Below are 71,741 nucleotides of genomic sequence, written 5' to 3' on the forward strand. Positions count from 1 at the left end.
TCTTATCAATACTCAAATGCAATCTCAAAAAACACATTAGGCCCTATGTATATATAGATTGAGGGAGTATGCAGTTGCATGGTACTGTAGCTAGCTGATAAACGATGTTCGATGATCCACCGACTAGTCATTAGTGTGGTGTTTAATTAGCTAGCTGTCCATGGTCGGGTAGTAGGCGTAGGTTGCGATGCCGCAGTTGGCGCCGTTCCCGCGCGCGATGCGCATGTAGCCCCCCTCGCCCCACCCCGTTCCCCACTGGTTCTTCAACACCCAGTACTCCTGCCCGCCGCCGTCCGCCCCGTATCCGACCACCGTCACAGCGTGGTTCAGCCTCTGCCCGCACGACGAGCTGCCGGCGTAAACGCCGCTCCTGTAGTGCCGGAAGTCCGGGTCCGTGGCCTCCAAGGCCACGGCCACCGGCTGGCTGGCCGCGAGCTCCTGCAACGGGCCCTCGTCGCCGTATAGGCGCGCCCACCGCGGGGCGCCGACGGAGGCGGCCGAATTCGGCCTGACTCCGCCGCTGCGGCACGCGCCCTGCTGGCCGCTATACGCGTAGGCCGCCTCCGGCTGTAGGCCGCCGCTGGCGGCAACATAGCGGAGTGCGGCGTTGATGTCCCCGCCGCTGCAGGTGTTGGCGCCGCCCGTGCAGTCGAGGACTTGTTGCTCCGACATGGAGATGAGGTTGCCGGTGCCAATCTTTACCAGCCCCTCTGTCGCCGCCACGGCCGCGAACGCCCAGCAACTTCCTGCGCGCGCGCACGCATACGTGTAAACATTTAGTCCTAATTTGCGAGCTCTGGCGTATGCCATGCATGCACTGCAGCTGCAGGAATATAGTACCGCAGAAGCGTTGGTTCTTGACTTGGGTGACGGCGCCCTGGGCCCTCCAGTCCACGCTGTCCGGCATGTACTGGAACTGGCCACTCCTCGGAGCGGCAGCCTTGGACACGTTCACCGCTGCCAGCGTCGTGTTGCCCTCAGGACGAAGCTGGTGACGGTACCCGAGGTGCGTCTCCAGGAACTCGTCGTCAGTGAGGTCGGAGAACTGGTTGAGCCCGAGCGTGTACGTCAGGTTGCCCGCCCGGTTGACAGCATCAACGTGCCGCACGTTGGCCGCGAACACCTCCCGCCGGCGCAATTTCTCGTCGGCGTCCGTGTAGGCGCGCCCGAACTTGGCCATCCACCGCTCGTGCCTGGCGGCCAGGGACAGGGAGGGCACCGTGGCGTCGACAACGACAGCGGCAACCACGAACACGAGCAGAAGCAGTGCGCCACAGAGGCAGCGCAGGCTGGGAATCGGGGCCATTAGTTGGTTCGCTCTGTAGCGGTTCACGTGCTAGCTAGCTAGCGGATTGAGTATACGAACGTAGCAACCATGCGGCGCGCGCTCCTATTTATACGCGCGCGGACGTCGAGCAAGATGGAGCGGATACGAAATCTCGTAGGTGGTCGATCGATCGATCACCGTCGTCGCGCGCATGCAGCATCATTATTGCATGAGGGAGTGCGTTCGTGCGCCGTAGTCGAGCATCCGGCGGCTGCTCTTGTCCCTCGGTAGCAGTAGTATCTTCTTCCTCTGATGAGAAGATTTTTTCTGCTTCCCGGATGGTGCGGCAGAGTGCTCTGCCTGCCCAGCCCACTACGTACGACGGACGGATACCGTCGCATGCGCGCGGATGCACGGCGAAGTGGAGGAGCCGGAGGAGTTGCTTTCTGATCGAAACGGGATCGGCGTGCGCTTTGGCTTTGCTTGATTGCTTGTCCATTCTTATTTTTATTTCTATTTTTGAACGGGTCAAAAGGTGGCGTGTGAAATGGAAATCGCGCGGGCTGCGTAGTCGGCGCACTCGCAGAATTTCTCCACACGGACGGATTGGTTTATTTGGTTTCCAACAGAATTGCGTAGAGTGCTCTGCCCTATTGTAGACGGCTCTGTTCGTGATCTTACGCCCGCCCAGCCCTAGAACTGTCATCTGCCTACTGCATGGGTTGAGTATTTTATTTGGATTGAACGTGCCATTGTTTGACGCCGAGATGTCTCTCCAACGGGATCATCAACTTTGCATGTGAGGGTTGATGGACACGCAGCATTGTCACGGTGAATTCATGATGGAACTGGCTATCTATTGCGATATGCTTATACTTAATTTGTATGAGGTGCTCAGATTAACGTTTTCAAGGAATTGCACTTCTTCCATCTCAACTGATTTAACCCCTTATTTGGTTCATGTCCGGGGGCGGATGATATTGTATGGGTGTGAGCTTGAAACAAACAGGGGACTGGCTATGCATCAGGTACCTGGAAAAAAAACTTCCATCAGCCACTTCTATTTTAGACCATCCGATCCTCATCCAACGGTTGTAAACAGATCTGACACTATCCATCTTCAACATCTGGTTTCTTCTTCGTCCCGTGTAGCCGCTGGCCAGCCCAGGCCTAGCCCCCTGCCTTCGTCCCCCGCAGCCGGCTGGCGCCACCTCACCGCCCCGCCCTCCCCTCTACCGCTTCCCACCGCCGTGCTGGCCACCGCACTGAAAACAACTTCGGCGATCACCTGCCCCCCCCCCCCCAAGATAGATAATGGGACCATGGCTCCCCCCTAAGATAGATTCTCCGGCGAGGTCCGACGTGAAGGAAGGAAGGAAAAAGAAGGAAGAAGGTGACTAATGCGTGCAAGCAAAACCGAACAAACAGCCCTTTAGTATTGTTCACAAATATGCATGAGGATTGCTATGTTGAGCATGTGATCACAACCTCCTATTGTGCCATTCTTATCGGGCTTGCTCTGACGACGGCAATACAGGCTCACAGATCAGTGCAACAAGGATTTAAATACGAGACCATGTGGCTTCAGGGGCGGCTGATTATAAAGATCATCTTGAAGGCGCCTGGGCCGAGAGGGGAGGATGGGTGACTTGTCCCTTCAGGCTGCTTGGGATAATCTTCGTAGGGTTGCTGGATCCTTGAAGGTTTGGAATCAGGACTCGTCCTGTTCGGTTTGGAAGTAGATCAATAAATTGGAGCGTCGGTTGCGCTCTATACTGTCGACCCCGGTATCTGATGCTCTCTGACTGAAGAGAGGGGCATTGAGTCACGGTTGTGCGAGCTCTTCGAGCATGAGAAAACTATGGCGCGTCAGCGCTCCAGAGTGGATTGGCTCCTTGAAGGGGGGCGAAACACCGAGTTTTTTCATGCACATGCTAGGTCACACAAGGGGAATAATGAAGTTCATTCCTTGCTATGTGAGGATGGCTCTTTGTGTGACTCACAAGGTGAAATAAAGGGTATGATGCAAGAGTTTTATGAAAATAACTTTACCTCCGACTCTTGTGGTGTTGTTGATGCAACTCTTGATGCTATTCCACAAAGTTTCATATGAGATCAATGACAACTTGTGCAAGCCTTATACTGAAAAGGAGATCAAGGCTACTCTTGTGGTGGTGTTGATGCAACTCTTGATGCTATTCATCAAAGCTTCACATGAGATGAATGACAACTTGTGCAACCCTTATACTGATAAGGAGATCAAGGCTGCTCTTTTTGGGTCCAACAAAATCCCCAGGCCCGAATGGTTTCCACGCTCTCTTTTATCAGATTCACTATAACTTTATTGGGAGGAAATTTGTCATGTTGTTAGAAGCTTCTTGAAAAAGAGGGGCATTGAGTCGCGATTGTGCTTATCCTTGAAGGTTTACGTGACTCTTTTATTGTGTTAATTCTTAAAGTTGCACGACCAGAGCATTTGGAATTTTAGACCTATAAGTATATGCAACGTGCTTTACAAAACTGCCTCCAAAGTTTTGGCTAACTGTCTGAAATTGCTTTTGCATGTTGTCATCTCAGAGTTTCAAAGTGCTTTTGTGCCTGCTGTATTGAGCACTGATAATGCCCTGATTGCTAACGACTACATACTATAAGACGTCAACAAGCAAAACAACTTTTCTTTGCCATGAATATTTGTATGATGAAGGCATATGATTGTGTTGAGTGGAGTTATCTTCATGGCTGCCTCTCCAAGCTTGTCTTTGCTCTGATATGGATCAGCTCGGTGATGAGGTGTGTGACCAATGTCAGATATGCTGTCAAATTCAATGGTGAGCTTACTGCTCCGGTTGTTCCCTCGAGGGCGATTCTTTAAGGAGACCCAATTAGCCCCTACATGTTTCTTTTGTGCACTTAAGGCCTGTCAAGTCTATTAGCTCAGAAGGAGAATTGCCACTAGCTACATGGTATTAGGAATGGTCGCTCTAGTCCACCCATTTCACATCTCCTTTCTGCTGGCATCCTCTTTGCAAGAAGTGACATGTGTAGTGTGGATGCTTTGGAATCTACCATAAACCTTTATTGTAATGGGTCTGGTCAGTTGATCAACAAAGACAAAACCTCATTGTTCTTTGGTCGTGGTTGTCCGGAAGGTGTCAATTAGAGGGTTAAAACCAGATTGGGAATATCAAATGAATCTTCCAATGACACATACCTTGGTTACTTCAGATTTTTGTTGTTTCTGTGCAAGGCTAGAATATGTAGAGCCCGTATGCGAGAAAAGTTTGGGAGATGGTAAAAGTGTCTTCAGCATCAGCTTGTGGCGTTATAATTTTTTGTCTCCTAAGCTTTGGCTATGCGATTTTCTGTCCAGATTCTCAGGTCAGAAGGCCACTGTTCTTATGGTGACACTGGCATATCTGGGAGGCGTGCACTTATGCCAAAAAAAAATCGGATGCTCCTCATCCTCGATTTTTTTTTAGAAAAGGAGGATGACCCCCGGCCTCTGCATCTGGGAGATGCATACGGCCACTTTATTGATTATTCTCGAGGACCTTACAAAGTATTACAACAATGTGCCTGAATTCACCATCTTGGCAACACATGCCGCTACTTCTATCCAAAATGATGAAGGGGTGCTAGTTGGGCCACTACCCAAACCATTCACCTAAGCCTAACATCAAAAGCCGGAAGCCGAAACATATTCGGAAGCCCCAGCCGAGCCATCTGGGGCAAAATCCGGTCAGACGCACTCGTGTGTCGTCGCCGCCATCTTTCACATGTCCGTCTTCAGATCATATTGAGGCTTCTACCTTGTCTGGCCACTCTGTCATCGACGTCACCATGACGCCAGACAGCAACCTACTCCTACGCGAGTCCCTCTCCGTGCATCGGACGCCGAGCCTCCACAGCGCCATGCCGCCGATATCCGCCGCCATCGATGTGTGAGATGAAGCACCGCTCCACCATCCCCCCAGCCAGCACTTACTCCAAAACGATGCCCCGGGAGGGAAAGCTATAAAACGCCATCATCATCCGATCCGGAAGACCCAGATCTAGGGTTTGCCCCGGAGCATCCCGAGCCTGATGACGCAGACTGCAACGACGATGCCTCGACAAGGGAACGACATCTAAGACGCCGCCATCGTCCGCCATGACCGTAGTCGACGCAATTTTCATCGGCAGTTGCTCCACCAGACGTGCGCCGCTAACGTCGCTGGTCCCTTCAACCGGAGCAAACTCCAAAACAATGCCCTAAAGAGGGACTACGACGAAAAGCGCCGCCATCGCTCGATCCCAAGGAGATCTAGGGTTTCCCCATAGTTGCCCGTGCTGTCAAGGGCCAGACAAGGGTAGAATCCCGCGGATCTGTCCAGCTGCCGACGAGTCGCACCCACCACCGTGCCGACGGCCGACCAGCGATCAATCTGGCCGCGCCGCCGCGAACCGATCCGGTCACGCCGCCGCCGTCCCTGGCGGCCGCGACGCACCAGATCGCAAGGCCTCCTGCCGCAGGGAATCGACGTCGCCGAGGCGCCGCCACCACCCGCCGTGGCGACCGGCCCGCGGCCACGCTCCGGCCCGGCGGCGCCGGCCCGCGCCAGCCCCACCCGAGCGAGAGGGCCCGAGTCCCCGCCGCCGCCGGCGACGGCTAGGCTTCGCCTGGCCGCGCCCTTGGGCGGCGGCGAGGGAGGAGGAGGAGGAGTGGGGGAGGTTCGGCGGCGATGGGATCTGGGACCTCCCGGTCGCCCACGCGGGGGCGGCTCGGGTGCAATACGTTTTTGAAAAGGAGGCCGCGTAGGTCAATGTGGCCACTGCTCGACTCGATGTACAGTGAAGAAGATCGAAGCTTATGTTTATATGATTCTGCAGCATCTCTACCATCCTGCTGTAGTACTATGCGTAATTTGGTCGTTTTGGATCGTAGTCGCTCACGTGTTGAGGTCATTGACAGGGACCACGACGGCCACTGTGTGTCTGCCTGTACTGAACCTATTCAGGGTGTTTTGGAACCTGAAATGATGGGCGCATTGGCCATTTGAAGAGTTGTCTTTCTAGAGCGTGATGAACAATTTTTTTATGTTATCTTCACCATGGATTGCTTGTCATTAGTGCAACAATTGAAGTCACCAATTCAAGATGGGTCCTCATTGGTTCGGTTGTTGCGACTGGCGTCTTCACCTCAATGGTCTTCAAGCATATTCGTCGGCACTTCAATGTAGTGGCTCATGTGTAAGCCAAGTCATGTAAAATTCTATTAGTATGTGTGTTTTTCATTCTGTTTCAGATTGCATCCGAGAGATTCTTTATAATGTTGTCAACTGATCAATAAAGTGCCCACGTTAAAGAAAAGGATTGTGGGCCAGGCCGGGAGTTACGTCGAGCCAATATAATTGGGCACAATTGGCTGGGAACGGTTTATACACAAGACTATAGGAGAACGCCTCTACAACGCTCAAGGGGCAGCGCTCACACTTTGTCTGCATGGGCCCGCACAATAATAATCGATCGCTCGCTCCGCCACACTCGCTCGCCCGCTTGCTCAGGTAGTTTATTTGGCTCGTATTTTCCTACAAGATTGGTCTGCCGTCTAGGTAAAAAAAGGATCGCTTTTTTATTTTGAAAAAGTTTGCGAATTTGAACATTGTTCATGGAATTCAAAGGTTCATGAAAATGGAAAAGGTTCAGGAATTTTAAAAATGACACAAATTTGAAAAGCTCACAAATTCAAAAATTGTTCACAAAATTCACAAAAAGTTCATGAATTCAAAAAAACACAAATTCAAAAGAAGTTCGTGAATTTGAAATAATTAACAAAATGCAAAAATGTTCATGTATTCAGAAAAAGACTGCAAATCCAGAAAAAAGATCACAAATTTGAAAAAAGTTCACAAAAATGAAAAGGTTTGTGATTTTTAGAATTGTTACGATTTGAAAAAAGTCCATGGATTTGAAAAAAAATGAAATTTGAAAACAAAAAATATAATAATGAAAAACAGTACAAAAACCTGGCAAAAACAAAGATAAAACCGGCCAAAAGCTTCTAGAAGCTTTACAAAACCAGAGGGAACCACAGGTTACAGCAATACAGCACCAAATAAGGTATCGCAGATTATACACCTTAGTGGATGGGATGCAGAGTGTCGTGCACAAGAATGATTATTCAGATAACTGACTGTTTTATGGGATAATTCATCCTGGAGCCCGGGCTCATCTGCACCTGATAAGCAAAAAATTCAAAAAAAAAAAATAGAAAAATTCAAAAAAAATTCGGGTGGTAGATAAGTTGATGCGTGAGGTCCGCTCCAAAATTCAACCCATTTGGACATCTGAGTAGGCCTCGGCAAAAAAGACAAATCGGGTCAAAACAGTTTGTGAACAGTAAACTTTTTCACAAACCCCGATTTTGTCTTTTTTGCACAGACTTGCTCAAATGTCCAAACGAGTTGCATTTTGCAGCGAACCTCACGCACCTAACTATCTACCACCCGAATTTTTTTTGAATTTTTTTGAATTTTTCTAGTATTTTTTTTGATTTTTTCCGTGAGCCCGGGTGCAGATTCGCCGCACTCATGTTTTATGTCCTTACTTCCTTTTGTACAGTGGCAACGGCTATCAACCCAGAGTTCCATGTATATATGTTCATGCATTTATCCACTTTGCATGTGCTAGTCTCTTTCTTTTTTCATGCAAGCTTCTCCCAACATGGAATGCTTGTCACATGCCACAAAAAGGCCACGTGGTTAAAATGCCAAGTAGATCATAAACGACATGCTCAATTAAACAATTTTAGATACAACACAAAGATACAAGCCACTAGGACAGTTATATACCTAGCTATAACTTAATTAGATACAAATGCACTGAGACTGCCGTAAGTGTCACATATTTAGAGGTTTTAATCAGCTTGCCCTATTGGCTTTCCCACAGTAGTGCCACATAGGAAGTAGAACTGGCAACCGAAGCAGGCACCCGAATCGTCTGGAAGCATCGCTATTCACCAGAACTGAAATGAATGACGGTTCTTTCGAGAGGGAGACTAAAACCTACTCTTATGCATTTTAGGTTTTCCTTTCAACCGTGTCATTTTGGTGCAAACCTGCAGCACTATCTGAAGTAGGACCACTAACATGATAAGAATAGGACTGGCATACTATGTACCTGAAAGTGCATCCTTGAGAGATTCAGCATACAGACGTCACGTTTTCAGTTAGAGGGTCAGGTTCCGCGAGGCGTGCATCCATGTGCTCGGATATCAGACCGGTCAGAGCTTGGATTAAAGACACTGGATCAAATATGACACCCACCTTCGTGTCGTGTACAGATTTCACGGTTAACTGCAACATACGTACATCAAAACGACTGGTTTTAGTAAAAGCGTAGTGACTACAGAAGCTTGTGACCAATGCCATACAGGTCAAGGATCCAAGACAAAGCAGCAAGCAGAGAAGTAGGCATCAACATCAGTCATGATTACGGTAAGGTCTAAGGGGACTATGACAGTTTTTATGGCATAAAAGTTTGTAATGTTGTGATTCTAAAGTAAGCTTGTTTAACCAGGTTTATCTAAAAAAGCTGCAACAAGAAACAGTGTAAAATCTTCATCAATTACCATTATTTAAGCAACAATGAACTTATAATCTGATCTATATTCTGTTTTACATAATGGGGATGAAGATCTATAGGTGCAACTGGATTGTGCGATGAAAATCCCAAGCAGCATGGAAACAAATTAAAAACTAGTGTACCAACAGGTTCCAAAGTGGGTTCATCCATGCACTTATCCAGGTCAGCAGTCAAAGAAGACAAGCTTTAAGGAATATAAGAGCATCTACAGCCGGACTGGGCAAATCCAGCCCCCTATACGCCCGCGGGCGCGTCCGCGGACAACGCCCGCCAGCCCCTCATATGGGCTGCCGCACATCCACATAACTCAAATGCGGAGCCTCAAATCCATGCAATCCATGCACGTCAATCATACGATACAAATTGTTCGAATTCAACAGTTCGAAACAAAGCAAAGCAAATCATAGTTCAACAATCCAGGCATGCCAAAATGAAATCAATGTCTGAGCGTGACGGATGCCTCGCTTGTTGGCCAGATCACTCACCGGACGCCAACCATGCCGCCTGCTCCAAGGCCATCCTTGCGTCCTGCTCCGCCTGCATCCTTGCCGCATGCTCCGCTGCCGCCGCAGCCACCCTCACCGCCTCGTACTCCCTAGGCTCGTTGAACTCCTTCTCCGCAAGCCACTTCCTTGCATGCTCATCCAAGAGGGTTTTGTCCGCCAACATGATCTTCGCATCCTCCGCGTCCCATGTGAGTTGCAACCTCTCCTTCTCAAGCTCAATCTCTCCAAATGTCTTGGCCTTCTCGAGCTCCCATTTGATCGTCGCCTCTTGCTTCTCCAACTCGATCTTCTCCCTCTCAATTTCCAGCTTCTTCTCCGTCTTTTTCCGGTCCCCATCCATCTTCTCCTTTTGCGCATCCAACATGAGCTTGTACCTCTCCTCTTTCTTGTTCTCCCTCACCGAAAAAATGCCCGCCCATGTGGAGGACATTTTTGTAGCCGCGGCGTCACGGGAGGCCCTTGCCTTCTCCCACTTGTTTCCCATGACTTGTCGCCTATCCTTTGGCACGGTGGCTCTCCCATTCTCGATGACAATATCGTCCTCTTCATCGTCTAACCCAATAGATTGGTGGGAGCTTGAGCCATCATTCCTCTTCTTGCCGGCCTTGAGATCGGCCACAAGTTGTGTCCACTTTGGCACTCCATTCAATATGATCCAACAACGGCTAAAAGCAAATGGCTTCTCTGTTTCGTGATACAAAGTGGCCGCCACCGCCGTCTATCAAACATGTGTATGAGCACGAGAATGCAAACACAAGAAGCATATGCAAATGATGACGAAATGAAGCAACTGAGCTTACGTGAGTTGCCACTCCCGTCCCACTTTGAGAGCGTTTGGTCACTTGTGAGTAGTAGCCGACGTACTTGTTCACTTCCCCTTGAATGATCCCCCATCGATGTTGGAGAGATGCCACATTGCGGTTGGTCACGATAGGATGCGGCTCCACATATTCCTTTTATTCGTGATACTTCATCCAAATCTTCTCCCAATACTTGTTCCCCTTTTGCTCGGTGCCGCAAATTGGATCCATTGTTGTGGCCAACCAAGCTTTGACCACATTCCGGAGAGCTTTCTGCCCATGCAGATGCCGGCGGTGGACGTAATTACTAGCCGCAGCTATCGGATCCTCCTTTGTCCCAACATGGTCCGACGACGCAATCCGCGTTGGCGAACGGATGGATGGGGTGCGGGGTTCCAGGCGCGGCGGGGGTGACAACTTCTCGTCCATGTCCACATCTCCCTGCGCCGCCGCCGTCACTTCCCTCTCTCGCTGCAGGCGTCGCCGCATCTTCCAGGCGATGTTCTCCAGCTTGCACGACGAAGCCGGGGACGGGATGCCGACGGACAAGGTGAACACAGTCTCTGTCGCGGCGCTCTGGGACGGGCTAGACGACATCTCGGGCAACGGATCAGGACCGGCGGTGAGGATGGGGGGAGCAAGGGTGGCGGACGGCAAGGGCTTAGGCGCGGGAAAGGTAGGAGGGAGGCAGGAGGAGGAGGAGGAGGAAGGGTTTGGTGGATTTGGTGCAAATTATGGTGGGGTAGGGCTGTCGGGTCCGACGTGGCGGACGCGCCCGGGCGCCCCCATATCCGCCCCATATTTGGGCTGGATCTGAGGGATGCCGGTCAGCCCACGCGTTTGAGGCTCGTTTAAGGAGCCCATCCGGGTCACATTTTTGTGACCGGTCACTGGCCAGGCCGTCCGCCTAGGCGTTTGAGGCGGGTTTGGGGTGCCCAGCTGTAGATGCTCTAACTAGTTGGTGCCTTCATTCACAAGGTTGTTAATTTAGAACGCAAATAGGGGAGAAATCCTACTAAACACGGTAATTCTGTAAAAAAAATCAATAAGCACCATTGCAGCCAATAGAATAGAACTACATACCACATGAAAAATTCCTTTAGATGCCAAATTTTCAACATCTAAAGGAATTTGGCCTCCTTCAGGAACCAATATGGCATTAACATAGTCTTTGGGCTGCACATAACAATAAAAAATTTATGCAGGGAAATATTATCCATTATAGCATTAAGAATTAATATCCACATTCAGAACAGAATGCTTGCATGCTCAATAACTACGTATCAAATAGCATTATGCCCAATTACAATCATCATACGATGAATTATTTTTAAAAGCATTGTCACCAAACTTACATGATACTTTAGACTTTTGTCAGGATCACCATATGTCCGATTTAGAGAATCCGTAATTGCAGTCACAAAGCCAGAAGCAGACAGCCCAATAGTTTCTCTATCATGTGATCCATTTAAAAGAAGTACCTTCAATTTGAAAATATTTTGGTGAGAGCAATAATAAGAGCTAGCAACTCTATGGACTGCAAGAAATTAAAAAGACATAAAAAGAGCAAAAATCCACCAGTTCATCACTTCTCCCTGAGCCGCCACACACAACGATTCACCCCGAGCCGCCATATGCAGAGCCACGGGTATGTCTCTTCCTCGACTCAACATGGTATCAGATGCCGACGACAGCGGGGCCTGAGGAGACGCCAATGTTTTTAAGGCGGTAAGGCGAGGCAAGGCGCTGGGGGCGCCTCACCGCCTAAGCGCTAAGGCATAAGGCAAGGCGGACGCCTTAGAGAGTTCTAAGCAGCAGAATAGAGTAGAATTTGGTAGCAACTAGGCATACATACCTTGCAGTTGCTGCTGATTGTGAGGTAGTGAGCAAGCAGAGTACTAAGCAAAGGAGCATAGTTGGCTAGCTGCGTAACATAGCAGGCACAAGCAGAGGAGCATAGCTGGACAACTAGCATGCTACATAACATAACAGAGAAGAGGAGGAGATCTGCCGGAGAGGAGGGGAGAAGCTGCAGGAGAGGAGGGGGAGGATCTGCCTGAAAGGAGGGGGAAGCTGCCGGAGAGGACTGATGAAGAGGGGGAGAAGCTCACGCCAAAGGTGGGGGTGGGGGAAAACTGGAACTAGTTCGATCTCTCTCCCCCTGCTCGTAACTGTTGGCGCCCAGAACTCTGGTTCCCGCCCTTTTCTTCCCGCCTAAAGCCCCAGCCTTGCTTGAGGCGTCCTGATTAGCTGCTGCGCAAGAGGAAGGAGAAGTGCTGAAGTGATGTGCTGCTACTGATTTGCTTCTACTGCTACTGATTGAAAGGGAAGAGGAGGAAGCACTGAGGCTGCTGCTGGAACTACTGCGGACGCGTTGCTGCTGCTGTGTGTAGCTGGTCAGGAAAATGGGTGGACCAAAAGGCCTTGCTGAGTCTGTCGAGAAGTCCACTCTGTTCCTCGCGGGCTCGATGGGACCATCGTTCCTCGACAGGAAGCGGCTCGGAAGATCTGAGTTGTCGCCCATGGACATCAAGCCTGAGGTGGCTACCAATTATCTGAGCTGGGCTCGGAGGGCATTGCTGGTTGTGGAGCAGAAGGAGCTTGATGGGCACTTATTGGGTACTGTTGAAGAACCAGGAGACAAGACTAGCGCGAAGGGAAAGAGGCGGAAGGTCATCAACTCTATGCTTATTGGGTGGTCGTTGAACTCGATGGTGCCCTCCATTGGACGCTCTCATATGGAAGACTCTGTCCACCCAGTACTCTGGCAAGGGCAATGTCATGCTCATTGCTCAGATTGATGGGAAGATTAGTCGGTTGCGCCTAGGTGACATGTCAGTGATATCATATGTGGCATAGCTGCAGGCTTTGTAAGCAGACCAGGATAATTGTGATCCTCTGGAACTCTATGATGCGGCTTGCATCGAGTCAGGGCACAAGTGGATGGCACGCAGGCGTGTGGTGGAACTTTCGGAGGGGCTCAAAGGTTGCTTTGATGGCAGGAAGGCATCCCTGCTGCACCAAACTCTCTTGCCTACTATTGATGAGGCTATTGCAGCGATGACTCAAGAGGAGGCGTGGCTATCTCTTGAGCAAGCAAGCGTGGAGGTTGTGCCGGCTTCAGCATTTGGAGTCACTAAGCGCACCTGTGGGGAAGTAGGTCACCTGAAGTGGGGACTGTCCAACTCGTGGCGGAGGCAGGGAATATAACAGAGGGGGGAGTGGCAGAGGCGGAGGTGGATACTCGGGGAACTCAAGGAATCAGACTACTATGGGCAGAGGTGGATACTCGGGAAACTCAGGGGTCGGAGGGCACACATGGCAGTTGAAGAGGACAATGGGCCTATGGAGACTTTGCTCACTGGGCCTCCACTAATGAAGGTAATCCTGAAAAGGCATCTCTTGCTACTAGTGAGAATGATTCAAAATGGGTTCTAGACTCTGGAGCATCTAAGCATGTTGCGGATAAATTCTGTGTGTTTGAGTCTTACAATAAGCATCCACCTACTCACAAGGGCACTACACAAATTGCCGATGGTACAAAATAGCCTGGTCGTAGGGGTTGGCGCAGTAAAGTGCACTTCGGCCATCTCCTTATCCTTGGTTTTACGTGTGTCAGCTTTTCCTGTCTATTTGGTCTCTTTGAGGGCTCTGATTGATCAAAAATAGACTGTTGTGTGACTCTAGACAAGTTCGGTTGTTTGATTCAGGAGGGCCAGATGAGCCAGACGGCTGAGACTGGCACCAGGCGTATAGGGGGCTCTGGTATGTGGACCAGGGGTTGCAGTTTGGTGTGTGTTGCGACCATGGAGGACAAGGAGAAGCGGACGATGATCCATCACTGTAGGATGGGACATGTATCTTTGATAAGATGAGTAGAATATTTCCAGATGTTATGTGTGGAATAGGCAAGGCAAGTTGACATGTGACACTTGCGAATATGCTAAACACACAAGATTTATGCTTATTCATTCGGATGTCTGGTCTCGGTGAATGGAACGAAATATTTTGTTACCTTTATCGACTGTTATGACTTGGATTTATTTGATGCGTCACAAGGATGAGGTGCTTAGCTGTTTTTAGAACTTCCATGCCAGTGTGAAGAATCAGTTTCACATGCAGATGATCAAGATTGAATATGGCACGGAGTACGTAAACAACGCCTTTGGGGGCTTCTTGTCTGACCAAGGTATTCTTCATGAAACATGTTGTCCTGATACCCCCTCCCCAAAACGGTGTGGCAGAGCGAAAGAATCTTTCATGTTTTGTAAGTAGCTCGCTCGCTCATGTGCACGATGACTGTGCCCAAGTTCTTGTGGAGTGAAGGAGTCATGCCACCCACATACTTGATCAACCGGACACCTTCCAGGATACTAGGTATGAAATCCCCAAGTGAGTTGTTGTTTGGAAAAAATAAGTTTGTCGTCCCTCCTAAAGTTATTTGGCAGTACTTGTTTTGTTCGGGATGATAGACCATCTGTTGGGAAATTGGGCCCACAGGCAATGAAATGTGTTTTTATGGGTTATTCCTCTAGTCAGCAGGGGTATAAGTGTTGGAGTCCCTCTGCGAAACGCATGTTTGTAAGTATGGATGTCACCTTCAAGAACTCTGAGCCATTCTATGGTGAGCCGACTGATCAGTCTGTTGTTTGCAGAGCTTACCACTTAGACTCTGTGAAAGATGGTCAAAAGGGGGGGAAGGATGCGTCTACTACTCAAGGTGATTCTGTGGGCACTAACACTGAGATTGATGTGCGGGTTCAGGACCAGCCAATAGTGGGTGGGTACAATTCCGGTTGGTACAATCACTGATGATGATGTGCAGGCTAAGGTCCAGCCAGCTGTGGGTACAACTGAGATTGGTACTCTCGAGGTTCCTGTTGGGGGTCGATGGCAGAAGAATACCCTAGTGTACAACTCAATCTGAGTTATTGTCAAGAGTCGCATAGCTGTATGGCTCCACTCCGCTCCCTCCCTCCCGCTCCGCTCCCTCTCGCCTGACCCAGCCACCCACCAGCCCCACCGCCGTTGAATCCCCGACGGCAGCCCTCCTCCTCCCAGCCAACCAACCCCGGCCATGGCGTCCGCAAGCGCTGACCCTGTCGAGCCCCGAGCGACCATCTCCGGCGACCGCGTGTCCTCTGGCAGCCGCTGGTCGGACTCGGAGAGTGAGTCCTCGCTGCGCTCGTACAGCGACGTCGCGCGCGCTCCGCCGGCCCCCTCGGCGCCGCTGGCGCCCCCAGCCCCGCGGGCCGCGGGCCCTGCTCAGGCGCATGCCTCGACCCGCCTTGGTCCTTGCTCAGAGGTACACCGCGTATCCGGCAGAGTCCAGGTCGACGCCGATGGGTATCAGCAACCGCGCCGCAGGAACCGGCAGCGCCGCCCGCGCCAGCTCGAAGAGCCCAGCCCGCCCCTGCTGCGCCGGCGCAGCCCCTCCCCGGAGGAGGTCGCGGGGCTCTGCTTCCGCTGCCTCGACCACCACCATCGGGTGCGGGACTGCACCAACGACATCAGGTGCCAACGCTGCCTCGTCTCCGGCCATGACTCGCGCTCCTGCGACGCCTTCGCCGCGCCGCCACGCCCCACCACTGGCCGCGCCGGACCGGCCGTTCGGGAGTGCGCTCCAGTCCAGACCACCCCCCCCCCCCCCCCCGCCCTCGCCGCCTGCAGCCCAGCAGGTCACCACGCCGGCTGCGCGCGTGCAGGAGCCAGTCCGTGTGATCATACACGGCGCACTGTCGAGATGGAAGAGGCCGAGGCGGTCTTGAGCCGCGCCATGGTTGCATGCATCACTGGCAACAGGCCGCGCGTGCCCGCCACCGAGGTCTCCGACGTGCTGCTTGACACCTTCGACCTCGCCGACGGCGACTTCACCGTCCATGCAACCCGAAGACTTCCTAATCCTATTCAGCTCCCACGCAACCAAGCGCCGGCTGGACGGCGACCACTTCATCAACTCGCCACGCTTCTCCCTCTCCCTCAGGCCCTGGAGCAAGCTGGCTCACGCCGGTTCCAGCGAGTTCGAGTTTTGCGTTGAGCTGGAGCTTCGTGGCATCCCTGCCTAGGCTTGGCACCTCTCCACCGCCGAGCACATCCTGGGAGCGAGCTGCTGGATTGAGCGCCTCCACCCCAACACCCGCTCCAGGGCGGACCTGGCCACGTTCCGGCTGGCCGGGCGCACACATTGTCCGGACAGCATTCGCCGCAACGCCATTTTGGAGATTGTTGAGCAGATCCCCGCCCGCCTAAGCTCCGACGCACCGATCATCAAGACACTCACATACCCTTTCGCCATCACGCTGGCGCGCGTCGTGCCGACTGGCGCATCGTCCCTCGGCGCCCAGCCTGGCACTGGACAAGGTGGAGCGGGCACGCGCGATGATGCCGGCCGTGACCGTGCCCCCGGCCCCGGCAAGGCGCGTCGTTGTGGACGTAAGCGCCGGCGTACGGATGCGCCACCTCCAGGCCGTGCGGATGGCATGGCCATGGATTCCGCCCTCTGGTGTGCCGGCAACCGCGCTGTCCGCGCGGATGGTGTGACCATGGCTCCGTCCTGGCCAACCCCCGCCGCGATGGATGCACCGCCGCCCGTACAGCAAGCTCGCCGCAGCATGGCCCCGTGGCCGGGTTAGCATGGGCCCACCAACCACCGTCATGCTGCCAGAAAAGGAAGGGGAAGAGGAAAGCAAAAGAGGGCTTTGCCGGTGGACCAGGAGCGCAACGACGCAGATAAAGCAGAGCCCCACAGGGCGATGACGAATATGGCAGCTGGTGGCCCATCCTTGACGTGGGAGCTTTGGTGCAGGCGCCGACTGGCGACCCGTCATTGGTGGCGGCCACCCTAGAAGCATCTCCAGATTCAAATCAGGCCGAGATCACCGCAACAGAGGCGGACCGCGAAAACCCCACGCCCGAGGCGAATCGCGAGAGCCCCGCGCATAGCCCCACGCCTGGCTCGCCTGATCCGATGCGCTGCAGCGACCAGTCTGCCCTGAGCGTGGTGCCAGACTCCCAACCAGAGGGACCAGCTATCCTGTCGGGGCAAAGTGTTGCCCCGCTGACGCCAACATCTGCTGCGGGGCCAGACAAACCCGACCAACCCCACGCACGCGACGAGGAGGACAGGGGAGGGCAACCCACCGCTGGCGGTAGCCCCACCACCAGACAGGCCGAACCCCATACCCCGGTAAGAATACTGCAAAGGCCTGCAGCCCAGCCTACGATCAATCCGCCCACGACGACAAGGCCCTCTGAGGATACGCCAGCCCCAACTCGCGTACAGCAAGACCAGCACAACTCTGCATCAGGGCGGTTCGCCTCCCCGCCGATCACGCTACGTTGATCCCGAGGCCGCGCAGCTCCGCCGCGCGCTTGGACTCTGGGCGAGTTCCTGGCCGCTGCCACGAAGCACATCACTGGAGCCCAGCCTACCCCTGGGAGAAGACCAAGGCGCCCGCTCAACTTCACTCTGCGGCGAGGCCGCTCAGCCTCGACAGTGGCCTCCCCACCGGCTGCTCCGCCCACTGCCGAAAGAAGATCGCAAGTTCAGATCTTGCGCACCCTGGGGATCGTTGGGACCAGCCAGAAGATCACACCGGCTGAGATGAAGGCGTACGATGATCTGTTTGCAGCACCCATCCCACTCTCGGTGCTCACAGCCATCGCCGCTCTGGTTGACCGCGACATCCCTACGCGCATGGCCACTCCAGCAGCCGTCCCGACAAGCAATGTTGTGGTACGCGCGCCATGAGCCGTACGCCCTGGGCTCCGAGTTTGACGACTACACGTACCTCCCGGCGCAAGGCACGCGGGGCGGCATCCTGCTGGCCTGGAAGAGCAGCACTGTGACCATCACGGCCCCTTTGCTCACCATGAACGCTCTCACAGCCAAGGTGACCACGGCCACGGGTGCGCCCTGGTGGCTGTCGGTCGTCTACGGCCCCCAGGAGGATGCGGACAAGATCGCATTCATGCAAGAACTCAGAGACGTGCGCGCGAGCTGCCCCGGGCCATGGATGGTGTGTGGAGACTTCAACCTAATCCTCCGTGACGAGGACAAGAGCAGGGGCAATCTGAACCGCCGCATGATGGGCCGGTTCCGCCGCCTCACCAACGACCTCATGCTGAAAGAGGTATACCTCAACGGACGGCGCTTCACGTGGTCGAATGAACAATCGCCGCCCACTTTGGTGCACTTGGACCGCGTACTCTGCACCTCGGATTGGGAAGACACGCACGCAGACTGCCACTTGCGTTGCCTCGCGTCCGTCGTGTCAGACCACAGTCCACTCCTGCTCGACTGCTCGCCAACGCACACGGCGCGACGACGCTTCCATTTTGAAGACTACTGGATGCGCTTACCTGGGTTCCACGAAACGGTGGCCACGGCATGGGGATCGGTCCATGACCCGGATCCTTTCCGTCGCTTGATGTTGCGCCTACAGGCAACAACGCGCATGCTCACGAGCTGGAGTGCCAAGACCACCGGCTGCATAAGGGACAAGATGGCAATCTCCCGCGAGCTCATCTCACGATTCGACAAGGCCCAAGAGGATCGCCTGCTATCACCCCCAGAGGACGGGCTACGTAAGCAACTCAAGATCGCATACCTCGGACTGGCCTCCCTTGAGCGCACCATAGTCAGGCAGCGTGCCCGCATCACCACGCTCAATGAGGGCGACGCCAACACGGCCTTCTTCCACAGGCAATGCTCATACCGTGAACAGAAGAATCACATCCACGCCCTTACCGTCAACGGCCAGGTTATCACCGGCCAAGGGGAGATGGCGCAAGCAGCATTCGCCCACTTTGACGAGCTCTTTGGCTGCCCTGCCGCACGCGACTGCTTGCTGGACCTCGAGCACCTCATCGAGCCTTGTGACCTGGCAGGCCTCGACGAGCCGTTCAGCCCCGAGGAAATATGGAACGCCATCAAGCTCCTGCCGGCTCGCAAAGCTCCCGGACCGGACAGGTTTACTGCTGAGTTCGTCAGGGCTTGTTGGGGCATCACACGGCAAGATTTCCTAAACGTCTTCCAGCAGCTATTTGAGTTGCGAGGCCGAGGTTTCTGCAAGCTTAACCAGGCACTACTGACCCTGATCCCCAAGTGTGCCGATGCCAACGAACTACGCGACTACCGCCCGATTTGTTTGATACATCTCGTGGCCAAAATATTCACGAGGGTGATATCCCTCCGACTTGCACCCCGACTTGGCGGCTTGGTCAGCCCAAACCAAAATGCATTCATCCCAGCAAGACGCCTCCACGACAACTTCGTTCTGGTCGAGCAATCTCTGAAACTGCTGCATCAACTCAAGGCCCCGCGGATCATGCTCAAATTAGACCTCACACGGGCCTTTGATTCCCTATCGTGGCCATTCCTCTTTGAGGTTCTTGGTCAGTATGGATTCGGGCCTCAATTCAGGGAGTGGATAGCAATCCTCCTCACAATGTCCAGCACCCGAGTCATGGTCAACGGCGAACCCGGCCCACCAATCTGGCTGCGATGCGGTCTGCGCCAGGGTGACCCCGTGTCCCCGCAGCTCTTTGTGCTCGCGGTCGACACCCTCAGCCGCCTCATGCGACGCGCCCACGACTACAGAATACTACAGCCGCTGCACCCCCGACGAGCTATTCCGGCGATCTCACTCTACGCCGATGATGTGATGATATTCTGCCATGCCACCCAGGACGACGTGGCAGCCATCAAGGGCATCTTAGCCCTGTTTGGCCAAGCAAGTGGACTCCGGGTGAATTATGCAAAGAGCTCAGCTACCATCCTCCATGGCGAACCCACGACGGCCGAGATGATCAACCAACTTGGATGCCCGGTGGTTGAGCTGCCCATCACCTACCTGGGTATACCGCTAACACTCCGCCGACCCTCTGCTGCACAGTTACAGCCCCTCGTCGACTCGGTGGCCGCTCGGCTCCCGACATGGAAAGCTTGGCTCATGAACAAAGCAGGAAGGCTCGCAATAGTCAAATCGGTGCTGAGTGCCATCCCAGTCCATCAGCTGCTCGCCTTTGCCCCGCCCAAGAAGACACTAAAGCAGCTAGAGAAAATCCAGCGGGGTTTTTTGTGGGCCGGCCGCGCCATCGCCAACGGAGGAAACTGTCATGTCAATTGGCGCCACGCCTGCCGACCCGGGGAATATGGTGGCCTTGGGATCCGCGACCTAGAGCGCGCAGGCCTTGCACTACGGCTGCGATGGATGTGGCTCGCCCACACAGACACTGACCGCGCATGGCAAGGCCTTGATCTCCAGTTCTCCAAGGAGGAGCGCGTGCTGTTCTTCGCATCCACTACTATGATGCTCGGCGATGGCCGGACAACACTCTTCTGGGATGACCGATGGATCAGCGGCCAATCAGTCCGCGAGATAGCCCCCCTGCTATACCAATGCATACCCAAGCAGCGACGCAAGACGCGAACAATGGCCGACGGACTCAACGGGAACACTTGGGCCCGAGACATTCAAGGAACCATCGGGATACACGAGATTGGCCTGTACCTGATGCTATGGCAGGCGATACAGCACTTCACCCTAACGGAAGAACCCGACCGGCTGCTTTGGAGATGGACAGCAAGTGCTACATACTCGGCCCAATCTTGCTACGCAGCCACCTTCCAGGGATCTACACGCTGCCACTCGTGGAAGCTGATTTGGAAGAGTTGGGCGCCACCCCGCGTCAAATTCTTCCACTGGCTTGCCTACCAAGACCGATGTTGGACGGCGTCGACACTTGCCAGCCGCGGCCTGCAGCACCACCCTAGGTGCCTCCTCTGCGATCAAGACCCGGAGACCATCCAACACCTGCTACTGGCATGCCCGTTTGCTAAGCAGATCTGGCACCTCATCCTGGACTGGACGCACATCCCTGCCCAAACGCCAGCCAATGATACCATCTTGATGGACTGGTGGCTGCGGGCGAAGGCGCAAACCCCTCCAACGCTGCACAAAGCTCTGCAATCGATCACACTGCTCGCTCCCTGGATGATCTGGAAACAGAGGAACGAGTGCGTCTTCGACAATGCAAGACCCTCGATGGATGTGCTAGTTGATAGGATTAAAGACGAGGCCAAATGTTGGGCACAAGCTGGGGAACAGGGGCTGCGAGTAGTCTTGCCCGCCCCCTGGGATGTCCACTGATCGGAGGAGATAGGACTCTATAAATATAACCTCCTAGGAGGCATGTACTCTCCCACCTTTTCAATGCAATGAAATGCAAAATCGCTTTGCGTTTTCTCGAAAAAGTGAACAACTCATGACGACAGCCACAAGCGCAGGGGGAGCAGCAAGGCAGTGATACAAGCTCGTTGGTACTCTGAAGATGGATCGATGGAAGACGGTGGCGACGGACTCTGCAGCATACACATGCGGTGCCCGCTCTGAGTGCGCCGGATCGGTGTGTGACCCAGACCTGTCAATTCAGCTTGGTTTGGGCCTCCGGTTTAGATGTTGGGCTTTGGTGTGAGGTCTGGGTATGCGGCCCCAACAACTGCACCCCTTCATCAAGTGGATAGGAGTAGCGACAGATGTCGCCACGATGGTGGCATTAGACTTATTGATGTATTACTTTGTAAGGTCTTGATGAATAATTAATAAAATGGCTGCATGCATCGCACTGATGCAGAGGCCAGGGGTCATCCTCCTTTTTGAAAAAAAAATCTAAGGATGGGAATGGGTGCCCGCTCTGGCCAAGACCTTGTACCCGTTGGCCCCTCTGCTTGGTTTGGGGACATGGACCCGGCCCAATGGTCTAGTGATAACTGGCCTCATGTCCCATTGGGTAACATGGTCCGACCCATTTTAATAATAAATTCTGCATAAAATAGGGAGTAGTAATACAATAAAATCTTTTCAAATAGCATCATTTAGCGGTAGAAATTTTTAGTATATTAGGATGTCTAGATTTTATTTGTTCAAAGGAAAACAAGGCATATTTCTATTTTTATCATCAAATAAAATCTAGAAATATGAAGCTAAATTTTTGTAACTCTAGAAATGTTCAAAGAAAAACAAATGAAATATTAGTAATACAATAAAATCCAGAAGTATTGATCACAAATGTCTAGATTTAGTATATTTGTGACTATAGAACAAATGGAATTTTGGTTAATACCTAAATTTTTCGGATAAACGCAAGGCTAACATCCCTAGCAAAGGCATATGCTATCGTAACGGCATAATACAACATATGGCAACCAAACTTGGGTCGACCCGCTTGTCCCGACGGGCCAGTGGTGACTGGCTTCTTTGGCCCAATTTGCATATGAAGCCGGCCCAAGACCCATTGGCCTTTAAATTTTGGGCTGGATCAATGTCCCAATGGGTATTGTCAGCTCATCCCATCTTGAAGCTCATCTGACATAGTGGAACTGCCCATAGCGTTGTGAAAGGGAACACATGAAGCGGCAAGGAAGGGTGAAGTGGCAAGGAAGGCTCTACCATGGGATGATGCTTGTGATCACCATGACATTGGCAATTTTGTGTCTTATGAGGCTTTGTTTCCTTCCTATAGAGTGTTGCCTCTCTACAAACTGTGTCAACCCCAAAGAGTTGGAAGGCTGCAAAGCAAAATCCAAAGTGGCGTGAATCGATGATAGAGGAGTTGGAAGCACTGAAGAAAAACAAGACGTGGGTGCCAACCACATTGCCAGCAGAAAAGAAAGCAGTGAGTTGTAACAGGATCTATACCGTGAAGCAGAATCCTAAGGGGAAGGTGGAATAGTATAAAGCCAGATTAGTCGCCAAAGGTTATAGTCAAACTTATGGAATTGACTATGACGAGATTTTTGCTCCAGTGGCAAAGATGAACACAGTAAGGATGTTGGTTTCCTGTGCTGCAAACTTTGGGTGGAAATTGTACCAATTAGATGTCAAGACTGCCTTCTTACATGGTGACTTCCAGGAAGAGGTATACATGGAGATACCACCATGTTTTGGTACAGAACAGACTACGGGGAAGGTATGTAGGCTGAAGAAATCCTTCTATAGACTGAAACAATAACCGAGGGAATGGTCTGATAGGTTCAGACAAGTTGTTTGTGATATGGGGTATGGTCAATGTAACGGTAACCACACGGTGTTCTATGGACACTCTGATCAGAAGATCGCCATTCTTACGGTTTATGTGGATGACATTATCATCACTGAAGATGAGGAAATAAAAAGATTGAAGGGGTGACTGGGCAAGGAGTTTGAGGTAAAGGACTTGGGCAACCTAAAATACTTCCTTGGCATAAAAGTGGCCTGGACGGAGAAGAGAATATCTTTGTGCAAACATAAAAAAACCTTGGACCTCTTGAGTGACATGGGCATGATGGTATGTCGAGCAGCCCCTACTTCAGGAGTCGCCATCTTGATACAGTGCACAAAATCCTGAGATACTTGAAGGGGGCTTCAGGAAAAAGGGTTGTAGTTTGCAAAGAGTGGACATCTTGATGTGGATGGCTATAATGATTCTGATTGGGCCAGTTGTCAAGAGGATAGAAATCAACATCAAGCTATTGTGTGTTTGTGGGAGGAAATTCAGTGTCATGGAGAAGCAAGAAACAGACAGTTGTGTCTAGATCAACAGCAGAAGCTGGGTATCGAGCTTTATCTCAAGGGTTGAATGAGATGCTCTCGGTGAAGAACCTTCTGAGTGAGTTGAAACTTCTGAGGAAGGAACCTTGAGAGTGTGGTGTGACAATCAGTCAGCTATAAGCAGTGCCAATAACCCAGTTCAACATGATACGACAAAACATGTGGAAATTGGTCGTTTCTTCATTAAGGAGAAACTTGATGTTGGGATCATCAGCCTTACTCATGTCAGCTCTGGGCAGCAGATTGCAGATTGCATGACAAAGAGACTGGAAACAAAGGACCGTAACTTGGCATGTGACAAGATGGGGTTGATAGAATATCTTTTTTTAGACAATCCTCGCTAAGCTTTTATTCATATCAGAACGTTTACAGGAAGAAAATGGAGATCTCTCGGTTGGCCCAACCACACATGGCGGCCAAACCCAAGAGCCAAAGTGTGCTTAGCGAGATTGTGAGCCTCGAAATTTGAGCTCCTATTCTCATGAACGAAATTACATGCAGAAAAGTATTTAGATCGTTCTCAAATTTCATGCACAATGGCACCATACTCCGCTGCAGATTTCTGTTTGATGCCGTCCACCACTATCTTGCAATCCGAAGCAATCTGAATATTGTTCAAATAAAGGTCCGCAGCCACTGCCTGTCCTTCCCGGATCGCCAATGCCTCGAGTATGGTCGGGTCCTAAATGAACCGATGGGTAATCGAAGATGCTCCTAGAAATCTTCCCTCTTGATCTCTGCAAACCACCGTCACGGCTCCTTTTCTGCACTCCCCATCTACTGCAGCATCTACATTCACCTTCGCATATCCTGGAAGTGGAGGCAACCAAGCTGACTGCCTGTGTGTGGTCGTTCTGACCAATGGTTGGCATGGTTTTGCTACAAGCTTCAGTTGCTTCAGATAGAAGTTGATAAAAGAATTGGTGGAGAAAGGGCTTTCATATATTTCTTCATGAATAACTTTTCTCCGAGCGCGCCAAATTGCCCACAGTGTCACCACCATTCTTGTAAACTCATCCTGTTCCAGAATCTCATGCATTGAGAACACCCAGTTTTTTGCATTCATTGATAGATTTTCACACATACTCTCCACCAGCTCTTCTGAAGAGAACGACCAAACACTTCTGGCCATAACACAATCTATCAAGGCATGTCTCCAATTGTCTTGAGCTGCGCACAGACCACACACGTTTGTAGTTGACATGCTTCTATGGTTCAGAAGATCTGCTGTTGGTAAAGATTCGTGGCACAATCTCCATAAGAAGTTTTTCAGCTTTGAGGGCACTTTGTTATTCCATAAATTAGTCCAAGCCCTCTCCTCCAAACTCATATCAGATTGGCTTGTTGAACCAGTATGGGCTTGGCCCATCACCACTTAGGCCCATAAGGCCCAGTACAGATCCGTGACCTAGAAATGGAGGCGCTGGTGTCTGTGTGAGAGGGAGTGCCACACACAACAATTCACCCCAAGCCACTACACACAGAACCACGGGTACGTCTCTTCCTAAACTCAACAGTGGATTAATCAACCATCTAATTGTCACCCTAAGGTCAATATCAAACCCGTCCCTTATCACTAGCCCTATCTTACCAAGTGGCAAAGTGTTAATCAGGTTTTGGTAACAGAGTGGATAAGGAGATAGAACAATGAAACAAAGACAAAAGGGACCAACATAATACTGCAATTAAGCACATAAAACAACGTAATCTGACCAAGTGACTTAGTATAGTTACCTTGGGAATGGACCTTGATGCTATAGTCTCACCAATGCCACGCAGTACCTGCATATGTTTTTCATATCAGAACGCGAGTTGAAGCCAAAAATATAATAAGGAATAGTAAAAGGCTCAAAGCCAAGCCTGCTCAATTAATTGTGCGCCTTAACGGATAGTACATGGTCAAACACAGGTCAAACCACTACTAACATGTAGAAGTCGTCAGAAGTATAGAACAAAGACATCTGATAACATGCTGAAAATTTCTAAATAAATATTGTACTTGTAAATGGTACAGTACAGCAGCAGGTATGGGTGGCGGGCCGTGCTTCCAGCCTATTGGACTTGCTGCCGACCTAAGCAGTCTTAGGCTTCTAATCCAAAACTATTTACTTCTATCAATGCACTGAGACACAAAGTTTTTGTGTTTTTAAGAGAGAATTAATTGTAATTGTAAAGTAACACCAAAAGCAGACTGGTTACCAGTGATGGACAAACTGATGTAAATAGCGACCCCATCGCATATACAATGCAATCCACCTTACTTAGCTGCTCCAAAACTGTATGGTTAGCTTCAGGAAACACCTACGAAGTAAGGTCGGTATCACCAGTTAGCAGCTAAAAAAAAGACCTGAATATCCAGCGAGCGTCAGATTTTTAAGCATGGCAAACGATTTTCATGACACATTATGTTCGCCGAGGATGGCAGGTTTAGTTGGCGAGCATGGAAAATCCGCCTCAGTTCATTTTTTTGCCAGGAAATTGCCGTGCTCGCAAACTAAATTTGCCATCCTCACGCCAATATAAATTGCCATGAAAAACATTCGATTTGCCATGCCTAAAAAACTGATGTCAGTTTTTTAGCATTTCCGTAAAAAAAATGTAGATAATAAATATAAATTTTAGAGGTCATGGTAGCATACCAATTTTACATGATTATGAGCAATTATACACCATCTAAGTCCATGATGTTTATTAAATACTGACACATATTAATACACAAAGGCTCTTCTTTCTTAAAAATATGAGGGGGAAAATGTCCAGCTCATTCTTTTGCAATTTTGCATCAATATTATGTCTTTACTTTTAGATGACCTTACTGAGCAGACAGAGTGCAGCTGTTATTTGTGAAGGATATATTAGTGCAGCACTGGAAAAGCATTACTCAATGGTGTGATGCTCACATTGCTGTACTTTCAACCTTACATAGCATAGCGTGATTAACTGGGTAAGCATAAGCAACAGATATATATGTCACAGTATATCATCATCATTTAAAATATAAAATAAAATTTCATTAGATTAAGTTGACCTGTTGGACAATTTATTCTAGGAGGTTGTGATATTTATTAAATAAGATGACTAGAGTTTACCACCATTCACTTGCTGTGAATAGACTGCAAGGAAGAGGCAGGTCTACCCTCTGAAGCACCGATGCGGCCAGACTTGGCGTATCCGCGTGCACAACGTGGCCGATATGCCGATACAGGATACACATGATACGCCTGTGATACGGGCATCCCTTGAGTATCGGTTTTCTTGAATTAAAAAGAAAAGAAAAATGCCGATACGGCCGCTGGTACGCCATCGACACACGGGACACGGGGATGAAATGAGAGCAGCCCAAGCGGTAGCTGGAATCGCTTGCTGCCCCATGGACCTTCATCGCCGCCCCGTGGACTCGCCTCACCACCACCTGGAGTCTTTTCCGCTGCCGCCGTCCGTGGCCAGCACGGTCTCCTTCCCAATCCCTGCTTTCTCCGGTGTCCGGTCCTCCCGCACTTGCTGGTGCTGTGCTGTGTGCTTGATGTGTGTGTACTTGTTGCCGCGTGCGCTCGTGCTTGCTACCCCGTGTGTGCGTGTGTTGTGTACTTGCGTATGCTGGCCGTTGGGTGCACCGGTGCTGGGCTGTTGTGCTCATGATGTTCTTGCATGCTGCTCGCCTGCTGATGTTGCTGCTAGGCAGTGAAAAGAGGCATGAAGGGAATAAATGGGATAGTAGTTTCTATCTCATCTCACACATTCAATTATTCTGTTTTTACTGCATGGCATTTTATTAAATATCTATATATACTCAACGTATCGCCGTATTGCTGTTTCTTGAAATTGCTGTATCCCATGTCCCCGTACCCATATCGCCGTATCTGTGATGCCGTATCGGTGCTTCATAGGGTCTAACTAGTCAGGATAAATTTGATGCACTAAGTACTAACCTCATGCAATAGGTTGCAACCTTCACTTGACATGTAAAAGACGCGCTTGATGCTTGAAGGAAGTGCGCTGCATGAATTACAGTCCTTTCCAAAAGAGAAAAACAAGAAAATAAAAATTTAAGATATTAGCAAGCATACGAGAAACCAGCAATTACGTACAGATAAAAGGAGGAAACGCAAAACACGAATATCACTTGAATGGGACAAAACCATGACATTTGCAAGAAACTGTAGTAAAAAGTAGCACTCAACATCACCGTGACAGTTTGGAGCCTTAACTTAAAATACTTGAATCCTTTTCTTTTACCACCAACAACCTTTAGTCCCAAACAAGTTGGGGTAGGCTAGAGGTGAAACCCATAAGATCTCGCGACCAACTCATGGTATGTGGCGCGTCGCTGAGAGGGTTACGCCCCAACGAAAATCTTTTGGGTTTCATCTCCACAAGAGTGGCTGAGTTTTTACGATGGCTCGCCAAGCCTATCACAACCCTCCTTTACGCGAGTGAATATACACATTCTACTATTTTAGGTGCTTCCTTTTTTCCACTTTCACCTTTTTGTTTAGGCTGTGCTGGCTGTGGGCAGTGGCGGAGCTACACCAAAATGTCTGGGGGGCAAAAGACAAAAAAATAACCACTACAACAAACTAGAGCTTGTATCCTTCATGCAATTTTTTTACCACTACTGTTAACCGCTACAGCCAACAAACTAGAAATCCTTATTGCCAATAATAAAAAGATCCCCGATTAGATGGCCGAATCATGCAGGAGAACAACAAGAAAATCCTCAGTTGACTTGTATTGTACAGGGACCAAATCAATGTATACATGCAACGACTCAATGTCACATTGTCACTGAATTTAGAGCCAAATTCTGTGGGGCGTGCCGGCCGCCAATGACGGAGCGGCCTGCCGGCTGGAATTCAAGTTGACCCCCCCACCTTGGCGCCGGGTCGTCGTGGCGGCCAGACGGCCCAGAAGCATAGCTCCTACTGATCTCCTCGCCTTCTCTTCGATGACAGCCAGACAACGTCGAGGGCTCGTGGTTGGTGCTGGCCATTAAGCTGTTCTGGGTGAGATGGAGCACATCACAACACAGGAGATGAGGAGCAGCCAAGCAGTGTGCGTGCGTCGATGCGTGAAGGTGGGTTTATGTGTGTAGTGCATGCTGAAGATGGGCCTAATTCCTATTTCCAACAAGCTGCAGGGGCCACTTACTTACTACCTAATAAAAGAAAATCGTTTGGGCTGGGGGGGCCACGGCCCCCCCTGATCTTCACGTAGCTCCGCCATTGGCTGTGGGGGTGAGCTGTAGTTGAACAGACTGAATTTTGTGGATGATGTTTCCAGTGGACCGATTGCAGTTGTCATTCCGAGAATTTATTACCATGGAAAATCAGCTTCAGAATGTCACACGCCATTACACACTTTATTAGGTGGAGAACTTGAAAAAGGTACTGGTAAAATGACAGTATTTGGACAGAGAAAGTAAGTGTATTCACTGTATACTTCCATTTGTCCTAATGAACAGGATGTCTAATATACACTTGGTACCCCTCCACAGAACTTGAACAAGATGTCTACTTAATACCTCCACGGAACTTAAGTTAGGTATGAATAAAACATGAAACTGTTAAGTTCAGACAGTAAACGTTGTTATTGCAACAGAAATTCACAATAGATACTAACTTCATAATTTAGTGTGAAGGGACAGTGGCCACGAGGAACTTCAATGCTATGGTGAAGAAATATGAGGGGAAAAAAAGGTTGAGATGATGCACGTCTGTCTCTTGAGATAAAAAAAGATTCCGCAAATACATGGAAGAGTGCACAGAAATTGGGCCGTGTTTGGCTACTAACGATACGGCACCAAAGCCTGAAAATACCATACTATTTAGTATTTAGAGTACCTTGTCAACAACTTCTCTACGGCCATTGCTTGGATGTGATATTTCATTTTGGCCTCGGATAATAGTTCCATCCTGAAAATACAAAAATGTTCAGAAGGAATGTTCCATATTAATAAAAGAAGGAATGTTCCATATTAATAAAAGAAGTAAGATAACAGTTATTGTTTAGGAACCCTCGAGTTGAAGCTGAAACCCCCCCCCCCCCCCCCCGTGCCGCCCTGCCCACGGGCGACTCGGGAGACGACGCAACCCTCGAGCGCTCCCTCCCCTCCTCCTCCCCCTGCCGGTGCTCCCCGCCAGGCAAAGCCCTGGCAAATCCGGCGGCGGGACTTCGCCCAGGCGGCCTCCCAACTCGAGCGTGGGGCTCGACGAGGCGGACGGAGCTGTGCTTCTCCGGGCCTAGGGTTTTGCGACGGCGGCCCCAGATCCAGAGGGCCGGGCCTCTAGACCTGGCGTGGCGAGCACGCGGGCGGCGCCGCGCGACCCTTTGGGGGCGCGGGCGCGCGGCTGCGGCTGCTTGGTTGTGCCCTGGCAGATCCGTGTGGCGGAGGCTGCGGGCCGGTGCGGCGGCGGCCATGGTCGGCAGCGGCAAGGTGCAGGTGGCAGGTCCCCGCGACGGCGCCACTAGCCCTGCTCAACACATCCCCCTGCGGTGGCTGGCCATGTTTGGCAGCCATCCGGCGGCGGCTGCACTGCGCTGGCCGGTGCTTCCCTACATCGACGGTGACGATACGTGGTTTCCCTCTCGGTGCTGGTGGTCCTCTCCGGCGATCTGCTTCCCCGTCTCCTGTCTGCTCTGCTTCGGCGGTATTTGGGGTTCTGGTCTTGGCCGGGCGAGATCCCTGCGCGGCGATGGCCTGCGCTGACAACAGCGACACCTGAGGGTGCCGTTACCTGCATGGAGGCGCTGTCATGGCCCGGACTGGACCCTCTCCCCGAGCACCGGGGAAAATCCTTGGTCCCGTTCACTGGACAAGGCGGCGGCGGCGTCTCAGCACCGTTCCCTTCTTGAAGGTGCTGCTTGGGTCACACTTGGAATCCCCGATGCAGCAGCTGGAGATGGTGGCCTCCCCGGTCTTTCCGGCGAGGCTTGCTGGTAATGCGATGCTGTGATGAGGGCTGCAACATAGAGCGTGGGCGCCCGGGGCGCAATGTACGCCGGCGCCGGCATGTCCAAGACGATGGCTTCGCTACTTCTGGCTGGGTCCTGCCATCCACCTGCCGTCTCCTAGGCACATATGGGTGGAAGGTACGTTGGCCCGGACAGACCTGGAGATGCGGTCTTCTTCGGAGGCGCCTGGCAACGGCTGTGACGCGGCCCTGAGGCTGAGTCTAGCTGCCTCGCCATTCATGGTTGGACAAGGCAAGACCTTTCGTCGTTGCGGTCTGTAGTTGGTAGCACCTCCTCACCTGCTTGTTTGGTGAGGACGATGGTGTGTGTGCGTGTGTCCCTCCTCCTGGGAGGTTGTACCTGTACTGCTGTTCTCTTCCTGTTCAATGAAATGAAACGCAAACTCTTTTGCATTTTCTCGAAAAACACTTATTGTTTAGTATCACTGGATGTTCTATTCACATGAGTGATGTTGAAAATGAAAACAATCCGCCAGTTTCCACATGCAACAATGACTTTATTTTAAAAATAAAATTGAAGGGGCGCAGATAAATTGTCACCAGCATGAAGGCAAGTAACAACTTGTATTGTGTGGAGGAAAACTTTGGTAGATTACCCATAATTCACACCCCAGAGTAAGCCTGTCATTTGTGGATATTACTGGAAGCACAAGACTTTCCGCAGGGATTTGTGACACACGTGAAAACAAAAAGATCGCAGCATCCAAAGACTGGAAGAATATGCGTGCGCCAGCAAAAAAGAAATTCCCAATGCTGCAAAAATATATGAAACGGCAGTCAGGGAAATAATTAGGCAAGCTGGGAGAAACAGCAGTCAAATGATGCTCCCAATCCACTAGTAAAATGTAAGGTCACAAGCAACATTAGGTTACGTTTATGTGCATCATACCATTAAATATATATACATCAGTTGTAAGAGGCAAACAGCAGTTTCACGTGGAAGCACAATGCCAAGAATAATGATTTACTGCAAAATTTCACCTTAGAAGAATCACCTGCCATTCGTGAAGCAAAATGTTTCAACTGGTCGCCGAAGGATCTGCGGAGAAGAATTAATGTCACAAATACAACAGGAATACATTGCAGTCACTAGCCTTACGAAAAAAATGTTTTTTTCACAAAAACGATATGCTTCATAAATATACTATAGAGGAGCACACCTCATTATGGAAGTAGACCAAAAATGCACGGATTGTTTCCCTGTAGGGACGAGAGACACCATCCCATAAAGAGTGTTCTCCTTCCACAATATGGTACCTATCGAATCAACAATTTAGCATCACTTAGTCACACAGAGCAGGACAATAACTATAGCTAATTATCCAGTAAGGAAGTATGAAAAAAGGTATATTTTGATCAGCACTGGAGGGTTGCTACCACTCCAGCTTTGCTTCTGAAGGATCAAGAGGCAAACGGTGCCCAAGCAATCTCCGGACGGAGAGTGCTTCCAAAGTGCTTTCATCGGACAGTCTCAAGCATCTTGATCTTATGTCACCCACAGCAGGTCCACCTAAGACATGAAGGCTAACGTTCAACATCAGAAAAGATTGGACTGTGGTTGTTATGTTTAAATATATTATTTCAGGTTATAGAAGCAAACGGATGATGATGTAGGAAATTTGGACTTACCAAGCACACGAACAATCTCAGCTGTGCTTCCACCATCATCAGAAACTGGTAGGACATGCGCAACCCGGGTAGTCACTTTCTTCAACTCTTCTACGACGCCATTAAATGCTGTTCCACCTGGATCAAACCAAAAAGGTTATAACAATAATACATATAAGTTTAGGTCCTCATCCTGTAAGATGAGATGAGAGCCAGCCAGAAAAGAACCGAAATAGGCAGCTTAGAACATATGGAGGCTACCATTGCCAAGTGCTGTTTTAAAAAGTGAAATATCAGTATGTTACTGAAATTCCTCTGATTGATAGAAGACACCCAATAGGACTATTTGGACATGTTTTCTCGAATACAACTATTAACACAAAACACTTTTCTGTCTATGTGTATCCATGTCGTAACTGTCAAATAATGTCCATCGAACACTGTATGTTGAGAGACAACTTTGCTAGCCCCCCGACTCTCCCCGCAAACAGTAGTGAAGTATCCATGTCCAAAGTAGTAGTGCATACAAATATTGAAATATCAGACATGACAATCCCCCCCAAATCTCCAACTGTGACTACACTCGTACAGTCACGGGGGGCTCAGCCAATTGCAAACAGGTTCGCTCGCGGATTTGCACCTATTCATCATAGGCAGACGGCACACCGGTGGCACGGCGACCTGGAAATGGCGGTTGTCCTAGCCCGTCGAATCCCAACCAATTCACGCGTGTCGCCAAGTGCCACACGCCAACGCGCGCTGAAAACGACCGCGTACCCCCACCGATTACGCCGCGCGCACGCGCCACTGGCAGCATCGCTCGTGAGAAGCAGAGAGTCACCTGAAAAGACGAGCAGGGACGGGGGAGCGGCGGCGGCATCGGCTCCGGTGGCGGCCATGGCGCGAGGGAGCCGGGAGGAGGAAGAGGCGGCGGATCTCCCTGGTGCGCGGAGGCGGACCCGGAGGGAGCAGGTACCGGAAGAGGTGGCAGTGGCGGGGCCCGCGGTGGCCGCTGACGTGCGCGGCGTTATATAGGGTGGGGTGGCGAGGAGCGGCATCGGGTGGACGCCTGGACGGAGGAAGCTGCAGCCGCGCCCGCAGCGCATCAAACAGCGAGCAACCGGAATCCGCGCGCTCTCTCCCTCCCTCTCGCCTGTCCGTGCATCCTCGTGCTCGCGCCACTCACCCTTACCTTTGCGGCCGTTCCGGGGATTGGGCGCGGTGACGTGGCGGCTGCACACTGGCCGTGAGACCGATCAACGGCCAGGATATGGGCTCTGGGCTTTCATGGGTTATGGGCTCGATGATAGTACATGCCAATTGGGACTTTGAGCGGGCTATGGTCCAAAATTAGCACCGAAGTGTGGATTTAGCACCTGCTCCTTTTAGTCCTAATTTGAGTGAAATCACTAATCAAAGAGTACTCCTTTCAAAGATTACTCCAACCTCTCTAGGTTGCGAGCCACTTGTCGCAACCTATGAGTTTTCATTTTTTTCGTAGATTCGTTTATTTAAAACGTTTTATCTATTAAATCATGTGTCCAAATCTCGAACCGTTTTTATCGTTGGATTTCACGTGTCAAGATCTTCAAAATTAGATCCAATGTTGATAGGCTTTGACGAACTTTTTTTCCAAAAAAAGGATGAAAAAACTGAACAGGAGCACGTTTTGTTTTCCCTTTACGAAAGCCGTTTCCGAGAGGCACGGCCGTACCTCTCGCGGAAGCAAAACCATGTCTCTCACGGAAAAAAAATGAAAACACATTTTTTCCCGTTTTCGAGCTCGCGGAATCAAAATCGTACCTCTCACGAAACAAAAAAACAGAAAACGCATTTTTTCCGTTTTCGAGAGGCATGGTTGTGCCTCTCGCGGAAGCAAAACTGTGCCTCTCACGGAAGAAAAAAAAAGATAGAACGGGTTTTTTCCGTTTCCGAGAGGCATGGTTGTGCCTCTCGCGGAAGCAAAATCGTGCCTCTTACGAAAGAAGAAAAAAGAGAAAACGCGTTTTTTCAGTTTTCGAGAGGCACGTCACGGAAGCAAAACTGTGCCTCTCACGAAAGAAAAAAAGAGAGAACACATTTTTTTCGTTTCTGAGCAGCACAGCCGTGCCTTTCGCGGAAGCAAATATGTGCTTCTCGCGGAAGAAAAATCATGCCTCTCACGAAAGAAAAAAATGTGAATTTTCTTTTTTTTTGTCGAAAAGCTAAGAAAGACCGGTGAAAATAGCAAAGTCGAAAAGAACCATCTAAAAAGCTGAAAATGTGTACGGAAAATAGAAAAACAAAATCCAAAGAGAGCGCTTAGAGCGCACCAAGTGGCGCGCTCTCAGCCCACCCCATGTGATCGTTGGGGAGACTCCTGAAGGAGCGTTCCTCAACTAGTTGCTCTCCGGATCCTATTTAGCGCTTCACATTTAATAGGAAAGAAGTTTCACCTCGGAGTAACTTCTCCATGCACAGAAAGTATCTAAGGAATCCAACAACTTGATCCAGATTGGGGCCGATATATTTTATTGTCAAGATCTTCATCGTGCGCACAGACTGGGTCAAGCTTGTGGGAATCGTTTTCTGGATGACAGTCAAACATACATCAAAAAAAATATGAATTTCAAGAAGAAAAAGAAGAAGAGTGTTGTACCTGAACGATTACGGATGCAATAACAAGTTCGGATAATTTGGCAGACGAGTAGGCCAACATTGTCAATTTCAGTGCGTCAATGACCCTGATTTTTGCTGGACCTTCTAGATCAGATACAAGCAAGCTCTCAAGGAAAGGAGTATTCTCAATGACCATATCGTGAAACAACTCAATTGATCTCTTTCCAAGTAATGTCTTGTTGGGGGGCCAGCAAGACACATAAATCCATCAGAGATTCGTCGAGGCGATGTGGAGGCTAATGAACCCGTGGATCTGTTGAAAACAAAGGTACTCGAGCATCGTACAGACACGGAGCAGGTGCTCCATAGCCTCCTTCGAGATGCCAATGTCGAAGAGGCCGAGCTGCTTGAGTTGAGAGAGAAGAAGAGCGGGCGCGACATTAATCTGGGGAAAATAGCAGGAGCTGAACCTGGCGCGGCGCAGCGTTGGCACGAGGTGGAGTCCTAATGGCGGCAGAGAGCGACATCGTCCACCTTCAAACCTGAGCTCCTCGAGTTGATCTAGGGTGAGGGATAAAAACCACTCGTCGAACTTGGCTTGGACCTTACAGTTGGTATTGAACATGCGGATGTCAAGGCGTCTGGTTAGCCCAGGGTGCGATGCAAGGATCTTGGAGACTGAGGCCATGCGTTTGCAATCCCCATCGCAGAGGCAGCTGTCGACGGTGAGGTTGAGAGGGACGCAGCGCCAGAGGGGCGCCATCGTCGGGAGAGCAGGGTGGTCCTCACGCCAGATTGATGGGGAGGATGGCGATGATGACGCGCAGCATGTCCTCGGGGAGGCTGTTGATGAAGTCCACGCTTGTCGGATGCGGTTTGGGCTTGAGCGCCTCCGCCTGTTGGCCGCCTTGTCGTCCATCTCAACTGGTGTACATGTGTGCTGGTGTGTATTGGGTGTTGGGTGTGCGCGAGTGCGTCCTTGCGTGCATGTCGCGCAGTGGTGTATGTGTGTTGTCGTAAAGCTAGTGACCGTAGTGATACGCTGAGCTAGTGACCGTATAATCCCTCGGTAAAGAGAGATCGAGTGAGAGGGCAGGCCCGTGAGAGATAGAGAGAGAGAGAGAAAGAGATATTCCCTCCGTTCGATATGCCTATAATTTTTTGAAAAGTCAAACTTTTGAAACTTTGACCAAGTTTGTAGAGAAATTACTTATATCTACAATACCAAAAATATATGACACGAAACTACAATCTTGTAATGAATCTAATGATCGTTCCAGGTGTAAATGTTTTTTCTCCACATATACCTGGTCAAACTTTTGTGAGGTTTGACTTTTCAAAACATCCATATGTTATGGACGTGGGAGAGTACCTAACTAGAGAGAGATTAAGTGCGTGTGAAAGTGAAAGAGTGAGTGTGAAAAAAGTGTGTGCATGTGTGTGTGTGTGAAAGAGAAATGGACAACACACGATAAAGTAGAGAAAAGGTGTGTATGTGTGTGTCTTATGCAAACATATCACGCATGCATCTCCGGGAGCGGAAGTGAGGTGAGGAGATAGTGTGTGGTTGTTTGCAATGGAGAGAGAGACCCCTAGCACGTGGCCAAGAGAGGTCTAGCAAACAAGACAGAGAGGTCGAGAGAGACGTATGGAGAAAATGCAGACATGGAGAGGGAGAGAGTGTGTGTTTGTGATAGAGAGATCCCCTCGAGATCATGAGGGGACTATATGGGTGGGAGATCGAGTGACAAGGTGTGCGTGTGATAAAAAGATACCCCAAGAGAGATCGAGATAGACCTAGGGATGGAAGGAGACAATACGTGTGTTTGTGATGGATAGTGAGAGATAGTCATACCTAGGGGGGAGTGCATGTTCCTATAATGGAGTAAGAGATAATGGTACTTACGGGGGGTGCGTGTGAGATAGAGAGAGAACAGGGGGGAGAGTGTTAGATGGGTTTATCTAGTGCGAGCGAGATATGTGTATGTGTGATCTAGGGGATATAAAGTTTAAGAGAGAAAGAGGAGCCCCGATACGGCTGAGTGGTACGTGAAAGAGTTGAGAGAGAGAGAAAGAGATACTCCCTACGTTCGATAATGTAGTGCATATTAATTTTTGTAAAGTCAAACTTTGGAAAATTTGAGCAAGTTCATAGAGAAAATTATTTATATCTACAATACTAAAGATACATCATATGAAACTACATCCTGTGATGAATCTAATGATATATGTTTGTCACTCTAGATGTAAATGTTTTTCTCCACATACTTGGTCAAACTTTGTGAGGTTTGACTTTTTGCAAAAATCTATATGCTATGGACCGAAGAGTATACCTAAGTTAAGAGAGATCAAGTGTGTGTGAAGGAGAAAGAGTGAGTGTGCGGAGAGAGAGAGAGAGAGAGAGAGTGAAAGAGAAAGGGACAAAAGACGATAAAATAGAGAGAAAGTGTGCGTGTCTTATGCAAACATATCACGCATGCATCTCCGAGAGAGAAAGCGAGGTGAGGAGATACACGGAGATAGCCAATGTGTGGTTGTTTGCAACGAAGAGAGAGACCCCTATGGCATGTGTCCAAGAGGGGTCTGGCCAACAAGGGACAGAGGTCGAGAGGGACATATGGAGAAAATGGAGGCATGTGGAGGGAGAGAGTGTGTTTCTGATAGAGAGATCCCCTCAAGATCATGAGGGGGCTATATGGGTGGGAGATCGAGAGATGAGGTGTGTGTGCAATATATGGACGACCGAGGTTGAAAGCATGTTTAATAAATTCATTGAAGGGCTTAAATTATCCACTGCACCGTTGAAAGTGGGTGATCCCACCAACAAGGTGACGGATGCTAACTCCGACAAGGGGGAAGCTACTAGTGAAAAGACTCCTTCTTCTAGTGGTAAAAATGGCACTGGCATCTTTTCCCATGTGGAACCTCCACTTGTTTATGGTGGACCGATTCCTTCCACTCATTTGAATCATGCTGGTCCTCCCCTAAGATTGTGAAAAATGAGGACTTTGATTATTGGGTTTATCGCTTTAAGCGTCATTTAAATCATGTGAATACTAACCTTTGGAGAATCATTGAAGAAGGTTTCTATCCGCATGACCGAAGCAACTTCACCCCTAGAGAAGCCGCGGATAATCAATTCAATGAGAATGCTCTCTTCATCATCCAAGATGCAATTCCACCCGAAGATCTCCCTCATATTCGGCCCTTCGCCATGGCCAAAGATGCATGGCATTGTGTTGTCTCCCTCTACCGGGGAAGTGCAAGCATTCAACGCTCCAACTATGAAGTGGTGCAAGATGAAGCCGATGAGTTTGCAATGAAAGAAGATGAAGAACCTCGTGAGCTTTATCGGAGAGTAACCAAACTCGCGGTCTCACTCCGAGATCATGGGAGCAAGGACACGGATGACAATTGGATCAAGCGCAAATTTCTCAAGGCAATGATGCCTTACCACAAGGCCATGTCCTCCGTCATTCGTCAAAGGCCGGACTTCCACACCTTGTCCTCAAGTGAAGTGTTGGATGAGTTTGTGGCTATGAGCATCTTGGACAAGACCGCCGACAATGCAGTGCTACGTTCTCAAAGAGCAAAGAAGCCCAACCTTGCATTGAAGGCCAAGGTTAGTGTGGAAGAAGAAGAAGAAGAGGAAGAAGAGGAAAGCAACCCCGAAGATAGAAAGTATGCCTATCATGAACACATGGCTCTTGCTTCAAGGCAATTTTGGAGCAAGAAGAACACAAGGCCCAACTTCAACAAGATCAACTCAAGTGGCGCGAAGGTCAAGCAACGAGTGAGGACTTGCTATAATTGTGGCAATGTGAGCCATTTTGTTGCGGAATGTCCTTACGAGAAGAGGGAGGACAATGGTGGCAAGCTCGTCCGAAAGGACAAGGCCAAGTCTTTCCCCAACAAGAGCAACTTCACCAAGAAGACTCCTCCCAAGGCGTTGGTGGTCCAAGAAGAGTATAATGAGGATGAGGATGATGATGAAGATGGTGAGTCGGTTGCCATGGCCTCCGTTGCCATTGCGACAACTCCACGGGTGTCTCTCTTCGACTCACCCAATGAGAGCATCACCGCCAAGTGCCTCATGGCTAAAGCCACCAACAAGGTAACCCCCAACATCAAAACTACCATCATTAATAATCCTTCCTTGACGGATTGCATTGATGAACATGAGGGTTCTAATGTGGAGAAGAATGAGTTTAGTCTTTTATGAGTAAACTCAAGGGTAAATCTAAGAAGCACTTCGTTGCTCTCTTGGAACAACTTGGTGAAGCCAATGACATGATCGAGGCTCACGAAGATACCATCTCTAAGATGGAGGGACATAGTCGTGACTATGCCGATGAGATTTCGGATCTTTCCAATGTTGAGGAAGAGTGTGGTCTTCGTTTGGCTCTTGAGGAGTCACACAACGATGATCATGCTAAATTAAAGAAAGATCTTGATCATGCTCTTGTTGTCTCTCGTGTGCTATCCTCCGAAAAGGCCAAGCTTGGGGTTGATCTTGCTAGACTCAAAGAGGAGTTTGATTTACTTGACAAGGCTCACAAGGTCTTGAAGGGTGCTCATGCTAGCCTCAAAGAGTCTCATGATCAACTCCAAGTAAAGCTAACCAAGGAGAAAGCCGCATTTCCTCATATGGTCTTAATTGATAATGCAAATGCCACTAACCCGTGTTGTGAGCATGTGCATCTTATTGAGGAGAATGCTAAGTTGAAGGAGCAACTTGAGAAAGGCCTTGTGTCTTGCATACAAGGCGAGAAGAACCTCAACGACCTTTTGAGCAATCAAAAGGAAGTTGTGGCCAAGGAAGGGATTGGGTACGGGCCCAAGTCCAAGAACAAGAAGAAGAATGACAAGGCCAAACGACCTCCTCCTCTCAAGCAAACCTTTGTGAAGGAGGGAGAGGGTGCTACTAAGGAGAAGAAGAGGAACACCGTGAAGGGTGGTGATGCCAAGAAGGGCAACACTTCCCTTCCCAACAAAGCCGACGACTTTAACCCTTCTTATGTGTTATGTCGTGCTAGTGATGGACATATTTATGCCAAATTTGTTGGTTCTTCTTATGAGTACATTGAATGGTCTATTTGGGTTCCTAAGACCCTTGTCACTAACATCAAAGGACCCATTACAAAATGGGTACCTAAAACCAAGCATTGATTTCTTGTAGGTGTTTGCTTCCGGTGGGGGATCATGGTTGCTCGATAGTGGAGCAACTAATCATATGACCGGAAGCAAGGACTTGGTGGTGGATGTTCACAAGATTCCATCTATGCACACCAATGTCGAGTGGGGTGATTCCTCGTCCTCTAAGGTATTGGGACTTGGCAAGGTTGTCATTTCTCATGATCTCATGATCGAGAAGGTCATGCTTGTTGAGTCCCTTGCATACAATTTATTTTCCGTTCAACAACTTGCACTCATGGGTTTTGCCACCTTCTTTGATGTTGATACCGTGGCCCTCTTGTGGAGCAAGACTCTTAAAGTAGCCTTTGTTGGGCATGTCGAGAATGGTCTCTATGTGATTAACTTTTCGGAGCGACCCACTAAGACCGCGACATGCCTAATGGCTAAAGTTGACGTGGGATGGCTTTGGCATCGCCGTTTAGCCCATGTCAATATGAGATCTTTGCAAAGTCTTCTCAAGGGGGACCATGTCCGTGGACTAACAAATGTTAGTTTTGCTAAAGATCGTGCTTGCAGTGCTTGTATCGAAGGAAAGCTACATGAGAAGGCTCACCCTCCCATGACTGTCATTTACTCGAAGAGGCCTTTGGAGCTCCTTCATTTGGATCTCTTTGGGCCTCCATCCTTTGATAGTCTTGGGGTAGAAAGTATTGCTTGGTGATCGTGGATGACTATTCAAGATACACTTGGGTTTATTTCTTCAAGAGGAAGAGCGAGACCCAACAAACCGTCATTGATTTTTCAAATGAGGCCCAACGTCAACACAATGCAAAGATCTTGACACTAAGAAGTGACAACGGCACCGAGTTCAAGAACTACACCTTGGATGAGTTTCTTAGTGATGAGGGGATCAAGCATCAATATTCCGCACCTTACACCCCTCAACAAAATGGTGTAGCGGAGAGGAAGAACCGTACGTTGATGGATGCGGCAAGGACCATGATGGCGGAGTTCAAGTCTCCATACAACTTTTGGGCCGAAGCCATCAACACCGCGTGTCATGCATCAAATCGGCTCTATCTCCGCAAAGGCTTGAACAAGACTCCATATGAGATACTCACCGGTAACAAGCCCAACCTCAAGTACTTTCGGGTGTTCGGGTGTAAGTGTTTCATTCTCAAGAAAGGTGTTCGTTTGTCTAAATTTGAGGCTAGAGCTTATGAGGGCATATTTGTTGGTTATGCTACAAACTTTCATGCTTACCGTGTTCTCAATAAGTCCACGGGACTTATTGAGGAGACGTGTAACGTGGAGTTTGATGAGGAACGGCTCTCAAGTGGAGCAAAGTGGCACTTGTGATGTAGGTGATGAAATTCCTCCTCAAGCCATAAGAAGAATGGGAGTTGGTTTTATCCTACCCATTGAGGAACCCCTTGTGGCCGAAGGAGAAGGAATGCTCCACTCAAGTGGAGCCATCACCAACCCAAGGCCCACATGCTTCCGAAGAACAAAGTGAAGGCCCTCAACCTCATGAACAAGACCAAGGGCAAGATCAATCTCAAGATGGTGTTGAAACATCAAGTGATGCCCAAGGTCAAGTTCTCTCCTCCGAGCAAGTTCAAGATCAAGAGCTTCCTCGAGATCAAGAACAAGCCCAAGACGGCGCTCAAGATGATCAAGTGACCGCTCCTCAACTCACCCCCGAGGAGGAATTGGAGCGTCGTGCCGCCAAGATTGCATCCAAGCTCTCCACCAAGGGTCATCTCATGAAGAATGTGCTTGGAAGCATTCAAAAGGGGGTAAGCACTCATAGACAATTGGCAAACTATTGTGAACATCACGCGTTTGTCTCTTGTGTTGAACCCCAAAAGGTCTATGAGGCGCTCGAAGATCCGGATTGGCTCAATTCCATGCATGAAGAACTCAACAACTTCAAGTACAACAAGGTGTGGAGATTGGTGCCAAGGCCAACGGGGAACCACAATGCCATTGGAACCAAGTGGATATTCAAGAACAAGCAAGATGCTCATGGGACCATAGTTCGCAACAAGGCACGATTGGTAGCACAAGGCTACTCCCAAGTCGAGGGTATCGACTACGATGAAACCTTTGCTCCCGTTGAGGGAGTCCTGGATTAGGGGGTCCTCGGACAGCCGGACTATATGCTTTGGCCGGACTGTTGGACTATGAAGATACAAGATTAAAGACTTCGTCCCGTGTCCGGTGGAAGGCAAGCTTGGCAATTCGGATCTGTAGATCTCCTCCCTTGTAACCGACTCTGTGTAACCCTAGCCCCCTCCGATGTCTATATAAACCGGAGGGTTTAGTCCATAGGACAAGAACGATGATAATCATAGGCTTGCTTCTAGGGTTTAGCCTCTAAGATCTCGTGGTAGATCAACTCTTGTAATACTCATATCATCAAGATCAATCAAGCAGGAAGTAGGGTATTACCTCCATCGAGAGGGCCCGAACCTGGGTAAACATTGTGTCCCCCGCCTCCTGTTACCATCCGCCTTAGACGCACAGTTCGGGACCCCCTACCCGAGATCCGCCGGTTTTGACACCGACATTGGTGCTTTCATTGAGAGTTCCACTGTGTCGTCATCATAAGGCTTGATGGCTCGTCTTGTTGTCAAGGACAACATCACCTCTGGGGGAGCCCTGGCTGTATGCCAAACTCTCCGACTAGGCGGCTTCGTCATGACCGCCCGTTCGGCCGTTGCGCCGACGATGACTTCTCGGGTCATCAAAAACAACCTCCACGTCGGCTCGGGATTCGCCGAGCAGATGGATCCAATGGAGCTCTCTTCCTTGAACGAGCTCTTGGATCGCATCGCCGCCTTGGGAGTCGCTACGGACTATGATCGGATCGGGCTTAAACCCGACCAAAGGGAGATTAACTCTCCGCCGGTCACCCATCAGATAGCGGTGGTGGAGGAGCAACGCAACAATTCTTCCTCTATCTTGAGGACAAACTATGTCTGGATTCCCGAGCTCTCCGAGCCGGATACCCATCTACGGGAGGACATGCCCAAGCTTTGAACCTAGAATCAGACAGCGAGCCAGATCTATTGGGCAACATCCCGGAGCCCGAACTGCCAAGCTCGGAAACTCCTCCGCCCCTGGGTCTCAGATCGGGTCAGGGTTCGGACCTAAATCTACCCACCCACCCAGATATAAGTGATCTTTCCCACATTAGACAAGAGCCCCAAGAGACGGTACATCACTATTGGGCCAGATTCCTCCTTGTAATGAGCAAGGTTAAGGACTGTCGCGAGGAAGACGCAATTTCATTCTTTTGCAAAAATTGCACGGACAAGGGAATCCTCAACGCCATAAGTCGCCATGACATAGCACACTTCGCTGACTTTGCGGCCATAGTACAGAAGTACTGTGCGATGGAAAGCGCCTGGAAAACCCAAACAAAATTCGGGGATCCGCCGGCTCTCACTAAACCCCCCATCCGAACTAAAAGGGTGTACTCTCGTACGTCACCCGATCCAATTACAAAGAAACAAAAGCCCACTACAGGGCGTGGAACCGTATTGGAGGGATGGCTCAATGGACCATGCAAAATTCACAGTACAGCGGATACCGTGCCAACACATAGCCTTAGAGCATGTTGGATACTCCGGCAGGTGGCCAAGAGCGGCGAGGATATCCTCATCAACAATACAGCAGAGCACCATCCCATGGAAAATAACAATACAGTATTGACAGTCTTCGAGACCTTCGCCTCAAATAATAGGCGCAAGCGAGCACTCCGCAGCCTTGCCGAAGTCTGCCACGTGGCAGCAATAAATCCATGGAGCGACACGACTATAACTTTCAATGCCAGCGGCGAACCTAAATTCTGAACAGCCCGAGCACCAGCCGCCTTGGTCCTTAGTCCAATCGTGGACGGCTTCCGGCTTACTAAAGTGCTCATGGACGGTGGCAGCGGATTAAACCTCATCTATGAGGAGACTCTTCGAAAAATGGAAATAGACAAGAGCCTCATTGAGCAAAGCAGCATGACCTTCAGAGGAATCATCCCTAGTCGGGAGGCACGATATGCAGGAAAAATCACACTAGATGTGGTATTCGGCACGCCAGAGGATTATAGGTCCGAAGAAATCACATTCCAAGTGGCCCCGTTCAGTAGCGGATACCACGCCCTTTTAAGGCGGGAGTCATTCACGATCTTCCAAGCTATACCCCATTACAGGCACATGAAGCTCAAAATGCCCGGGCCCAATGGAATCATCACTCTAGCTAGTGATCCGGACATAGCACTCCGCGCCAAAAATAAAACCGCCGCACTAGCCCTCGAGGCGTTATCCGAAGCCCTTGCGGCCGAAGAACTAACTGCGCTGCGCTCCGCAGTGGACAGGGACGACGTGATACTCGACAAAAGACCCAAGTCCGTGTCTTCTAAACCAGCGGACGAAATAGTCAAATTCCAAGTCCACCCAACGGACCCTACAAAAACAGCATCCATCGGGGCACAGTTAAACCCCACAGTAGACGCCGCACTATGGGAGTTCTTACGCGAGAATTGGGACATCTTCGCCTGGCATCCTTCAGACATGCTAGGAATCCCACGCAGGCTGGCCGAGCATAGCCTTAACATTCTAACGGGGTTCAAGCCGGTCAAGCAGACTCTTCGGCGTTTCTCTGAGCCTAAGCGACAAGCCATGGGAGAGGAGCTAGCCAAGTTACTTGAGGCCGGATTCATTAGAGAAATAAAACATCCGGACTGGCTAGCAAACTTGGTGATGGTACCAAAGAAGGACAAATCTGGCGCCTATGTGTCGATTTCAAGGACCTTAACAAGGCCTGCCCCAAGGATCCCTTCCCCCTCCCCCGCATCGATCAAATTATCGACGCTACCGCAGGACACGACTCATTGTGTTTCCTTGACGCATACTCCGGATACCATCAAATTAAGATGGCGGAGTTCGATCAAGCCGCAACGGCATTTATCACTCCATACGACCCCTTCTGTTTTAACACCATGCCTTTCGGGCTAAAAAACGCCGGCGCAACCTATCAACGCATGATTCAGACATGCCTAGAAACACAAATTGGCAAAACAGTGGAGGCATACGTAGACGACATGGTCATTAAAACCAGCCACGTCGAATCCTTAATAGACGACTTGAGGCTCACGTTCGACAATCTCCGAACATATGACATCAAGCTCAATCCGGAAAAATGCGTTTTCAGCCTGCCCGCCGGAAAGCTCTTGGGCTTCATCGTCTCCAGTAGAGGAATTGAAGCAAATCCGGCTAAAATCCGAGCTCTGTCACAGTTGGCTATCCCAACAGACCTCAAGCAAATCCAGAAATTAACTGGATGCGTGGCTGCCTTAAGCCGCTTTATCTCCCGATTAGGAGAAACGACACTACCCCTTTATCGCCTTTTTCGACGCACCGAACACTTTGAGTGGACGGATGCGGCCACGGCCGGATTGGAAGAAATAAAAGCCGTTTTGGCCACCAACCCAATCTTGGTCGCGCCAAATGTCGGTGAACCAATGCTGTTATATATAGCGGCAACACACCAAGTTGTAAGCGCAGTGCTCGTCGTCGAAGGAGAGACGGACGGACATAAGTTCCTGCTTCAAAAGCCGGTATACTATGTATCCACTGTCCTCACTCCATGCAAATCACGGTACCCACATTATCAAAAGATAGCATACGCGGTCTTCATGGCATCCCGAAAATTACGACACTACTTTCAAGAGTGTTCAATTACGGTGGCCTCTGAAGTACCACTCAACGACATAATAAATAACCCCGATGCCACGGGCCGGATTGCTAAATGGGCTATTGAGCTCCTCCCGTTCGACATAATATATAAACCACGGCGAGCCATTAAGTCACAAGTACTGGCCAATTTCGTCGCCGAATGGACAGAAGCCGAGCTCCCTAAAGAGTACGGCGCGTACTCCAATTGGATCATGCACTTTGACGGTTCAAAGATGCTGGCTGGTCTAGGGGCAGGCGTCGTCCTGACATCCCCCACCGGAGATATAGTCCAATACGTACTCCAAATATTATACACAGACTCCAACAATGCGGTAGAATATGAGGCCCTGTTGCATGGTCTCCGGATGGCAGTCTCCATGGGCATTCAACGCCTAGAGGTGCATGGGGATTCGAACCTCGCAATATCTCAAATAAATGGAGACTTTGACGCCAAGGACCCAAAAATGGCGGCTTACCGCAACGCCGTCCTCAAAATGTTAGCTCGGTTCGAGGGGCTTGAATTCCACCATGTGGTCCGGGAAAACAATCAAGCGGCGGATATCCTCGCCCGCATCGGCGCTAAGCGCGACCCTGTCCCACCTAATATCTTCTTGGAAAGGCTGTTTAAGCCATCCGTGGTATGTGAAGGAGAGACCGGCAACAACAGTCCGGACCTGGCCACAACACCAGATACCGAACACTCTGACATAATCGGAGGCTCTGCCACCGAAATAATGCCTTCGGCCCACGTGATTATGGCTGTCATCGCCCCGTGGACAGAACCCTTCTTGGCCTATCTAACTAGGCAAGAACTCCCTGAGGACCCAAACGAGGCACGTTGCATTGTGCGGCGGTCTAAAGCCTACAAGGTCCACGAGGGAGAGCTTTATAAGAAAAGCACTACCAAAGTACTTCAAAGGCGCATCTCCGAGGAAGGACGGCAACTTTTGGCAGAAATTCATGCTGGACTTGGCGGCCACCACGCCGCAGCTCGGGCCCTTGTAAGCAAGGCCTTCCGTACAGGTTTTTACTGGCCGACGGCCCGAGCAGACGCACAGGACCTCGTTCAACGTTGCGTCGGTTGCCAGCTTTTTGCAAACCAAAGCCATATGCCACCTACCGCTCTCCAAACAATCCCCATTACTTGGCCCTTTGCGGTCTGGGGGCTTGATATGGTCGGACCCCTTAAAGGGGGAAGCCACAAGAAAAAATACCTATTGGTCATGGTGGATAAATTCACCAAATGGATAGAGGCCAAACCAGTTAAAACGGCCGAGTCCGGACCAGTGATAGACTTCATATCCGGGGTTGTACACCGTTATGGTGTCCCCCACAGCATCATCACCGATAATGGTTCCAACTTTACAGCCGACGAGGTAAAAACTTGGTGCGGCAACATGGGCATTAAGCTCGATTATGCCTCCGTCTATCACCCCCAAACAAACGGTCAGGTCGAGCGGGCAAATGGTCTCATTATGAGCGGCATTAAACCCAGATTAGTGCGATCCTTGAAGGAATCAGATACGCACTGGGTCGAGGAGCTCGACTCCGTACTATGGGGGCTGCGGACCATGGCGAATCGCACCACCGGATACACACCGTTCTTTATGGTGTACGGCGCAGAGGCGGTACTGCCCTGCGACATAATTCATGACTCACCTCGAGTGCGCATGTATGAAGAGAAAGAAGCCGAGCTTGATCGGCAGGACAGTTTGGACGCCCTGGAGGAGGAGCGTGACGTGGCAAAAGCCCGCTCCGCATTCTATCAGCAACAGGCTCGACGGTATCAAAGCAGAGAAGTACGGGCCAAAACTTATAACGTTGGCGAACTCGTTCTACGCCTACCGGAGAAGAAAAAGAACAAACTCAAGCCCAAATGGGAAGGTCCCTTCGTTATTGACAAAGTTCTGACCGGGGGAGCGTACCGTCTGTGGGATGCATCGGACAATCGACTCGAGCCAAACCCATGGAACGCAGCCAGACTCCGAAGGTTCTACGCCTAGTGCCGGACTCTGTGTTTGTCTCCTTACCTCCGTCAATTTTTTATATATCCGTTATCTGTCTTTTCTTTCTTTCTTTCTTCCATTTTTCTTCACAGCCTTAAAAGGTTAAAATGTGTCTTGACTACACAATCTTGACGCGCTAGGCGTGCTCATTATACCTGGGGGCTTCTTCTACAGAAGCTTAATATAACTATGATCCGGGCTCTATGCCCCCCGCACATGTGTTACTTTTCCACATGTACCTTTTCTTCGCCATTATATGCATTGATATGACTTAAGTTTTGGCCAAGCTGGGTTGCCTGGCTCTTGTGTTTATGCCCTACGTTCCCGTTAATTCGGCTAGGGCATCAGGGGAGCACCTCTGTGATTGTTACTGCCGGGTCAGCCGGATGTGTACCTCAGACTGGGTGAAGCCGAAAGCTAGCGTTCTTAAGGGAATATTCGGTCGGTGAACAAAAGATGACTTTTATTTATTGTAATACATGCCCCCCAGATGTTTATATCCTGCGTATCTTTTTGCAGTTCGGACATGCACATTAATGCATGCGTACCCAGGGAAAGGAACCCTTAACGGAACTATTCTCCCTGGAAGATGTTTCTTCCTATCCATGTAATATAACATAGCTAGTTGGGTACTTGTCTGTTCAAGCAATTATGACCCCTACGCCTGGTTTCCACGCGTACCCCGATTTTTACATAACTGAGCGGGTATTCGGATACACTTCGGACTGTCGGGTCCATAGGTCGAAGCAAAAAGGTCCGCCATGACAAATGATTTACAATCCGGCTAGGGACAATATATGTCACTTGAAGTACACAGTCACTTAGACTGACTAAATTCTTCCTCTATACCATCCAACAGGCTATCTAGCCTACAATCCTATTGGGAATACTTTGCGGCTAATTTCACTTGGTCATACACCAAACTGACAGGGATCTCTTTCCCATCAGACCCCACAGGTCCGACCTCGGCCATGTGGTTCGGGTCAGCCTTGGTATATCGCGTCTTCACCATGGCCCAGGCTTCCCTTGCACCTTGTCGGCAGGCTGATATCTTCCACAATCAGAAGCGCCGCCGCGCTCCCCTGAGCATCTCTACAAGCTCCCCCATACCTCCTAGCAGGGAGGCGGATGGCCACAAGGTTTGGGCAATGCCCTGCATCACCTGTCGTACTTGTTCGTGCAGTTGTGAGAGCTCTGGCAGAAGATCACCCGTAGACCCGGACATCTCCTCCGCGGGACGACCCGTCAGCATACCTACAGATATAACTCTGCTAGCCGGTTTCTTCGCCGAACTCTATAAAAGTTCATTCAAGCACTTACTAAAAATGCCGCGTCGAAGCCTCTTATTCTCCTTTACGGAGTCAGCAAGCTGGGCTCGAACATCTTTCAGTTCAACGCCCAGCCGGGTATTGGCATCTTGGAGATCGTTTTTCTCCCGCCTAACCTGCGTAAGCATGCGCTCGCCAGCCTTTAGCTGTTGTTGAGCATGTTGCTCATCCCCTCGCACGACCTCCGGATTCACTCCGGGATCATCTGCAGAATCTATTGTTAGATTTGCATGCATGCCGAATACTAACTGGTACATGTCATTCTTTTCGACAGAAATAAGTGTTACCAGATGGGGCCTTCTCGGACTCCTTCATTGCGGCAACTGCGGCCCGTAGCTGGGCTTTGCACTCCTCCAGCTCTTGAGACAACTGGGTATTCTTCTCCGTAAGAACCTACGCAAGCAACGATCCTTAAATCAGTTGTGCCAACTGTTTCAAGTCTCAGGGGCTACTGATATACATAATTATTAGATTTTATTACCCGTATATCCTTTACATACTGGTCCGTGGCTCTGGCAAGACCATTTTGAGCAGCTCGGATGTACGCGTCTCCGGAGTTGAAGGCATTGAACGCCTCTTGAGAGAAACAAGCATCGCGGAGTACGGCCTGACGACGCCTGTGATTCATGGCACTCTCCACTTCGGAATTCGTAGCGGACAGCCTATCCGCATCCTCTGTAGAGGAACATTCGGTGTTGGCCCCACGTTAGCGTCTGCCTCTAAGTCCGGCTCTGTAGCTCGGCTGGTGGAGGTGTGGCCGGCAGGCTCTCCGGATATGGTCCGACAAGCGTTTTTCCTGCCAGGAACCATGGACGTTATTATATTTTAAAAGACGACAACCACGGAGCGGGGTTCTTTTTCATACCTCTGCGACGGCGTCTCAGTCCTGACCGCCTTCCTTTTAAGCCTACCCGGTTTCGGTGCCCCTTGTTGGTGAGTCACTGCGGGTTCGGCATGGCGTCCCGAAGACCTTCCCTGTAAGACACCATATGTGTGCGGTAGGTGAAGTGCAAAAAAGGGATCCTTCTCGGAAGTTAGGACTCTGGTTTTACTTACATGCGATGCAGGGAGCAGTCCAGGATAATCGGCTATGATGGCCACCAAGGCACCATCGCAGCTTAATTGATAGAACGTCCTGTCGATGAGCTCCACAAATGTGTCCGGATCTTCTTCGAGTCCGAGGTCGAGGGCCCGGTCAGGGTCCTCTGGTTGTGGAGACGGGCTGTGGACCTCCCTCACAGCTTTTCGCAGTTCCTGCTATGAAATAGCAAGGTAAATACTTATGATGAAGAATGCGGGAAGGTTCGGAGTAAAAAGTAGCAGCTCACCCAGTTCGGGGGGTTGTACATGGAGAATCCATCCCGTGGCTTAATGCGGATGAACTCCTCTTCCTCTCCTTTATATAAATCGGACAGTATTTTCGCTAGAGCAGCGACGGAGTCCGGTCCCTTACGACCGCGGGTAGCATCGTCTTCTGCATTGAAGTGCCACATGGGTTGTCCCCGATATTGAAGTGGTTGCACCCCCTGCATTATACATATTGACATAACCTCGATCATTGTCAATCCTAATTTGGCCAGCGTTTTTATCCGGCCCATCAGGTAAAGGACTTCTCCGTTATCTTCCTCTTGGGGGCTCCGAGGGCGCCAGCTGCGGCGTTTCTTCAAAGGGGCGTTGCCAAACTCAGGAAGGCCCATCCGAATAGGGTCCGGAAGGGGGACGTCCTCCATATAAAACCACTCCGAAGGCCAGTCTTCGGATGTCTTGTTCAGAGTACCGGACAGGTATCCGGTCCCGGCGATGCGCCATATCTCGGCTCCGCCCACTTGATATATTGATCCCTCCTGTGTATGGGGTACGAGGCAGAATAGCCTCTTCCATAGCTTGAAATGAGCTTCGCAGCCCAAAAACAGCTCGCAAAGGGCAACGTAGCCAGCGATGTGTAATATGGAGGCGGGAGTAAAGTTATGCAGCTGGAGGCGTAGAACTCCAGGAGCCCGCGGAGGAATGGATGGATTGGAAATCCTAGCCCCCTTAATAAGTAAGGGACAAGGCATACCCGCTCTGTAACACCGACGATGCGGCTATATCTCCTACGTGTCGAGGCACGACTTAGAGGCATAACCGCATTGTGGTTTTGTCGCAAGAAGGGTCATCTTCACACAATCCCATGTAATGAACAAGAATGGGATAAAGAGAGTTGGCTTACAGTCGCCACTTCACACAATACACAAATAAATTCATACATCATCCAAAATACACACATAGACCGACTACGGTCAAAACCAAATGAAAAGAAGATAACCCCAAATGCTAGATCCCCGATCGTCCCAACTGGGCTCCACTACTGATCATCAGGAAACGAAACATAGTAACAACCAAGGTCCTTGTCGAACTCCCACTTGAGCTCGGTTGCATCACCTGCACTGGTATCGTCGGCACCTGCAACTGTTTTGGAAGTATCTGTGAGTCACGAGGACTCAGCAATCTCACACCAGCGAGATCAAGACTATTTAAGCTTATGGGTAGGAAAGGGTAGTGAGGTGGATCTGCAGCAAGCACTAAGCATATATGGTAGCTAACATACGCAAATAAGAGCGAGAAGAAGAGCAACGGAACGGTCGTCAACTAGTAATGATCAAGAAGTGATCCTGAACTCCTACTTACGTCAAACATAACCCAAAAGCCGTGTTCACTTCCCGGACTCCGCCGAAAAGGGACCATCACAGCTACACACACGGTTGATGCATTTTAATTAAGTCGAGTGTCAAGTTCTCTACAACCGGATATTAACAAATTCCCATCTGCCACATAACCGCGGGCACGGCTCTCGAAAGTTCAAACCCTGCAGGGGTGTCCCAACTTAGCCCATTATAAGCTCTCACGGTCAACGAAGGATATTCCTTCTCCCGGGAAGACCCGATCAGTCTCGGAATCCCGGTTTACAAGACATTTCGACAATGGTAAAACAAGACCAGCAAGACCACCCGCTGTGCCGACAAATCCCGATAGGAGCTGCACATATCTCGTTCTCAGGGCACACCGGATGAGCCAGACGTCGGGTTGGCATAGACCCTGGTTGCCCAGGGGGCGCCGGACATCGCTCGGTTTGGACCAGCACTCGAAGGAGCACTGGCCCCGGGGGGGGGGGGGGGGGGGTAAATAAAGATGACCCTTGAGTCTGCAGAACCCAAGGGAAAAAGGCTTAGGTAGGCAAACGGTAAAACCAAGGTTGGGCCTTGCTGGAGGAGTTTTATTCAAAGCGAACTGTCAAGGGGGTCCCATAAATCACCCAACCGCGTAAGGAACGCAAAAATCAAGGAACATAACACCGGTATGACGGAAACTAGGGCGGCAAGAGTGGAACAAAACACCAAGCATAAGGCCGAGCCTTCCACCCTTTACCAAGTACATAGATGCATTAATTAAATAAGAGATATTGTGATATCCCAACATATCCATGTTCCAACATGGAACCAGCTTCAACTTCACCTGCAACTAGCAACGCTATAAGAGGGGCTGAGCAAAAGCGGTAACATAGCCAAACAACGGTTTGCTAGGAAGGGTGACAAAGGTTAGAGGTTCATGGCAATTTGGGAGGCTTGATAAGCAAGTGGTAGGTAACGCGGCATAACAATAGAGCGAACAACTAGCAAGCAAAGATAGAAGTGATTTCGAGGGTATGGTCATCTTGCCTGAAATCCCGCTAGGAAGAAGAACGAGTCCATGAAGAAGACAAACAGACGTAGTCGAACGAATCCTCACAACTCCGGAATGAAACCGAAGCTAACGAGAGAAGCAACCCGGAAAGAAACAAACAACATAGTAAACAATCATCACATAAACATGGCATGATGCACAATCAAGTATGATGCATGTCCGATTTAATGAGCATGGCATGGCAAAGTGCACAAACAATACTATAAATTAAGTGAAGCTCAATATGCAACGAGTTGCATATTGACGAAATACCACATACAATTATTTAGTTCTCTCTTGGTTAAGGTACACAACAATATTAAATGTTTTTAAACATGGCAAGAGGATAAGCATATGAAAACTACCTATCTAGGCAAGTTTAAATGAGGCCGGGACAACAAACAACAATTCCGGAAAAATCCCCATATGCATATTTTGATTTGGTACTGTTCTGCCCTAAACACAATTTTAATGTTGTTAAACAGCAAAATAAAGTGCACCAAGTTAATCTATGCATTATTCTACCCCATTACATATAAAGTTTATTTAAATCCGAGCTACGGTTATTTAGTTCTGAAATAAATCATTTTAACATGGCATTTATACAAAATTAAACAAACAACAAGTTTAAACATTTTAAGCATGGATGAAAGTTGGATATTATGAAATAGATAAAATTCTAAGCATTTTACATATATAATTCATTTTAATCCGATGCACGGTTGTGGAGTTATTAAATGCATGAAGACTAGGGACTTTTCTGTAAAACAGGTAAATCACTGGATAATTGATAAAATCGCAGGCAGGAAAAAAACTACATCGGGCCAAATCTGACTGGCCCAACATGCACAGAAGAGGGGTTGGGCGCTGCTCACCATGGGCCATGGCCCAGTCGGTGGAGGAGGCCGGGCAGGCCGGCTGCTGGGCTGCACGCATCTGGCCGATGCGGTCAACGCGACCACGAAGCAGAGGAGGCAGGGGATCGAGGCTGGCGCGCCTCCTTCGCCTGCTCGAAGCAGAGGCAAGGCCATGGCGCCGCTGGCTTGGCGCGGAAGAGCAGGGGCGGTCGTCGCAGGCGAGGGAAGCGGTGGGACTTCGGCGCGGCAGGGAGCTCGGCGGACGGCAACGCCACGGCGGATCCGGGGCACCGGTGCTCCTGCGAACAGCAGCAACGGGCGGAGCACCTGCACTTGAAGAAAGAGAGGGAGAGGGATTTTTCAGAGAGGATGGAGCAGAACGGAAAAGAAGAAAGAAGAGGGAAGGAGAGGGCGATGGCCACGCGACCTGGGGCCTGATGATGCTCGCCGGCGATGCGGGAACCGAAGGGCGCCGGCGCAACGCTGATCTGGGGGAGGCAGGAGTAGGGCTTGCCGGCTGCTGCGGTGTTGCTCCTCGAGGTGCTCCCATGGCTGTCCTCCTACATGGGACAGAGAGAGAGAGCACTGAGAGAAGAGCGGGATAGGGGAAGAAGAAGGAAGAGCAGGGGCGCGGGCCTGGCCTGGAGCTGCTGCTGCGGTGGCGCTCGACGACAGCGGAAGGGCCGCTGCGCTCCGGTGGTTTGGACGTCGGTGACGTGACGACGGGCGAGGATGATGGGGAACGAGGCAGGGCTCGGGCAGGAGAAGCCCTCCTGCTCGAGGGGCTTGGCCTCGGGCGCGATGGCTTCTGCTCCGCGGCTGTGGGCACGGGGACGAGGAGGTGGGAGGCGGCAGGGAGCTCCTCTCCCTGGCTCGCGACGAGGGGAACGGGGAGGTCTGCGTGGGCTGTGGTGGTTGGATGGATCGGGAAGGAGGAGGCTGGTAGGTTGGGGATGGATCCCGAGGGGGATTTGGAGAGGGTGGCAGCGGCGGGTGAGGGATTGGATGGATGGGACAGCTCTCCTCAATTTTAGGGTTAGTCAATATATATCTCATGGGGATTAGATTAGAGGCTATTTGGGCCCTCCGATTTAAATCGGACGATCGAGAAAAATAGGCTAGGAGAGTCCAACAAAGAAAACGGTGATGTTATATAGTTGTTTGGGGATGATCTGGATCCAACGGTAACGAAAGTCCAGTTCGGGTTCGGGGAAGTTTCGGACACGGGCGAGGGGTCGATGCTCTGCGCAAAGAGGGGTTAGGCGGTCCGACAAGAGGGATTCGAAAAACCCGGTTGGTATCGGAACGGTCAACGAAGGCAAGGCGATCCGAGGGAAGGTGATGAAGGAAAAGGGAGAAACGGCAACGACGAACGAATGCAAGTTTTAAAACATGACGGCAACGGAGTGCCGATGCAATGCGAATGATGCGATGATGAATGCAACAAACAAAAATAAAACACACGGCGAACACGAAATATATGGAAGGCGTCTGGAGCATCGGTCTCGGGGTGTTACGCACTCCCCCATGGATGGGTTGGGAAAACTCTCTGCTTGCTCTCCGCCGTTGTAAGTGGCAAGTCCGGCTCGAACGGTGACCATATACGCTGGAGGGAGAAATCCCTGGGTCTGTAACTCTACTAATTGGCTGTGGGGGACGGAACACTTCTTCCAATTGCTTGGCTTAGGGCTACGGGAGTGAGAGGAGGAGCTGCGATGGCCGACCATGATGGGATGGGCTTTTTCGGGCGCGCTCTGATGGATACTTGTTGTCGGAGGATGGTGTGATCTGGATCTGAGGATCCCCGTCTCTTTAAATAGACGATTTACTTACATGGTTAGGGTGGCAGGTGTAAAAATGCCCCGACTTCTCGCATTCACTCGACACGTGGAGGATAGCCATTATTAGGCGCAGAAGCCAAGGAGTGCAACATTCATGGGAAGCCGGACACTACTCGACAGGTACTCAGAATTTGGAGAAGAACCCGCCTTGCAATGCCGAAGACAATCTGCGCGCCAGACTCATCGTCATTGAAGCCTGGTTCAGGGGCTACTGAGGGAGTCCTGGATTAGGGGGTCCTCGGACAGCCGGACTATATGCTTTGGCCGGACTGTTGGACTATGAAGATACAAGATTAAAGACTTCGTCCCGTGTCCGGGTGGGACTCTCCTTGGCGTGGAAGGCAAGCTTGGCAATTCGGATCTGTAGATCTCCTCCCTTTTAACCGACTCTGTGTAACCCTAGCCCCCTCCGGTGTCTATATAAACCGGAGGGTTTAGTCCATACGACAAGAACGATGATAATCATAGGCTTGCTTCTAGGGTTTAGCCTCTATGATCTCGTGGTAGATCAACTCTTGTAATACTCATATCATCAAGATCAATCAAGCAGGAAGTAGGGTATTACCTCCATCGAGAGGGCCCGAACCTGGGTAAACATTGTGTCCCCCGCCTCCTGTTACCATCCGCCTTAGATGCACAGTTCGGGACCCCCTACCCGAGATTCGCCGGTTTTGACACCGACACACGTTGCTCGCCTTGAATCCATTCCTTTGTTGATTGCTTATGCTTCCCATCATAACTTTACGTTACAACAAATGGATGTGAAGAGTGCTTTTCTTAATGGTCCTATTAATGAGTTGGTATATGTCAAGCACCCCCCCGGGTTCGAGGATCCCTACTTCCCCAATCATGTGTATCAACTCGATAAGGCACTCTATGGCCTTAAGCAAGCCCCACGTGCGTGGTATGACCACCTTACCGAGTTGTTGCAAGATCATGGATTTGAAGTTGGGAAAATCGATCCCACTCTTTTTACTAAGAAGGTCAAAGGGGAGTTGTTTGTGTGCCAACTATATGTTGATGATATTATATTTGGTTCCCCTAACAAAGCTTTCAATGAGGAATTTGCCGCTCTCATGACCTCTAAGTTCAAGATGTCGTCGATGGGAGAGTTGAAGTTCTTCCTTGGTTTCGAAGTCAAACAAAGAAGAGAAGGAACCTTCATCAACCAAGACAAATACACTCAAGACATGCTAAAGAGATTCAAGCTAAGTGATGTCAAGCCGGCTTCCACTAAAAATGCCCACCAAGTGCCAACTTGACATTGATCCCAATGGTAAAGTGGTGGATCAAAAGGTATATCGCTCCATGATTGGCTCCATGCTTTACCTTTGTGCATCTAGACCGGATATCATGTTGAGTGTGGGAATTTGTGCACGGTTTCAAGCCGCACCTAAGGAAAGTCACTTTGTGGCGGTCAAGCGAATCTTTCGATATTTGGCTCATACCCCAAACTGTGGCTTATGATACCCAAGAGGAGCGAACTTCAAGCTTGTAGGTTATTCGGACTCGGATTGGGCGGGAGACAAAGTGGATAGGAAGTCCACTTCCGGAGGGTGCCAATTCCTTGGTTGCTCTTTGGTAAGTTGGTCTTCTAAGAAGCAAAGTTGTGTGTCTCTCTCGTCCACCGAAGCGGAGTATGTGGCGGCCGGTAGTTGTTGTGCACAACTTCTATGGATGAGGCAAACTTTAAAGGATTACGGTGTCATTTGTGACAAAGTGCCTCTTTGGCGTGACAATGAAAGTGCCATCAAGATTTCTCTCAACCCGGTGCAACACTTCAAGATGAAGCATATTGAGATTTGGTATCACTTCATCCGGGATCACATTAGGCGAGGGGAGATCGAGCTCAACTACGTCAATACTCATGATAATCTTGCAGATATTTTCACGAAGCCCTTGGATGAAGCAAGATTTCGCGAGTTAAGGCATGAGCTAAATATCATTGATTCGAGCAATGTTGCTTGAGCCCTTGCACATCCCACCATACTCAACTTGTTATCTTGTTTAGGTGTAGGCATGGACATAGGGGGACTGTTGTTCTCTCAATGAACTCTCCCTCCCCCTATTATGCATAAATTGATCAACTCTTTCACATTAGCCATTTTTATGGTACTTGTGCTTCAAAGACGAGCTTTGGTCATGGGCCCAAGGATAATTCTTCGCGGTGCCATACCAATTGACTCAAACATAGGCGGCTCCGGCCACCGCCCTCTCTTTAGAGAGGTTGTGTTGAGTGTCTTAGTCCTTGTTGTCTCTTGTCTTCCTTTCGTTGTGTCGATCTTGTTTGAGTTGTCTCGTGTGTCCGTTCGCTTGAAGGTTGCCTTGCAAAGACTTTGTTTCCCTTTCTTGAAACTTGCATCTTCTTGAGCTCACGGTACTACCGCGGCCTGCCACGGTACTACCGCGTGAGGAGCGCACGGTACTTCCGCACCCAGCGCGGCAGTAATTTTTTACTGCCGCCTGGGGGAGCGGTACTACTGCCACGGTGCGGTACTTCCGCCCGGGCGGTACTACCGCGATGACGTGCGGTACTACCGCGCGGCCGAGGGAGCGTGGGGGTTAAGAGCGGGCAGGGGGGGTTCCATCTCCCCCATACCCATTCGTCTGTCTCTCTCCCCGTCGTCTCTCTCTCTCTCACTCAAGAACGGCGCTGGAGACCCTCGCCGGATCTCCGTCTCCGGCCACTCTCCTCGGATTCTGGCCGGTGGGATCGTTCCCCACCACCTCCTCTTGCCATGGAACAAGGTTTCTCCCCAAATCCCTCTCTCCTTTGTTCGCTCTTTCGCTTCTAGGTTTTTGGGGAGATGCATGTTGTTCTTGAGATTTTAGGCCAAATCTTTGCAAGAGTAGGATGTAGGAGAGTAGTGATGCGTAGAAATTGTACTTGATATGTTGTCCCTGTTGGGGATCGTTGTAGAAATTAAAATGTTTTCTACGCATCACCAAGATCAATCTATGGAGTAACTAGCAATGGGAGAGAGGGGAGTGCATCTTCATACCGTTGAAGATCGTGAGTCGGAAGCGTTGCAAGAACGCGGATGAGGGAGTCGTACTCGTAGCGATCCAGATCGCGGTGGATTCCGATCCTAGTGCCGAACAACGGCACCTCCGCGTTCAACACACGTGCAGCCGGGTGACGTCTCCCGCACCTTGATCCAGCAAGGAGGAGGGAGAGGTTGAGGAAGAGGGCTCCAACAGCAGCACGACGGCGTGGTGGTGATGGAGTGGCAGTTCTCCGGCAGGGCTTCGCCAAGCTCACGCGGAGGAGGAGAGGTGTTCGGGAGGGGAGGGGCTGCACCTTGGATGTGGTGCTGCAGCCCTCCCTCCACCCCTCTATTTATAGGGAGAAGGGGAAGGGGGCCAGCCCCTCTAGATGATATCTAGAGGGCAGGCGGCGGCCAAGGGGGAGGGGGCTTGCCCCCCAAGCAAGGGGGCGCCCCCTTTAGGGTTCCCCCCCAACCCTAGGCGCATGGGCCCTAGGGGGGATGGCGCCCAGCCCACTTAGGGGCTGGTTCCCTTCCACATACAGCCCATAGGGCCCTCTGGGGCAGGTGGACCCTCCCGGTGGACCCCCGGAACCCCTTCGGTGGCCCCGGTACAATACCGGCATACCCCCGAACACTTCCGGTGACCGTATGACGACTTCCCATATATAAATCTTCACCTCCGGACCATTCCAGAACTCCTCGTGACGTCCGGGATCTCATCCGGGACTTCGAACAACATTCGGTAGTCACATACAAATCTTCCTTATAACCCTAGCGTCATCGAACCTTAAGTGTGTAGACCCTACGGGTTCGGGAATCATGCAGACATGACCGAGACAGCTCTCTAGCCAATAACCAATAGCGGGATCTGGATACCCATGTTGGCTCCCACATTTTCCACGATGATCTCATCGGATGGACCACGATGTCGAGGATTCAAGCAATCCCGTATACAATTCCCTTTGTCAATTGGTACGTTACTTGCCCGAGATTCGATCGTCGGTATCCCAATACCTCGTTCAATCTCGTTACCGGCAAGTCACTTTACTCGTTCCGTAATGCATGATCCCGTGACTAACTACTTAGTCACATTGAGCTCATTATGATGATGCATTACCGAGTGGGCCCAGAGATACCTCTCCGTCATACGGAGTGACAAATCCCAGTCTCGATCCGTGCCAACCCAACAGACACTTTCGGAGATACCTGTAGTGCACCTTTATAGCCACCCAGTTACGTTGTGATGTTTGGTACACCCAAAGCATTCCTACGGTATCCGGGAGTTGCACGATCTCATGGTCTAAGGAAATGATACTTGACATTAGAAAAGCTTTAGCAAACGAACTACACGATCTAGTGCTATGCTTAGGATTGGGTCTTGTCCATCACATCATTCTCCTAATGATGTGATCCCGTTATCAATGACATCCAATGTCCATGGTCAGGAAACCGTAACCATCTATTGATCAACGAGCTAGTCAACTAGAGGCTCACTAGGGACATGTTATGGTCTATGTATTCACACATGTATTACGATTTCCGGATAACACAATTATAGCATGAACAATAGACAATTATCATGAACAAGGAAATATAATAATAATAACCATTTTATTATTGCCTCTAGGGCATATTTCCAATAGTCTCCCACTTGCACTAGAGTCAATAATCTAGTTACATTGTGATGAATCGTACACCCATAGAGTTCTGGTGTTGATCATGTTTCGCCCGTGGAAGAGGTTTAGTCAACGGATCTGCGACATTCAAATCCGTATGCACTTTACAAATATCTATGTCTCCATTTTGAACATTTTCACGAATGGAGTTGAAGCGATGCTTGATGTGCCTGGTCTTCTTGTGAAACCTGGGCTCCTTGGCAAGGGCAATAGCTCCAGTGTTGTCACAGAAGAGAGTCATTGGCCCCGATGCATTGGGAATAACTCCTAGGTCGGCAATGAACTCCTTCATCTAGATTGCTTCATGCGCTGCCTCCGAGGCTGCCATGTACTCCGCTTCACATGTAGATCCCGCCACGATGCTTTGCTTGCAACTGCACCAGCTGACTGTCCCACCATTCAAAATATACACGTATCCGGTTTGTGACTTAGAGTCATCCAGATCTGTGTTGAAGCTAGCATCGACGTAACCCTTTACGACGAGCTCTTCATCACCTCCATAAACGAGAAACATATCCTTAGTCCTTTTTAGGTACTTCAGGATGTTCTTGATCGCTGACCAGTGTTCCATGCCGGGATTACTTTGGTACCTTCCTACCAAACTTACGGCAAGGTTTACATCAGGTCTGGTACACAGCATGGCATACATAATAGACCCTATGGCCGAGGCATAGGGGATGACACTCATCTTTTCTCTATCTTCTGCCATGGTCGGGCATTGAGCCGTGCTCAATCTCACACCTTGCAATACAGGCAAGAACCCCTTCTTGGACTGATCCATATTGAACTTCTTCAATATCTTGTCAAGGTATGTGCTTTGTGAAAGACCTATGAGGCATCTCGATCTACCTCTATAGATCTTGATGCCTAATATGTAAGCAGCTTCTCCAAGGTCCTTCATTGAAAAACACTTATTCAAGTAGGCCTTTATGCTTTCCAAGAATTCTATATCATTTCCCATCAATAGTATGGCATCAACATATAATATGAGAAATGCTACGGAGCTCCCACTCACTTTCTTGTAAACACAGGCTTCTCCATAAGTCTGTGTAAACCCAAACGCTTTGATCATCTCATCAAAGCGAATGTTCCAACTCCGAGATGCCTGCACCAGCCCATAGATTGAGCGTTGGAGCTTGCATACCTTGTCAGCATTCTTAGGATCGACAAAACCTTCCGGCTGCATCATATACAATTCTTCCTTAAGGAAGCCGTTAAGGAATGCCGTTTTGACGTCCATTTGCCATATTTCATAATCGCAGAATGCGGCAATTGCTAACATGATTCGGACGGACTTCAGCTTTGCTACGGGTGAGAAGGTCTCATCGTAGTCAACTCCTTGAACTTGTCGATAACCCTTAGCGACAAGTCGAGCTTTATAGATGGTAACATTTCCATCCGCGTCCGTCTTCTTCTTAAAGATCCATTTATTTTCTATCGCTCGCCGATCATCGGGCAAGTCTGTCAAAGTCCATACTTTGTTTTCATACATGGATCCTATCTCGGATTGCATGGCTTCAAGCCATTTGTTGGAATCTGGGCCCGCCATTGCTTCTTCATAGTTCAAAGGTTCACCGTTGTCCAACAACATGATTTCCAGGACAGGGTTGCCGTACCACTCTGGTGCGGAGCATGTCCTTGTGGACCTACGAAGTTCAGTGGCAACTTGATCATGATCGTCATCATTAACTTCCTCTCTAGTCGGTGCAGGCACCACAGAAACATTTTCTTGTGCTGTGCTACTTTTTGGTTCGAGAGGGGTCATCTCATCAAGTTCCACTTTCCTCCCACTTACTTCTTTCGAGAGAAACTCTTTCTCCAGAAAGGACCCATTCTTGGCAACGAAGATCTTGCCTTCGGATCTGAGGTAGAAGGTATACCCAATGGTTTCCTTAGGGTATCCTATGAAGACGCATTTTTCCGACTTGGGTTCGAGCTTTTCAGTTTGAAGTTTCTTGACATAAGCATAGCATCCCCAAACTTTAAGAAACGACAACTTAGGTTTCTTTCCAAACCATAATTCATACGGTGTCGTCTCAACGGATTTCGACGGAGCCCTATTTAAAGTGAATGCGGCAGTCTCTAAAGCATAACCCCAAAATGATAGCGGTAGATCGGTAAGAGACATCATAGATCGCACCATATCCAATAGAGTGCGATTACGACGTTCGGACACACCATTACGCTGAGGTGTTCCAGGCGGCGTGAATTGTGAAACAATTCCACATTTCCTTAAGTGTGTGCCAAATTCGTGACTCAAATATTCCCCTCCACGATCTAATCGTAAGAACTTTATTTTCCTGTCACGTTGATTCTCAACCTCACTCTGAAATTCCTAGAACTTTTCAAAGGTCTCAGACTTGTGTTTCATTAAGTAGACATACCCATATCTACTTAAGTCATCAGTGAGGGTGAGAACATAACGATAGCCACCGCGAGCCTCAACGCTCATTGAACCGCACACATCAGTACGTATGATTTCCAATAAGTTGGTTGCTCGCTCCATTGTTCCGGAGAACGGAGTCTTGGTCATTTTGCCCATGAGGCATGGTTCGCACGTGTCAAATGATTCATAATCAAGAGACTCCAAAAGTCCATCTGCATGGAGTTTCTTCATGCGTTTGACACCAATGTGACCAAGGCGGCAGTGCCACAAGTATGTGGGACGATCATTATCAACCTTACATTTCTTGGCATTCACACTATGAATATGTGTAACATCACGTTCGAGATTCATTAAGAATAAACCATTGACCAGTGGGGCATGACCATAAAACATATCTCTCATATAAATAGAACAACCATTATTCTCGGATTTAAATGAGTAGCCATCTCGCATCAAACGAGATCCAGATACAATGTTCATGCTCAAAGCTGGCACTAAATAACAATTATTGAGGTTTAAAACTAACCCCGTAGGTAAATGTAGAGGTAGCGTGCCGACGACGATCACATCGACCTTGGAACCATTCCCGACGCGCATCGTCACCTCATCCTTCGCCAGTCTTCGCTTATTCCGCAGCTCCTGTTTTGAGTTACAAATATGAGCAACCGCACCGGTATCAAATACCCAGGAGCTACTACGAGTACTGGTAAGGTACACATCAATAACATGTATATCACATATACCTTTGGTTTTGCCGGCCTTCTTGTCCGCTAAGTACTTGGGGCAGTTCCGCTTCCAGTGACCGTTTCCCTTGCAATAAAAGCACTCAGTCTCAGGCTTGGGTCCATTCTTTGTCTTCTTCCCGGCAGCTTGCTTACCGGGCGCGGCAACTCCCTTGCCGTCTTTCTTGAAGCTCTTTTTACCCTTGCCTTTCTTGAACTTAGTGGTCTTATTCACCATCAACACTCGATGTTCCTTTTTGATCTCCACCTCCGCTGATTTCAGCATCGAATATACCTCAGGAATGGTTTTCTCCATCCCCTGCATATTGAAGTTCATCACAAAGCTCTTGTAGCTAGGTGGAAGCGACTGAAGGATTCTGTCAACGACCGCGTCATCCGGGAGATTAACTCCCAGTTGAGACAAGCGAGTGTGCAACCCAGACATTTTGAGTATGTGTTCGCTGACGGAACTATTCTCCTCCATCTTACAACTGTAGAACTTGTCGGAGACTTCATATCTCTCGACCCGGGCATGAGCTTGGAAAACCATTTTTAGCTCTTGGAACATCTCATATGCTCCGTGCTGCTCGAAACGCTTTTGGAGCCCCGGTTCTAAGCTGTAAAGCATGCCGCACTGAACCAGGGAGTAATCATCAACACGTGTTTGCCAGGCGTTCATAACGTCTTGGTAGGCTGGGACGGGTGCTTCACCTAGCGGTGCTTCAAGGACATATGCTTTCTTGGCAGCTATGAGGATGATCCTCAAGTTTCGGACCCAGTCTGTATAGTTGCTACCATCGTCTTTCAGCTTGGTTTTCTCTAGGAACGCGTTGAAGTTGAGGTTGACATTAGCGTGGGCCATTTGATCTACAAGACATATTGTAAAGATTTTAGACTAAGTTCATGATAATCAAGTTCATCTAATCAAATTATTAATGAACTCCCACTCAGACAGACATCCCTCTAGTCGTCTAAGTGATACATGATCCGAGCCAATTAGGCCGTGTCCGATCATCACGTGAGACGGACTAGTCATCATCGGTGAACATCTTCATGTTGATCGTATCAGCTATACGACTCATGTTCGACCTTTCGGTCTCTTGTGTTCCGAGGCCATGTCTGTACATGCTAGGCTCGTCAAGTCAACCTAAGTGTATTGCGTGTGTAAATCTGGCTTACACCCGTTGTATGCGAACGTTAGAACCTATCACACCCGATCATCATGTGGTGCTTCGGAACAACGAACCTTCGCAACGGTGCACAGTTAGGGGAAACACTTTCTTGAAATTTTAGCGAGGGATCATCTTATTTATGCTACCGTCGTTCTAAGCAAATAAGATGTAAAAACATGATAAACATCACATGCAATCAAATAGTGACATGATATGGCCAATATCATTTTGCTCCTTTTGATCTCCATCTTCGGGGCGCCATGATCATCATCGTCACCGGCATGACACCATGATCTCCATCATCGTGTCTTCATGAAGTTGTCTCGCCAACTATTACTTCTACTACTATGGCTAACGGTTAGCAATAAAGTAAAGTAATTACATGACGTTTCAGTTGACACGCAGGTCATAAATAAATTAAGACAACTCCTATGGCTCCTGCCGGTTGTCATACTCATCGACATGCAAGTCATGATTCCTATTACAAGAACATGATCAATCTCATTCATCACATATATCATTCATCACATTCTTTTGGCCATATCACATCACATGACACATGCTGTAAAAACAAGTTAGACGTCCTCTAATTGTTGTTGCAAATTTTTACGTGGCTGCTATAGGTTTCTAGCAAGAACGTTTCTTACCTACGCCAAAACCACAACGTGATATGCCAACTTCATAAGGGCCCTTTTCATCGAATCCGATCTGACTAAAGTGGGAGAGACAGACACCCGCTAGCCACCTTATGCAACTAGTGCATGTCAGTCAGTGGAACCTGTCTCACGTAAGCGTATGTGTAAGGTCGGTCCAGGCCGCTTCATCCCACGATGCCGCCGAATCAAGATAAGACTAGTAACGGCAAGTAAATTGACAAAATCGACGCCCACAACAACATGTGTTCTACTCGTGCATAGAAACTACGCATAGACCTAGCTCATGATGCCACTGTTGGGGATCGTTGCAGAAATTAAAACATTTTCTACGCATCACCAAGATCAATCTATGGAGTAACTAGCAACGAGAGAGAGGGGAGTGCATCTTCATACCGTTGAAGATCGCGAGTCGGAAGCGTTGCAAGAACGCGGATGAGGGAGTCGTACTCGTAGCGATTCAGATCGCGATGGATTCTGATCCTAGTGCCGAACAAGGACACCTCCGCGTTCAACACACGTGCAGCCCGGTGACGTCTCCCGCACCTTGATACAGCAAGGAGGAGGGAGAGGTTGAGGAAGAGGGCTCCAACAGCAGCACGACGGCGTGGTGGTGATGGAGTGGCAGTTCTCCGGCAGGGCTTCGCCAAGCTCACGCGGAGGAGGAGAGGTGTTGGGGAGGGGAGGGGCTGCGCCTTGGATGTGGTGCTGCAGCCCTCCCTCCACCCCTTTATTTATAGGGAGAAGGGGAAGGGGGCCGGCCCCTCTAGATGAGATCTAGAGGGGGGTGGCGGCCAAGGGGGAGGGGGCTTGCCCCCCAAGCAAGGGGGCGCCCCCTTTAGGGTTCCCCCCAACCCTAGGCGCATGGGCCCTAGGGGGGATGGCGCCCAGCCCACTTAGGGGCTGGTTCCCTTCCACATACAGCCCATAGGGCCCTCCGGGGCAGGTGGACCCTCCCGGTGGACCCCCGGAACCCCTTCGGTAGCCCCGGTACAATACCGGCATACCCCCGAACACTTCCGGTGACCGTATGATGACTTCCCATATATAAATCTTCACCTCCGGACCATTCCGGAACTCCTCGTGACGTCCGGGATCTCATCCGGGACTCCGAACAGCATTCGATAATGACATACAAATCTTCCTTATAACCCTAGCATCATCGAACCTTAAGTGTGTAGACCCTACGGGTTCGGGAATCATGCAGACATGACCGAGACAGCTCTCTAGCCAATAACCAACAGTGGGATCTGGATACCCATGTTGGCTCCCACATGTTCCACGATGATCTCATCGGATGAACCACGATGTCGAGGATTCAAGCAATCCCGTATACAATTCCCTTTGTCAATCGGTACGTTACTTGCCCGAGATTCGATCGTCAGTATCCCAATACCTCGTTCAATCTCGTTACCGGCAAGTCACTTTACTCGTTCCGTAATGCATGATCCCGTGACTAACTACTTAGTCACATTGAGCTCATTATGATGATGCATTACCGAGTGGGCCCAGAGATACCTCTCCGTCATACGGAGTGACAAATCCCAGTCTCGATCCGTGCCAACCCAACAGACACTTTTGGAGATACCTGTAGTGCACCTTTATAGCCACCCAGTTACGTTGTGACATTTGGTACACCCAAAGCATTCCTACGGTATCCGGGAGTTGCACGATCTCATGGTCTAAGGAAATGATACTTGACATTAGAAAAGCTTTAGCAAACGAACTACACGATCTAGTGCTATGCTTAGGATTGGGTCTTGTCCATCACATCATTCTCCTAATGATGTGATCCCGTTATCAATGACATCCAATGTCCATGGTCAGGAAACCGTAACCATCTATTGATCAACGAGCTAGTCAACTAGAGGCTCACTAGGGACATGTTATGGTCTATGTATTCACACATGTATTACGATTTCCGGATAACACAATTATAGCATGAACAATAGACAATTATCATGAATAAGGAAATATTATAATAATAACCATTTTATTATTGCCTCTAGGGCATATTTCCAACAGTCCCGTGGTAGATTTGATCAACCGTAGTACCGCCTCATTGTCACGGTTGTTCTCAGATTCAGTTTGTTCGGATCTGACGCTGTGCGGTACTACCGCATCTCAGGTGCGGTACTACCGCTTGTACGGTACTACCACTCCTCAGGCGCGGTACTAAAATCCTACTGCCGCCGAGCCCCGGTACTACCGTGCCGCCGCGCGGTACTACCGCGACTAGGAGCGGCACTAAAATTTTAATACCGCGCAAACAAGGAGTACTATCGTTGCTGTCAAATCTTCTTCATGGCAATTACCAAGTGCGCATTCTACTTGTTTCACCTGTTTTGCTGTGGTCTTTGCATTGATCCTTCTTGCTTCTCGTGCGTGTTTTGTGTTTTGTGTCTTAGGTGGTGGCTCCGGTGCTCCTGCTCGCCGTTCCAATCCCAGCCGTGACACGGGTTCCAAGCGTCTGCGCAACCAAGATGAAGCCCAGAGGGGTCCAATGCCCACCAACGCAGGACCAAGACCACCGCCACCAAGCAGAAGGAGCCCTCCATGGGCATGGATGAGATCCCACTGGCAGAGTTTATCTCTCGAATGTGGATCAACCCTTATGTGAATCCTCATGCCAACATCAGAGGCAATGATTTCTTCTGGACCAAGCAGCAGAATCTCATTTATTTGGATGTGATCAAGGGCAAGCAGAACACTTATGTGAACATGCACTGGATTGATATGAATCACATGAGGGAGGAGAAGCACCGTGCCTACTTTGATAGGCCTTGGATCTCGTGGAGCAGTTTGCCATTGAGGATGTGATCTCTTTTCACCTGGACTTTGATCCCGAGCTTGTGGCCCAGTTCTTTGCTTCGGTACACTTTCACACTGAGGAGGAACGGAGGATGACCTGGATGACCAATGGACGTCAGCTGACTGCTACATGGAAGGAGTTCATGGCTTTGCTTAGTATACCTGATGAGGGGCTCAACACGCCCGTTGGAGTTCGCCCTCATGCCAACCCCGAGTCTGCCAATAAGAACAAGCTCATGCAATACTATGTTGAGAAGCTCCTTCCAAGTGGCAAGAAGGCGTGGGTTCTGAACCCTTTCCTTGACATCATGCACCGGATCTTCCGCAACTCTCTCTTCCCATGCATTGGGGACAAGGACAAGGTGCATGCTTATCATGTGGACATGCTACTTCTCTGTGAGGAGGCGCGTCTCTCTCAGACTCAGCCATTGGACGTCTCCCACATCATGTGGTGCGAGCTTCGGTTTGCGGTGTTCAACCGTAAGGTTCCCATCTATGGACCTTACCTGTTTCTTTTGATCTCGAAGACGTGGGAGAAGCTATTCCCTCAGGATGAGTTTTTGGCCCCTGACTAGATCCGTCATGACCCCATCAGACTCCGCATCAAGCCCCAGTGGGCTAACACTACTACTCGTGCTGAGGCGGCGGCTGCTAAGATGGCTGTTGATGGGGAGGAGAGTGAGGCGGAGGATGCAGATGAGGACCGCTCTACTGGGTATGCCCCTCCCTCCACTGAGCCCTCATGGGCTAAGAAGCTGAAGGCCAAGATGAAGGCCTTGTTCTGCATGTAGGCTAAGGGGTAGTACCGGACTCACATTGCCTCCAAGGAGAGTCGCCGCCGCGAAAATAAGATCATGAGGGTTTTTGGCGAGGAAGTCTCCGGCGGCTCCGAGGAGCACATCACTCCAGAGGCTGAGTGGATGGCAAAACAAGGCTACAAGTGGACAGATTCTAAGGAGGAGCCCATCCCCGCCGCGAGTCCGACGAAGAGCGTGCGAGTGACTACTCCTCTTGAGCCACCACTTGTGTTGTAGGTGTCCTCTCTGCCTTTTTGGCGTCTCGATGCCAAAGGGGGAGAGAGTGTAGGGATTTGCGAGTCGTGTGTCGTGCTTGGTTTGCTTTGCTTGCCTTTGTTGTTGAACCTTGTTTGCTTTGGTTTGGTTTGCGCTTGTGAGACTTATCTATCATATGGTGTAAGACATATGCACTCTATCGCACCTTATTGAGCTTACGATATCTTGTGCTATTTATATTATGCTCATATTTACTATCTTGCTTAGTGTTAGCCTTATCGTTGCAAGATATGCCTTGTCTATAAAATATAGGGGGAGTGTTGATCCTAGTATGTGTGTCGTGCAGTCCAAAGCACTTATCTAGATAGCACACATCTAGGGGGAGCCCGTCTATATTTTAGAGATGTGGGGTTTGCTCACACTCTATTTTTTTCTTCCTTGTGCAAATCCCGTATTGTCATCAATCCACCAAAAAGGGGGAGATTGTAAGGGCATATTTATCCCTAAGGTGTTTTGGTGATTGATGACAATGTTTTTGCGGACTAATCGTGTGCCTTGAGTATTTCAGACATTTCATCACTAGGCACAAGATGGTTTGGTGCCCCTCGAAGACTATTGAAGACAACATTTCTTTCTACGTTTCTTTTCGGTGGATTTGAGTCGTAGGAAAGCCGTGCTATTAAGAGGGGGTCTGCTTTGGAAAGGTTTGGGTGGAATCTTCACGTACACGTCTACTCTGTTTGCACCTCCTTTCCTTTGGCTCTTTGGAGCACCCTCCGTCGTTTCTCGTCTATGAAAATTGTTTGCTGAGCTTGGCCTTGCGGTAGTACCGCTCCCTGGGGCGGTAGTACCGCAGGCCCTTGCGGTAGTACCAAACCCCGGTGCGGTAGTACCGCAAGAGCACACGGTAGTACCGCTCCTCTGGAGCTGTAGTACCGTGGTCCCCAGGCCAGGTGCTGCTGCAGCTGCAGTAGTAGGAGCGGATGTACTTTTTTACATCCGCGCCCTACGCGGTAGTACCGCGCCCTGTGCGCGGTAGTACCGTGCGCTCTGGCTGGGCTCAGCCACCGCACGGTAGTATCGCTCCTGACGTGCAGTACTACCGTGTCGGATTTTTGCATTGACCCCAACTCAGCGAAAGTTGCCACGGATGTATTTTTATATGTCCGTGCCTTCCCGAAATCTGGAACTTCCCTGCCTTGCGGTAGTACCGCAAGGGGGAGCGGTAGTACCGCGCCAGCGGTTCTACCTCCCTCCGCTTCAGTGCGTTTGGGCTGACCAGGTTTGTGCTGCTCGGGCGGTAGTACCGCGGGGCCCTGCGGTAGTACCTCATGCCCTTGCGGTAGTACCGCAGCCCTGGCGCGGTAGTACCGCGCTGCGCAGGCTGGGTTGGTGGATAACGGTTGGATTTGTCCCACCACTATATAAGGGGTGTCTTCTTCTCTGAGTTGACTACCTCTTCTAACCCTAAGCTCCATTGTTGCTCCAAGCTCCATTTTCGCCCGATCTCTCTCCCTAGCCAATCACACTTGTTGATTTTCTAGGGATTGGTTGAGAAGGCCTCGATCTACACTTCCACCAAGAGAAATTTGATCCCCCCCACTAATCCCTTGCGGATCTTGTTACTCTTGGGTGTTTGAGCACCCTAGACGGTTGAGGTCACCGCAGAGCCATAGTCCATTGTGGTGAAGCTTCGTGGTGTCATTGGGAGCCTCTAATTAAGTTGTGGAGATTGCCCCAACCTTGTTTGTAAAGGTCCGGTCGCCGCCTCCAAGGGCACCAATAGTGGAATCACGACATCTCACATTGTGTGAAGGCGTGAGGAGAATACGATGGCCCTAGTGGCTTCTTGGGGAGCATTGTGCCTCCACACCGCTCCAATGGAGACGTACTTCCCCTCAAAAGGAAGGAACTTCGGTAACACATCCTCGTCTTCACCGGCTCCACTCTTGGTTATCTCGTGCCTTTACTTGTGCAAGCTTATTTGTGTTATATCCCTTGCTTGCTTGTGTGCTTGTTGTTGTTGCATCATATAGGTTGCTCACCTAGTTGCATATCTAGACAACCTACTTTGATGCAAAGTTTAATTTGGTAAATAAAAGCTAAAAAATGTTAGTTGCCTATTCGCCCCCCCTCTAGTCAACTATATCGATCCTTTTAGTTGGGATTTCCCTGAAGAGGAGGGGATGATGCAGTACAGTAGAGATAAGTATTTCCCACGGATAAGAACCAAGGTTATCAATCCAATAGGAGAACCACACAACACCTCATTAGCAGTACCTGCACACAAAATAACAAATCCTCGCACCCAACACGAACAAGGGGTTGTCAATCCTTGTAAGATTAAACTGTGTAGTGATAGATGATACATCTCCAACATATCTATAATTTATGAAGTATTCATGCCATGTTTACAACAATTCTATATGGGTTTGGTATGATTTGAATGGAACTAACCCGTACTGGCGCTGTTTTCAGCAGAACTACCGTGGTGTTGTTTTTTGTGCAAAAATAAAAGTTCTCCAAATGCAGCGAAACTTTTTGATGATTTTTTTGGAACAAAAGAGGACTAGAAGCTTCGTGGGAGGACCAAGAGGTGAAGGAGGTGGCCACTAGGCACCAGGGCACGCCACCCCCTCCGGCACGCCCTGGTGGGTAGTGGGCCCCTCGAAGCCCACCTTAGCGTGAGACCGGCGCCAAAAAATCTTATATATTCAGAACCCCCCGAAAGTTAACCTAGATGAGAAGTCC

General features: G+C 49.8%; 2 protein-coding genes and 2 pseudogenes across 4 annotated transcripts in view; 1 reads left to right on the forward strand and 3 right to left on the reverse strand.

The window, feature by feature from the left end:
• Positions 1-1,384, reverse strand: part of LOC109771902 (ananain) — a 1,468-nt gene extending 84 nt beyond the window's left edge. Inside the window, exons 1-2 of the mRNA XM_020330594.4 lie at positions 841-1,384; positions 1-746 (exon numbers count right to left, since the gene is read on the reverse strand). The exon at positions 1-746 is cut by the window's left edge and continues 84 nt beyond it. Coding sequence (XP_020186183.1) covers positions 151-746; positions 841-1,306 — 1,062 coding nt within the window. The 5' untranslated portion in view covers positions 1,307-1,384 and the 3' untranslated portion in view covers positions 1-150. The remainder of the gene's footprint in view (positions 747-840) is intronic.
• Positions 1,385-7,288: 5,904 nt separating this feature from the next.
• On the reverse strand, positions 7,289-33,590 carry LOC109771904 (uncharacterized protein YNL011C). 3 transcript variants are annotated; one of them, XM_020330598.4, is made up of 14 exons: positions 33,209-33,581; positions 32,389-32,505; positions 32,137-32,269; positions 31,920-32,016; positions 31,755-31,798; positions 31,356-31,512; positions 29,629-29,700; positions 27,718-27,801; positions 25,988-26,089; positions 25,523-25,570; positions 11,552-11,677; positions 11,280-11,372; positions 8,426-8,601; positions 7,289-7,484 (listed from the first exon to the last, which is right to left on the reverse strand). In XM_020330598.4, exons 1-13 carry the CDS (start codon positions 33,471-33,473, stop codon positions 8,449-8,451), a joined length of 1,491 nt encoding a protein of 496 aa, XP_020186187.1. In that variant the 5' UTR covers positions 33,474-33,581; the 3' UTR covers positions 7,289-7,484; positions 8,426-8,448. The 3 variants fall into 3 exon arrangements, with proteins under 3 accessions (XP_020186187.1, XP_020186186.1, XP_020186185.1); XM_020330597.4 differs by lacking the exon at positions 7,289-7,484 and adding an exon at positions 8,021-8,257; XM_020330596.4 differs by lacking the exon at positions 7,289-7,484 and having other exon boundaries at positions 8,021-8,601; positions 33,209-33,590.
• LOC141042394 (uncharacterized) lies at positions 12,360-13,739 on the forward strand (annotated as a pseudogene).
• On the reverse strand, positions 29,794-30,674 carry LOC141042194 (uncharacterized; annotated as a pseudogene).
• Positions 33,591-71,741: the final 38,151 nt, after the last annotated feature.

Source organism: Aegilops tauschii, chromosome 3, assembly GCF_002575655.3.
Source record: "Aegilops tauschii subsp. strangulata cultivar AL8/78 chromosome 3, Aet v6.0, whole genome shotgun sequence".
NCBI lineage: Eukaryota > Viridiplantae > Streptophyta > Magnoliopsida > Poales > Poaceae > Aegilops > Aegilops tauschii.

Bases quoted from the DNA above. Each gene is read 5' to 3' on its own strand.
- LOC109771904 (XM_020330598.4), bottom strand. From the start codon at position 33,473: ATGCGCTGCGGGCGCGGCTGCAGCTTCCTCCGTCCAGGCGTCCACCCG. The intron at 26,090-27,717 runs GTTAGTACTTAG...CTTACTTCGTAG, and splicing joins GTTGCAACCTATTGCATGAG to GTGTTTCCTGAAGCTAACCA. The intron at 8,602-11,279 runs GTATGTAGTTCT...CGTATGTTGCAG, and splicing joins CTAAAGGAATTTTTCATGTG to TTAACCGTGAAATCTGTACA.